This window comes from Netta rufina (assembly GCF_964035555.1).
Source record: "Netta rufina genome assembly, chromosome: 17".
NCBI lineage: Eukaryota > Metazoa > Chordata > Aves > Anseriformes > Anatidae > Netta > Netta rufina.
The window spans coordinates 10,199,975-10,269,626 of NC_140141.1; the positions used below are offsets into that span (position 1 = coordinate 10,199,975).

The 69,652-nt window shown below is 56.5% G+C and overlaps 2 protein-coding genes across 3 annotated transcripts in view; both read right to left on the reverse strand.

Moving 5' to 3' along the window:
• Positions 1 to 1,531: 1,531 nt before the first annotated feature.
• Positions 1,532 to 34,302, reverse strand: NOS1 (nitric oxide synthase 1; the record flags this gene model as incomplete). Of its 2 annotated transcripts, none has more annotated exons than XM_084297028.1 (27): positions 1,532 to 1,654; positions 2,448 to 2,642; positions 2,966 to 3,114; positions 3,575 to 3,696; positions 3,980 to 4,067; positions 4,752 to 4,962; positions 5,591 to 5,760; positions 6,236 to 6,429; positions 6,920 to 6,998; positions 7,594 to 7,732; positions 7,901 to 8,075; positions 8,276 to 8,392; positions 10,561 to 10,619; positions 10,982 to 11,086; positions 11,206 to 11,350; positions 13,823 to 13,908; positions 14,907 to 15,101; positions 15,955 to 16,056; positions 16,522 to 16,696; positions 17,066 to 17,205; positions 17,494 to 17,635; positions 18,169 to 18,260; positions 19,266 to 19,428; positions 19,536 to 19,681; positions 20,153 to 20,290; positions 24,754 to 24,880; positions 33,578 to 34,302. In XM_084297028.1, the coding sequence occupies 27 exons, from the start codon at positions 34,300 to 34,302 to the stop codon at positions 1,532 to 1,534; spliced, it is 4,302 nt and encodes a 1,433-aa protein (XP_084153154.1). The 2 variants fall into 2 exon arrangements, with proteins under 2 accessions (XP_084153154.1, XP_084153153.1); XM_084297027.1 differs by having other exon boundaries at positions 24,754 to 24,886.
• Positions 34,303 to 67,559: 33,257 nt separating this feature from the next.
• Positions 67,560 to 69,652, reverse strand: part of KSR2 (kinase suppressor of ras 2) — a gene marked incomplete at both ends in the record, with an annotated part of 54,064 nt that continues 51,971 nt past the window's right edge. Inside the window, 2 exon segments of the mRNA XM_084297150.1 lie at positions 67,560 to 67,697; positions 67,984 to 68,113. Coding sequence (XP_084153276.1) covers positions 67,560 to 67,697; positions 67,984 to 68,113 — 268 coding nt within the window.

The window sequence follows — 69,652 nt, forward strand, 5'->3', positions numbered from 1 at the left end:
GCAGCAGGTCGCGCATCTCCTGCAAAGCCTCTCGGAGGACAGCCTGGCCAAGCAGCAGTCATTGCCGTGAGTTTCTCCCCGGCACAGACATCAGCCTGTGTGTTCGGTGCTTGCTCCCCTGCGGGAGGGCTTTCATGCCAGCAGAAGTGGGGATTGAGCAAAAGGAGAGACTGGTGGGGAGCAGAGGAGGAGGCAAACATAGCACGGGGGGCGTTTAGGAGGAGCCGTGACACGTGAATCGGAGACGTCCCACCCTTTGGATCAACACAAAAACATTTGCACCCAGGCTGCTCGGGGATGAACGAAGTCCACAGGCACGAGAACATGGCACATTGACTGCCCCCAGCCTTGGGCATGTGCCCAGGACTGAACAAGTCCAAAATAATTAAAAAAATAAAAATAATAAAAAAAAAAGCAAAGAAAATGCAAGGATTCAGCCAAAGGCCAAGCTGGGGAAAGCGGGGCTGAGGGAATGACCCCAGCTCCGGTCAAGCAACAAGACCCAGCCATCGCCCAGCCCCAGCCACCTCTGCTTGCCCCCAAAACACTAAAACGCAGATGGTCACAAAGGTGGTGGTTTCATGCAGCTGCAAAATGCCCTCAGGAGGGGATGGGGAAATGGGAAGTTCTGTTAAGAGCCACTGCGGATTAGAAAGCCATCATACTTCAGTGGGAAAATCCAGGGAAGGGGGTGAAAAGAAACCGCCACAGGACAAGAGAGAGAGAGAGCAAGAGAAAGAGGAAGAAAAGGCAATAAAAATTATCATCATCATCATCATCAGGACACAACAACAGGACGAGAGACAGAGCGCTTTCCATGGGCAGTTCCCCGCGGAAAAGGAGCCACCGTGTCCATGAAATACAAAACCCAGAGCCCTCCGGCGGGAGGGGGCAGCAGGTGCTGGGACTGCTTGGGCATCCCCTTGGGGCGAAGGGTCCGGTTAGGAGCAGAAAACCCTGCAAGGGAAAGGGCAGAAAGGCCGGCCTCAGAGGGAGCAGCGAGGACCCTTCCTAATTAACACGGCTCTAACGAGGGGGTGGAGGAGGGATGGAGCTGATGCTTGTTTTCACAGCAGAGGACAGACAGGAAAGCTTTTGGATCATTCTCCACTGGAGAATGTGGCCCAGAGACCCTCCTGCTGTGGGTCCCCGGAGCCAGCCAGGGGGAGCTGGGGACAGCCACCCCTCACCCTGGGTCCCCCCCAAAACCCTCCAGCCTGTCACTTGTGGGCAGGGCAGCGAAGGGTTTGGGTTCGCATCCGCGTTTGGATGGGATTGTCAGGTCTGAGCGCATCGCTGTGACGGGTGCAATAGCCCGGGAAGGCCGGGGGTACTTGTCCTGGTGAGGTGACAGCTATTTCAGAGAGCCTGCCGTGCAGCAGCCTCTGCTCCCCGTGCAAAAATTAAATGCCTTTTCCAGCCGCTGCTACAAGAAGGGCCAAGATGTGCAGAAGTTAAGGCTCCCTTCCCCACCCCGCAGCCCACGCGCCCGGGGGGGGACATGAGCAGGGGTTAAAATAAACGTGTCAACTCACTCATCCGTATCTTTTTTGCTCTCCTCAATGAATGCAATAGACTCGGATCTAAGGCGGTTAGTCACTTCGTACGTGCGCAGGGTGACTCCAAAAATATCCTCGTGGTACCGGCTGTCATCCTGGAAGCGAGGATGGGAGAGGGATGGGGGGAAAAGCGGAGGGTTTGCAGACTGTGGTGCTCCTGGGGCACCAGAAGGCTGTGGTGGTGCCGTGGGCAGGTACCAAACACACACCGAGAGATGTGGGGCCGGTGAGCTGATGGGACAGGGAGGGCAGAGACAAGCCAGGAGGGGAAACAACCTCCCCAAGGTCACGCTGTGGCAGTGGTGGGGCTGCTCGGGGTGTTGGACCTCCTTGGCTGGGTAACCCCAGGGCCACGTGGCCTTCAGGGACAAGTAGCTTGGGGTCAGCCCGTGTGTGAGTGCTTTGGCTTGCAAAGCAGCCAAAAAAGTCTTTGTGGGCTCCCTGGGTGCATGGTTCAGAAGGGGTAGTCCCGTAGGGATTGGGCTGAGGTGTCCTCATGGGCAGAAGGTCCTGAGCTGATCTCGCTTCTGCTTCAGCTGCCTGGGGCAGCACCCAGACAAACAACAGAGATTTTGGGAGGGGAGCCCACAACCCCGCCGCTGTGATAGAGTGGCAGTGGGGACTTGGCGAGGCGAACGAGCCCTGCCTGGGCTACCAATGGTACCCCAAAAAGCCCTCACCCCGGGTCTTAGCACAACCCCAGAGCTCCTGCAGTGCAGGACGACTTCCACCACATCCCCAAAACTCGGACAGCCCTCGGCTGGGTGCAAGCAGCGTGGGGGGGAGCCGCAGCCCCCCCTGGCACCCATCTCCTCGGTGCTGCCCCTCGTGCAGGAGGAGGCAGCAGGTGCAGCGCCCGCAGCAGGAGCGGGCACGGCCGCCACTCACCCGCAGCTTGCTGATGAAGGCGCCCGCCTCCTCCACCGACAGCTGGCCCTGCTGCCTCACGATGCGCTGCACGGTCTTGAGGACGTCCCCGGCCATGGTGACGTCCCCGCAGACGTAGATGTGGCCTCCCTGCTCCTTCAGTGCTTTGTACACGGTTTGGGCCAGCTGCTCCTGCAACACGTCCTGCACGTATTTCTTGGGGGGGGGAGGAAGAGGTGGGAGATGAGGTTAATTACGGATTCTCAGCCCCATCCTCTGGACATGCTCTGGGGGCAAGCAGCTGCCTCCAGCAACACCACCACCTCCTGGGGGGGCTGGAAACGCATTGCTGCACCACCCACAGTGATAGGAAAGATTTGGGGCCAGCAGCAAAGCTTCATTTGGCTCCTGTTTGTGCTGCTTCTGGACCACCCTGCCTGCTGACATCCTCCTTGCCCACCTGCTGCCCTCAGCACGGGGCTGAAACCCGCCCAGGACCCTCCCCCAGCATCCCCAGCCGGGCTCGGAGCAGCACCCACCTTTGGTTTGTCCGGCTCCCGGGAGTAGGCTGTGTACAGCTCTCTGAAGACACCTTGGGTTTTGGCAAAAAGCGTCTCCTCTTTGTAAATGTGGTCGATCCTGGACTGTCGGCACCCAAACACCAAGACCATCGGACAAGGCTTCAGGCCTGGGGGAGAGATGGGGGAAGCTGTCACAGCCCACCGTGCCCCCCCTGCTGCAAAACGCATCCCTGCTGGCAGCACCAGCACCCCGTGCCAGGAGCCTGCCCTGGCCAAACGGGCAGGGGGAACACCAGCAAGGAGGAGGTGCTGAGTCTGGGGCCACCTGGGAGGGGGATGAGATTTTGGAGAAAAAAAATAAATAACTTTCAATTTTTCACTGCTCATGTAGGGAAAAAAATATTTTACATAAGTTATAATTTTACATAAAATGCCCTTAAGCAAGCCCAACACTATATAGTTCTACCACAAAACCTTATAGTTTTACAGGGAGATTTTCATGGAGTTTGGGCTGAAGAGCAGCCCCTTCGAGGAGGACCAGCAGGAGGCTGAGCCCCTCCATGGCACCATCCTGGGGCTCCTGGGCGCTGCTGGAGCTGAGAGGCAGGAGGAGCAGCCCGGACCCACCTTTGTGCTGGATTTCAAAAAGCCGCTGCTGCCAGAAGCTGCGGAACGGGGCGATGCCGGTGCCGGGGCCGATGAGGATGCAGGGCACCTGCGGGTCCTGGGGCAGGTGGAAGCTGGGAGCCCTGCAGGTGGGGAAGATGCTTGGTTAAAGCCAGGCACGATGCTCCCTCCCTCGCCTCTGCCCACGGCAAGCTGAGACACCACTTGGAGAAACAGGGTGGAAAATGAGGTGAAATTCCCCAAAGTGACATTTTAGGGCAGAAGAGAGGAGCTGCGAGGGATTCAGGTGTTCGCAAAGCCAGCCTTGTTTTCTCTGCACCCTTGGTGCTGTGCCAAGAAGGACGAAGGGGAAAGGGCTCATCCTCTCTCCCCATCCTCACGGCTCACCCCTCGCAGGCCACTCACCCCCTCACGAAGCAGGGCACTACTTCGTCGGTCTGTATCCGATTGAGCCAAGAGGAGCAGACTCCGTGGTGGATCGGGCCTTCTCCATCTAGGAGGGAAGGGGAAGGTGTGTGCTTGCCACGCCAGCCAGCTGCTCCAGTCGCTCTCCTTCCTGAAACCCTCCAAGACCTGGAGCCTGCCAGCATCGCTGCCTCCATCCCTGTGAACTTGGCAGGATTTTGGCACTTGGGTCCATCTGTGGGGCTACCCAACAGTCCTGAGCACCAGCCCTGGAGCAGCTGGGCCTCTGTGGTATGTGGGAGGCCCCCAACTTTTCTTGGTCCTTCATGGCAGAAGCAGCAGCATTCCGTGATGCTTCTAGCTCAGCCCCAGCCGAATGGCCAGCATCTTCCCCCATGTCCCACCCGCTGCAGGGCCAGAGGGGCTCTGGCCATCCACACCATGACCAGGGCTGCTCGGGCACTCAGTGCTTGCACAGGTACAGAAACCTGGCTGGTAGTGACAGTGTGAGCAATGAAATGATCCCACACAGAGCCATCGGGGTCTCTCTATCACTGTTACACGTGCCAAGTCCGGCACCCCTGCGATACGCTGCCCCATGACGGATGCAGGACAGCAGTGTCATGGGCTGAAGGAACCCACCCCCTGCAGGTAGAAAAGCTTTGAAACCACACCTCTGCCAGAGACCCGGTGGTGTTGCCCACGTGCTACTACTTTTCCCCTGCTCCCCACCCCAAGCCCGTCTCCGAAGCCCCCTGCAGCGGCACGGTACCTCTGGTGCGGTACGAGACCACCGCCACGGTGAGGTGCACCTCGCCGGGGTACATCTCCGGGGAGGAGCTGATGGAGTAGTAGCGGGGCTGGAGCAGGGGCAGCTGCGTGAGCAGCAGTGTGGAGGGCATCTGCACCGAGGGGAACTCCTCCAGCACCTCCACGATGGTTGGGTTCTTGGACCACTTCCACTCCTCGTACTCCTGCAAGCCCTGCAGCCGGGGAAAGAGCAGGGAGAGGGCTGCAGCATCAGCTTCTTCCGAGCTGGGAGCCTCTACCAATATCCCACGGGGTCTGTGGGGAAGCTGGGGTGGGTGGCAGTGGAGGAGGGCAGGAGGAGCCCTGCTGTAACCGGTACAGACCCAGCCAAACCACAGCATGTGCAGCACGGGATGAAAATGTCCTGGTTGTCCCCAGGGTCCCGAGGAACTTGGGGCTCAGTCACAGCGCTCAGTGATAGAACATCTGGCTTCAGCACCTGTTTCTGCTACAATCCCCTGCCTGGCTCCAAGCCACTTGGCTTCAAACTCTTCACTTGTGCTGGGGAGTTGAGGTTATACTCAGAAAGTTATTTTATCTGGAGCCAAAAGGGCTGGACTACTAAACAGAGTGAATGGTCCCGAGAGAAGGAGCCACGTGGAAGTGATGCTGAAGAGAAGGGGCTGCACCAGGGGCATGCCATGAATTATTTCTAGGCTCACAAGGAGCCTCTTGAGGGAATTCTGCTCTCACCTCTGGAAAAGAGAATCGATGGCAATGGCCTTCCAGGTCTGCCACGTGTAAAGGAGGAGGAAAAAAAACACCCCTACAAGTCCCTGCTCATGGCATTTGAGGCTTTACCTTGCTGAGGACCTGCAGGCGTTTCTTCTCCTTGTCACTGGTGGCCAACAAAGCAAACTGCTGCAGCAGCAGGGGGGTGGGAGGGGTGGTGATGTCCAAATAGTACTTAAAGGCCTGGAAGATGGTGCACGGTGGGATTCGGTTCTCATCCGTCCAGTTACTGATGACACCTGCCGGGAGGGAACCCAGCACAACCAGGGGATCAGCTGAGCCTAAGGACACCTCCTTGCTTCCATCCCTGCTGGGCTCGTATATGGAGGCTGATACTCCACCACCCTCAGCTTTGGGCACTGAGTTGAGGTGGTTTTCCACCTCCTCTCACACCATGCATCAGGGCATTGGACTCATCTCCAAAATATAATGCTGGAGGGGACCATCAAGATCCCTTAACTCCTCTCCAGTCCCAGACGTTGCTCATTCCATGAGAACATAAACACCTTTAATTGTCTGAAGAGCAAGGAAACTTTTCCCCAGGGCCCTGCTCAGCCTCCCAGTGCAGGTGAGCCATGGCTTTGGGCAGCAGGAGGTGAAAGGAGGAGCTTCCAATCCAGACAACTGCACCGCTGAGATGGGAAACAATTTCTCCTGGAGGCCACCAACCCCTTCGGGAGCTACGAAGACCACTCGTAGGGTGGCCCTGCTTACCCAGAGCTGTGTTCCTCTCCTCCAGGAGCTCCACCTTCACCAGCTGGTTGGCTGGGGGGGCATCTTCAAGCCTGTCGATCAAGGCATTGACCAAGCCTTCGTGGTTCCCTGGAAAGACGCCCAGGTGGTCCCCGGGCAGGTACTGCAGCTCCTGGTGCCCGTTGGTGTGGAGGCGCAGGAAAATGGTCGAGCGACTGCAGGGAGACAAAGCAGGATGTGTTTTGGGGGCATCCTTCAGGGAGCTGTGGAGCTCTGCTCTCGAGAGATGCTGGTGGCAAATCCAAACCCTGGTGTCCCACTGAGCTTGTCCCCAAAGTCACAGCAGGGAGCTGGAAAGGACACGGCAGCGCCCACCTCCCCCTGCCACTGACCCACCCTCAGGGGCTTTCTAAAAGGGAGAAACAATTTAGCCTCTTGCTTCCACAACTTCATCCTTCCTGGGAATTAGCCCTATAAGTACAGCAACCCTTCCTCCCATCCTCCTGGGCAGGAGGCTACACCGTGGCTGAGGTCTCATGGGACAGGAAGGCAAGAAAACCCCTTGCCAGGCTCACAAGGCTCTCAACATTGGCCATGGTTTGCACAAAAATGGTATGCACGGGACATTTGGGGTCACAGACTCATGCAGCACCATGTGCACAGGTGCTTGGCTCCTGCACACCCTAGGATGTCCACGCCTCCTACCTGGACTTGGGGCTCTGCAGGTTCTGGCGTGTGATCAGCCGAGCTGCGTAGACGCGTTTTTTGTGGATGCTGTACAGCCCTGCGGAGGAAAAGCACCCGTGAAGCAACACAGCAGAGCGTGGCCAAGGCAATCCCTTTGGATTGGGAGCCCTGGGGGGGGGAACCAAGCACGGGACCCTTCCTCTAAGGATGGAGGAGGGTTTGGAAACCACCCTCGGGAGGTGCGGGGACGTGCCCTCATGCACCGGGGCCGAGCAGTGCAGCAGACCGTCCCCTGCGGGAGCGGTGCCGAGGGGCCAGGTGTCGGGGGGCCGGACCTGCTGTTGCACCGCAACGCTCGGCGGAGCAGCATTTGGACAGGGCGAGCTTGGAAAGCTCCCAGGTTTCCAGCTCTCTGCTTCAAAAAAAAAAAAAAAAAAGGGTCAGGAGGAAGGGAGAGCAGCTCGGATCCCAACATCTCTGCTGCAGATACAGGCAGGGACCTGCTGGAGGGGCCTGAGACCCACATGAATTCCCCCTCGGGCATGTGATGGGGGGCAGAAGCAAGGCTGAAATGCTGAGGATTTAATACAGAAGGATGGGGAATAAGCACGGAGGTCTGGCCCCTTTCCCCCCACTGTGTCTTCTCTCCTCCACCTGCCCCTGAGCCCTCCGGGGTGGCCCCGTCTCTGCACCTTGTGTGAGCTCCGGTGCCTCGGCCACGTAGGTCAGGCGAAATTTGCTCCTCTTCCAGCTGCGGTCGTTGCTGATGAGGGAGTTGTTGGCCTTCTCGATGTTCACGTCGTCCCCCACGCAGAAGACATCGCACGCTGCCTGCAGCACACACCGGGCTCTCAGGCAGCTCCCTGGCTTCTGCCACATCCCACCGAGCCCCAAACCTCCCCCCTTGTCCCCTAGGAAGCCCCGGTGGCCCTGGGGCATTTGCAGGCTCTGACCCCATGCCCTCCTCATCCCTGGAGCCCGAGGGTTGAGGATCATCACCTTGAAGACCTTCTTGGCCCAGGTCCTGAAGGACTCCTCCTGGCCGCAGAGCTCGTCCCCTTCTCCCATGCGGAGGATGCGCTCCCCGCCCAGCTCCTCCAGGAGGGTGTCCACCGCCCGGGCAAAGGCGCAGAAGTGGGGATAAGCACGCGAGCCCAGCCCAAAGACGGAGAACCTACAGAGGGAGAGGTGATATGGCTGCACCTGCAGGGCTGGTAGGGCCATCGGGGTCTCCCTGTGCTGCGCCACCACGGCCCAAGAGCATCCCCATTCCTCAGCACGGGGGAGCAAAGGGGCTCCGAGCAGCACCAGCTCCAGCTCTGTCCATCCCAAGGACCTGCAAGAAATCCTCGCCTCCCTCCCCATCCCGTTTACCTGACATTCGCCAGGGGCCCCGTGCTTTCGAAGTTGTCCCTGGAGTCGGGGCCGTCGCTCGAGGATTTCCGTGCGTCCGAGTAGGAGGAGACGCTGTTGAAACGGACCTTGTAGCTCCTGCAAACAGCAACATCAGGTATTACAGTGGGAACCCATCAGGCTGAGTGCTCAGAGGGGACCAGACATTGGAAAAGACCGAGCCAGAGCAGGCTCAAGCTCAGGGCTCAATATTTCATGGGCAGATAGCGCGATCAGAAGCCGGAGCAGAGAAATGCTGTGTCCCCCCAGCTGGACCTGGTTTGCTGCGTGGGGTCCTGCAGTCACCTCCTGACGGGTTGACCCACCTGTTGGTCCCCACCTTGTCACCAGACAGGGACTTGGGCTTTACCTGTCCTTCTCTGGCTGTGTGCAAGGTCGGGCACGCGTCTGAGCAGATATTGTGAAGGTTTTTTGTTTTTTTTTTTTTTCCAATTTGTAGGAAGTGAAAAAAAAGGGAGTGAGAGAAGAGGGGACGAGGAGGGGGAAGGGGAGCAGAGAAAAAAAAAAATCTGACAACAGCAGAAGTATTTCTGAATTGAACCATCTTCAGAAATTGCTCTACACAAGGGTTTCTAAATATACTGCCCGAGCAGCGAAGCAGTAGTGTGTGGATGAGTCACAGCAGCCCTTCGGCACCCGACACCACACGGAGGAGACAGCCCCCGAAGGAAACAACGGGGCTGGGGTCGCAGAGCCCAGTGCTCCAGCCCTGCCCCACAGCCTCCTCCTGCCTGCCCAGACCTCTTCAGCCCTGCTCCCTGGGTCTCCTCTCTGCTCCCCTGCCCCTCTCCGGCTGGATGGAGCCACTTCTTTCTCCCCTGGGGTTTTGTGGGGAAGGCAGGAGGGCACGGCCCGCAGGGTTAGATGGGCATGAAGCCCAAATTCCCCGCTTGGGTGCTGGGACCAAGCTGCTCTCTCCAGCCCCTTCCTACAGACACCAGGCTGCCTCTTGTCCCCAGACGGTCTCCTCCAGGCTGCCTTTTCTCATTGCAAAGTTTTTTTATTTTTTTTTCCATGCCTAACGTCAGCATCTCTGCTGCCATCCAGAGCCACGACCTCTTGGCCTGTCCCGGGGGGGCCATTGGGAGTAATTTATTCCCTCCCCCTCTGCAGTCACCTTTTTTCCGTATGTGAAATCTGCTACCGCGCTGCATTTCTCTCTTCTCCAGAGAAAATAGCTCTCACCCTTTAATCTGTCCTCATAGGTCACTGTTTGCAGCACTCCCACCACTTCTGCTGTCAGGTAACCAAGCCACGGGCTGCTCTGGCTCTCAGAAACTCCTGCCAGTCCCTTAAATTACATTTAGAGGTGACTGGGACGGCTGAGACCAAGCTCAGGAGCTTTTGTCCTCCTCAAATCTGCCTGGCTTGCTGCGGGTGGCACCTCCACACCCAACCCTGCGTTGCACCAACCCAGCCCCAAGGAGAGAAGAACCACGGGCAAAATGCTTCTTCTCCATCCAGGCATCTCCAGGGTGTCCTGTTTTTGTCAGCTGCCCCTGTTAAGGGATGAGGCTATCAGAAAAATAGTGGGGTTTTGGCTCCTGAGCGCTGTGGGGTCACTCGGCGAGGATACTCCAGGGCTGCAGCATCACTAGCAGAGGAGAGGCACAAATTGGTGGGCAGGGGTGGAAGCATCACCGTGCCCTGCAGTGCTCAGCACTGCTCTCTCCAGCCCCATCAGCACTTCTCAGCGGTGCTCAGGCAGAAAGTCAGGGCTTTGGTACCCATTTAAATCCCACTCCATCACCGACCGGGGCTAATTCTACCTTAATTAAGAAGCAACGTTCTGCCAGTCGTGAGCATCGCTGTGATAACTCAGGAGAGGCCCCACCGCGGAGCAGCGTCCTGGTTAAGCAAAATATATTGTGGCTTAGTGGCTGAAGTAAAATGAGGCTGCAGAAGATTAACACCTTGCCAGCAGCCCTCACTTCCCAGCCTCTGGGACAGGCACTGAGATGCTCGAGCCTCCTCTTCCACCAGCGAAGGATTTTCTAAAACCCCAATTACAAGCCTGAGTCCACAGGTACGCCTGACTCGGTGCTCTTCTCCTCCCTGGGACCTTCACCTGCTCCATCCCCTGCTCTCCAGGCAGGTCCCATCCCTTTTGGACCTTTGCAAACTTGCAGCTGGGATTTCTCACCCCCTCTCACAAGGAGGCAGACAGAAATAGCCTGTCCTGGCTGCAGGGCTTCTGGTTTGCAGGGGTTGGGAGTGGGAACAGAAGGGTTTTGGGGTGCTCTTACTTCCTCTCCTCCAGGTTGGAGTTGGGGTTCTTCATCTCCATAAGCGCACAGCCAAATTTCTACAGAAAAAAAAAAAAAAAGAAAAAATGAACAAACAAAAAAAAGGCTGTCAGCTTTGCCAGTCCCCCTGCAGGAGGCGAAGCAGCTACTCAGGCTGGGGCTCTGCCTGCTGTCTGCCTGTGGTGCTGCTGCACGGGGCAGCTTTAGCACAGCATTAGCTGTGTGTCTCCCTAGGGATTGCACAGATATCCCCACTCCAGATCAGGCTGGAGGCAGAGGCAGGTGGAACACCAGCTATCACACAGCACCCAGACCTTTTTGTGGCCATCTGAGGTCAGGACGATATTTCTCCACCCATCCCCAGCCCCCTCTCCTCTGCCATGCCCCTGCTGCAGCCCCCAGCCCCCGTGCTCCGTCCTACCTCCCCGTTCTCAGGTGGGTCTCCATTGCCAAAGGTGCTGGTGACCACCAGGACCATGGTTTCATGCTCCAGGTGCACGATGTCGTACTCGTCCATGGACATCACCTGGGAGCAATAGGGGCGTTAACAAGAGGCCCTGGGTGGGAAAACCACCTCCAGGGATTTCCTCGGGCCACCTGGACGCACACAAAATAACCTTTCAGGGGCCGGGGGCTAGCAAATACCTTGGCATCAAAAGCGTGCTTGAAGATTTCGCACAGGGTTTTAGCGTAGACCTGTGACTTCCCCGTTTCCGTGGCGTACAGGATGGTGGCTTTCACCCTCTTGGCCATGGCCTGTCCCATCAGCTTGGCTGAGAACTTCACAGCTCTACGGAGCACGAATAAATTGCGGTAAGAGAGCCTGCATCCTTGTCGGCACCTCTAGCCCAGGCTATTCACACCATTTTATTTAGTATTAAGTGAACAGCCCGCCCTAAAAACTGCAGCAACACTTTCGTTGCTGTTAGGTGCCAAACAGAGGCTATGGGAGAGCCTTGAAGGCTGGACGGGGGCTCGAACAGAGCTGGAGTGTCAGGAGAGGGATGCAAAATGAGCTGGGGGGGCTCTTTCTGCAGGGACAGGGCAGCAGCAGAAGAATCAGGGGCAGCACTGAACGAAGCAGAGAGCAGATAACCTCAGAAGGAAAAGCTGGAGAGCAGCCAGTGCCCAAGCTAGGGGGGGAGCAGTGGCTTCTCTATCTCCTTGTGGCTTTAAACTGCCTTTCTGCAGGAGGTGTCTGGCCGACCAGGAGCCCCCAGACCCCACACATCACACACCAAGCCCTGAGAGGCTGAGGAGGTCAGGCGAGGCCATCTGTACTCCCTTTGATTTGCAATCCAGCGATGCTATGAACTTCACCCTGAGGAGCAGCCCCCTGAGGCTGGGAGGCCGTACGTCTATCTGAGCCTTTGCAGGGCTGCGTCTGTGGCTGGAGTCGTGACTGCTCCACGTTTCCCCACCGGCTCCACTCCAACAGCAGGGCAGAGGGGCTTTGAGAGGTCACGGGCACCTCTGATCCTGGCCGAGGAGATGCAGCACCTGAAATATTGCCCCCTGGCACTGCTGGCTGGGTTGGCATCAGAGTGATGGGGAGCAAAGGAGGGTGTCGTGGGCCAGTTTTGGGGTTCTTGGTGGTTCTCTGAGCCCAGAGTTTGTTGTAGGGCCACACATCTCCACAGAGTTTGGATGGCAGGGATAGTTTTCCCAATATCTTGCAGAATATATATATATATAATTTTATATAATTTTATTTATTTATTTATTTTTTCTAAACAGACTATCAAGTTGGTTTGTGGGGCCACCAGAAAGGCAGGTTTGAATTTGGCTGGGTGTGCTGTAATGGGGAAGGGACTGTTTTGGGGGGCCTGCCCCCCTTCCACACTGCTATTCCCTTGCTCCTTGGTGTAATTCTGCACATTAAAGCCACTTTGCTTTCCCACCACAGCGGTGTCCCCAGGGCTTACCCCGGCCTCAGGGGCAGGGCAGGGAGGGACTGCAGATCTGAGTGCTGCAGTGTGGCCAGCACCAGCCTTCCCTGTCTGAACAGACATCAAAATCTCACTGCGGCCGGTGCCAAGTGCCATGCTCAGGGCTGCTGGGCTCAGGCCGCCACTTGTTCAGCCGATTAGCTCAGATCCAGGATTAATGGTGAATTGCAAAAAAAATTTCTTTCCCCCCCACATCGGGAACAATAGAGATTTTTTTTAAAAATTACCTGCCACGCTCACATTTTTACAAAATCATTTATCAGCTGCACACACACAAATAAAGCTTTGCTTCTCCTAACTCAATGGCTCAATTAATCTTCCTGCGCTCTCCTCCAGCCCCGGGCTGCAGCGCAGACCCAGGCACCGGTGTCGGCCTCGGGAGTATATTCATCAGCTGCTGATCATGGTTATGGATGCACCACGGAAAAAAAAAAAGCTTACAGAAGGTGACAGCTGAAGAGTGGGAACAAGCTGATAGTAGAGACACGGGAAACTGAAGCGTGGGGAGATGCTGTGAGCAGCACGAGGCCACCTGGCAGCCTGGCCGCAGATACCAGGGCAGACCCAGCCCTCTCCAGCCTTGGTCCAGGGCTCTGCTTCCTCGGAGCCCACTGCTCCAACCCAAACCCCCTGCTCCAACCCAAAGCCCCCTGCTGATGGCCCCCGGGAGTGGCATTTGGGCCAGGATCAGCCGAAGCATCCAAACAACCCTTCATTTCTGCATCCCTGCTGACTCGCTGCTTTGGCAGGGCAGGGGAACTTGCGTGGCCCATTGCCAGGGGTCAACCGGCCGTGAAGAGCAAATCTCAGCTTGGCCCCAATCCCTCTGCTACCTGCAGGATGATTCCTCAGTCCTACCACCCCCCTCCTTGCCGCAGGGATATCCAGAGACTTAGACATGCACTGGAGATAAGTGGCTAAAGAAAGGGGGACACGAGTTCCTTGTCACTCCTGCCTGCCTGGCCCTGAACCAGGAGGAGTGATCTCTGCCCCAGGAGGCTGTGAAAGCAGAGACAGGTAATAAAGCCTCAAGACAAGATAAAGCCATTCCTGAGCACTTCAGTACGTCTTACTGAGGAGCGAACCAGCCTGGGAGGAGAGATGACATGCAACTCCAGGTATTCACTTGGCCACATGAATCTGAAGGTCTAACGGGATGTTCCAAGGGCTGCTGGCTTCTCCAGACATCCCTCCTGGCAGCTAAAGCCTTCGGCAGCCTGGGACCCAGGCTCATGGCCCATCAGTTTGTACACACCCAAACCCAGGACCAGCCCAATGCATTGTAGGGCTTTTCAGATCCCGCTGGTACTTACTTTGCTAACTTCTTAAAGCCAATGGCCCTCTTCTTGGTGGGCGTCCCGTTGACCCCTTTCCAGACGTGGGTGTTCCAGGGGTCCGGCTAGGAGGGAGAAGAGAGCAGCAGCTGATGGGCAGCGCTCAGGGCTTGGAGAAATGCTCTAACCCCAGCTGAATCCCTCCGGTTGTGAACAGGAGGACTGGCTGGCGTCTTCCCAGCCCTTCATCTCTCGTACAGGTCCCTGGAGACCCATGGGTTTTCTCGGGGCACTTGGACAGAAAATTGTGGTATATAATAAAACCCTTGTGGCTTCCAACAGCATCTGGTCAAACGCCCTCTCACCTCTGAGACGAGCATTAACAGGCCACGAGGAACAAGAAGGGGAGAGGCGATGCGAGCACATCCTCCCCTCCCAGCCCACAGGTTTCTCTTTCTAAGAGGCCCTCTGGGAAGGGGAGGCAGCTGAAGCAAGAAACAAGAGCACAGAAGCTAATTCAGTGCCCTCGCAGGCGGCTGGCTGTAATCAGGGCCAGGAATCATCGGGGTTCCTGCTGGATTGGTTATAGAAATGAACAGACTGCTCCCGTTTTGTGATTGTTCCTTAAGGGCTCTTGACTAAAGGTCACATTGTGTGACAACCACCGGCGCAGGGGCGGTTGGCTAATGAGGGTGTGTTTGCTCAGGGCCCTTTTCCCCGTGGTCTGAAGTGTTAAATACTCCAGCACCAGCATCTCAGCCTGCTGGGCAGGAGCCCCCCTCATCAAATCGTTGGATCCCCGGGCTGACAAGAGGCAGTCAGGCAAATCTGTAAGCTGGGGAGAGGAGGGACGTGGTGGCTGGCAGGGCATTTCCCCATCTACAAAGCAAAGAGCAGAATGAGGCCCTTGCAGAGGGATGAGCTTTGCTTACTCCTGCTTGACCCAAAGGTTGGGCCCCATATTTCCGAGAAGAGGCAAAAAGGCATCATTCTGGGAAAAACAGGAATATCGAGGGGGTCCTTATGCCGTGCTAGAGGAGACCATTGGTTGGACTCATTCATGGACTTCACTGCCTCGAGGGGCAGCTTGTTGAAGGCGTTGGGTGATGGGCACAGACGGTACCTGGTACTCGAAGGAGGGTGTGAGGCGGTAGTTGAGCATCTCCTGATGGAAGACTGGGGTGATGCTGCCCGACATCGGCGGGATGATCCACACCCAGTCGGCAGGGCAGCCCCCACGGCACCGGTACTCGTTCTCCATGTGCTTGATGAAGGACTCGGTGGCCGAGTGGTGATCCACGATGGTCACCTTGTCGCTCTGTTGGAGGGAGAAGGGAGCCAAGAGCTGCAGGTTAACGCTCTCCAGGAGGCGAAAGCCAAACTGGTGGGGAGGACTCGGGCCGGGGAGCAGAGCTTGGGATGAAAATGCTCATCAAGTGCTCCACGCAATGGACATAAATGCTACCAGTGACCACTGGCCACAAGTCCAGAGCTGAAGGATGCCTGGTTTTGCTTCCCAGTGATCACCTCCTTCCAAGGGCTCCCACCCACGGCCCGACAGGACAGTCCAGGAGGTGACCCAGGGTGGCTCTAACCCTGGCCTTCCCAAGTAGCACAGTCATCAAGCAGTGATTATGGGGCTGATCGGCTGCCCTTGTCCTTCCTGGGGGCATGCTAAGGGATGGGCGTTCCTCCTGCTACTTGGCATGGGCTGAGCAAGGACCAAGAGGGCACGGATGAGCTGGATCCGTCCCCTGGGGAGCTTGTTCAGGGCTTGTAGGACTGAGGGATCAGTGCTGATCCTGCTCTGGGAAGGACTCCACCTGCAGAAGCTGTGCTTCCAAGGACTCCTTTTGCTACTCAGCATTTAAGTGCAAGAGTGGGGAGAACCTGGGCCAATTTGTGCCTCACAGGTGGGACAGAAGGGCTGGATCCTGCCCCCCAGGCACTCCCGCTGGCCCAGCAGAGCTCAGACACTGGTAGTGCCGTCTTTCCAACATCCAGGGCAGAGACATCATTAAATCTCCCTGCAGGCTCCTGGAACAGCTCAGAAGGAGGAAGGCAGGGCACAATTTCAGCGGAGTGCAGCAGCAGCTGCCGTCGTCCTTGTGCAGAAGTCTCCATCGCTGTCCCACCCGGTCCCTGTGACCCAGACCCTGCAGCTCACCTACCTGGAAGCTGTACAGCACGGCGATGTTGATCTCCACCAGGGCTTGGTCCTTCCACAGCGAGGAGGTTTTTCTCATATCCAGATTCATTTTCTTGGCCACTTGCTGTGACAAAACGAGGCAGCAGGTGAAAATTTTACTGGCCAAGAACCAAGAATTGAAGATCTCTGCTTGGGGAGGGGGACCCAAAGGAGGGACCCAGGCTGGCACAAGACACGTGCAGGGCAGGGCAGCTGACCATTTTGCCTTCCTCTGTGAATATGGGGCCTGCCTCTTCCTCTCCTCGATGGATGTGAGCCCTCCACCTCTTGCACCCGCAGCTCCCCTCGTAGTGCTGCTTTCCCAACATTTTGAGAAGTCTCAGGGGCACCACACTGACTTGTTAGCTACCAGCTAACCCCTCAGCACCCAAAAAACCCTTGCCAGCCCACCGCACCCTTGGCTGTGTGACTCCAGGAGAATGTAGCTGCTATCTGTAAGGGAAACCTGGGCATCCCCATCGCTGTCCCCATGTCCTGCCCTGCTCCCCAGCACCTTCACTCACTGCCCGCCTCGAGGAGACGGATTTACCTCCAGAATGTTGTAGCGAGAGTTGTCACAGTAGTCCCGGACCCCGATCTCTGTGCCCATGTACCAGCCGCTGAAGGGGCAGGCGGAGAACTCCAAGCCGCCGATCTCGAGGAGCATGTTGGACACGGCTGGCAAACCGTACCACTTCAGGCCCAGCTCCTTAAACCACTCAAACCTGCCAGGATATGACTGGGTCAGGCAATCTGCCAGCGCCACCAGACCACCTACAGGGCGGGTAACCCTGCTGCTGACCACCGGGACAAAGGACATGTCAGAAGAAAGTTTTCTGAAGGCAATATTTCATTTGGGATCTGCTTATGGGGAGAGGGTGCTACATCAGGAATGTAGCAGGGAAAACTCCTGGGAGACTTCAAGCAAAGGGAAACCAGCCCAGGGACAAGAACACAAGTTGATTTCCATCCCAGGGGAAGGAAGATCTGGAAGTGGAAGGGTAAAGCACCCGATACATGACAGGGAAGTCTAAGTAGAGATGGTTTAAGGCGAACCCAGAGGAGCTGAGCCCCACTGATCCCCTCTGACTTACTTGGGATGCCGGATGGGCACTTCCAGCACGAGCTCGGGGGGGATTTCAAAGAGCTCGGGGTCGTTGCCATTGGCTTGGAGGAGCAGGGGCAGGATGTCAAAGCGCCCGTGCGGTGCCTTCCACCCTTGCTGGATGCAGATCTACAGCCAAAACAACAGCAGGGTTAGAGGTCCCTGCAGGCCACCTGCCCTTTGGGTGCTGAGCAGTGTCTCCTAACAGCATCCCTGCTCAGCCCTTTGGTCCAGGAGCTCATCTCCATCCAAATGAGCTATGGACGTGGTGGGCTTGCCTGCCACAGCCAAGCCATGCACGGGAAGTTTTATTCCCAGGAAAACACCCAGGAGTGGGACAAATCCAGCGGGCAGGATGCACCCCACCTGAGCCAGCACCCTGGGGTGCTCAGAGCCACCCAGCCCCACGGCTGGTACCTCTGTCAGCTCCACGTTGGCGGGGTCTCCGAGGATGGAGCCATCAGGCTGCTTGTAGCCAGCATAGCGGATGAGCTGCGCGTTCCAGATGCGGAAGTCGTGCTTGCTGTCCGTCCGCTGCGGGAAGATGGTGATGGCAGATCTGCAAGGACAGGGCAGCACTGTGAGCACCCGGGCTGTGACAGCACGGGGCAGGGGTCTTCAGAGGGATGGGGAAGTGTTGTGGGGTTAATGTGCAGCCCCTGCCTGCTGCCATCCTGAGCTCCTGACCGTCTGCTTGTGTCCTGAGCAAGCCCCTAACATTTACTGTATTTTCTTCACTGGGAGGAGTTCTGGCCAGGTGCACCCTGGCTCTTTTTTGGAAGGAGCTGGGGAGTTTGCAGCAGTTCAGCTCCAGGAAGAAGCTGGCTGCTAACATCAGGGTTCAGAGGGAGAAATGCAGGAAGGGTGAAATAATCAGATTATCTGCTCTTTGAGGTCCCACAGAGAGCAAGAACAGATATGCTCGGACCAGCAGGACACCCTCCCCGGACATCAGGTCCCTCTTGTGCTCCCTAGGACAGGGGCTGGTTACAGTGGCCCCGCCGGAGGAGACAATGCCAGCAGGACCCAGAGCCGGACTGACACATCCACAGCACTTTGGGCAGAAACCCTGGGGACTCCCCGGTGGCTCACCTGAGGTTCCCTTTGTTGGTGGCGTATTTGATGTGGTTGCAGATGTAATTGAACATCCCGTGGGCTGTGGTGCAGTCTCGGGCATCAAACACCTGGAACAGTGGAAAGGATGGTGGTGATGCTACAGGATTTGTGCTCCAGCTCCTAGGGCAGAGCCTGGCAGCAGGAACACAGCACAGGGAAAGTCCTAGAGGTCACCTTGGTCTGTTTGGGACCTAGAGCTCTATAATTATATGTTCCCTGCCTTTACAACATGTGGACATCTAATCCAGCTGCTCCTTCTGCTTTGGAGAGGGGATTGGTCTCCTGCCCAGGAAAAACTTCCCCAGCCCAGTGTTAACAACTGGCTGCTGTTGTTTCTGGCTCCTCCACCAGCTGTTCTGATTTCTATTATTCTGGGCAGACTGAAGGCTGAAATGGGAGAGGTGTGAGCCAGGTCTGAGGGACACAGAGGGTGTGGAAACAGGAAAGAGGCTCAGCAGGAGGCTTGAAGGCAGCTTCTTGCAGAAATGGCTCCCCCAAGGCTCAGATGTGCCAAAAGAAGAGCTGAAGGCTGAGCTGGGAGCGGAGGAGGCCCAGCCTCCTGGCCCTGCATGGTGCCCATGCCCAGCATGAAGCAGCCCCAAGAACTGCTGAGCAGCACTTGAGCCATGCTCTGGGTTACAAAGGGACATGTCACCCCCACACCAGGGGATTCCACTAGAGATCCCTAATCCAGATCCTACACACAGGCTTCCAGCTAGTCAAAAAGGCACCAAATCAAATTATCTCCTGCCATAGCATCTCTGTACCAAAGCTGAGTGTGTCCTGCTGCTGTTCTCCAGGCAAAGCTGCAGCTTTGGAAGCAGCGTGTGAGATACTGGAGCAGCATCTGGTTTGGGAAGATGTTCCCTAGGGCAGCAGATTCCAGTTGGCCTTGTTTCAGACACAGACACCTCTGTACACCTTCCCTCACAGATGCTTTTCCATCTCCTGCTGCCTTCCCAAAGCTGTTGAGACAAGTGTGGCTGCCGTGTGCTGTGTTCCCTCAGGTGTCTGAAAAGTAAGATTTGCCTTTCCAAAACCCCGGGGCATCCTTTGGCAGCTCCGGTGCTCACCTGCAGCTTGGACCACTGAATCCTGCCCACGCAGCGGGCTGCGTTTCGCCAGGCGTGCTTTGCTCCGTAGATCAGCTCCGTGTCCCGCAGCTGGTAGGTGTCGGTGGCTTCAATCTCCTTTGTCACCTCCTCCAGCCTTTCCAGATGGGCCTTGGAGCCAGATCTGTGTGGGTGGGGAGCGCGGGAGATGGCATTCACCAACCCGGGTGGAGGGCAGGAAATCCTGAGGAAGCAGCCTGACTTTCTGTGACCTTCTCTGGCCGTTCTTACCTCTTTATGGAGGAGTAGTACTGGTCAATGAAGTCCTTAGCCAAGACGAGCACCTCCTCTTTCGTCCTGGTATCTTCCGACTTGCGGACGTGCTGGCTGGGGGTCATTACGGAGCCCATGCAGATCTGCTCGGTGCACGCGGTGGCCTGGTGGGACAGAAGGAGGCAAGCATGGCTTGGCTGTGTGAGCAGGGCTGGGAAAAGTCAGCGATTAGCTGCCCAGGAGTTGGTGGTGTCTTTGACAAACGGGGATATTTTCAGCCCTGTTCGTTTTCACACCTATCAGCACTGTTGTGTAAGACACCTCGAGCGTGTGCAGTCACCTCCTGCAACACCTGATGCAGATGATTGAGGCTCATTAAATCTCATCCCGGCTCAACATAAAGCCCTACACGCCTTTTCTTGCTCCTCCCAGGGGAGACTCCCCTCTCACCCAGCTTATCGCGCCAGAGGTTTGAAATTCAGATACCGCAGAAGATGAGGAGGCTGGCCTGAACTCATCCAGATCTGCATTTCTAAATTTCTAAATTTCCAATTTTCTAAAACCATCTTGGAAACACCATGATCGGCTCAGTTACACCCAGACAACTTTCAGACAGCCCTACCAACCCCACTCACCATCGCCGTCTTGAGGTGCAGAGTGTCGTGAAGCACGGCGCCCGTCTCCCAATTCTTGATTTTGACGAACCGTGGGCACTTGGAAGGGCTCCCGTTCACCGCGCTCTTGGTTGGGGACTGCCGGCCCGACGGCGGCGGCTGGACGACAGAGGAGGTTAGTATTTGTCAATGAAATACACACAAGGTTAACGTTTGTCAATTAAATACAGGAAAAGGGCCACAACAAGCAGCAGCATCTTCCATTAGTGAGTTACAAAACAGACAGCAGTGACTTAGGAGAACGCCACGTTCAAGTTTCCCAGCGGAAGACTTATCTCTCCAAAATGTATTGAATGTGTCTTTTTCAGGAGCATCACCTGCTCGGGTTTTACACATGCCAAGCTCAGCCTCACCAGTATGAGCCCTCTGAGACAGAGCTAACAGCCGAGCGTTCCTCTGAGCAAGCCAAAGGCACGTCTCCTTTGATAACTACATTGGAAGAATGTCGGAATAAGGACGGATACATTACACAGGTGGGAGGGCTACTGAATTATGCATACTCGGATCACTTCGGGCTCAGCTCCGAGCCTCCAGCCCACCCCAATATCCTGCGTCAGGCTGGGCTCATCCAGCACGTCTTGAAGGATATGCCAGCATACGGGAGAGGCTCGGCCAGCTTGTGCCGAGCAGAGCTGGCTGCACCTTCTGTCTGCAAGCTCTTCTATTTGCACATGTTTTCAGAAATGTTTTCAGATATCATCATATCCAATATGTGTGCTGCAACCCGCATTCCTCCACGCACTAGGAAGTTTCACGAGCAGCCGGTATCTGATGGTGTGCCATGGGGCATGAGATCCACGGTGGCCCTGGTAAACTGAGACACTTCTGGAATTACATCCTGTGTTTGGGTGTGCTTCATCCGCTGCCACTACAAAGGTATTGCTGGAGGTTTGGGGGGAATCCTGATCCCACACTGGATCACCTTGTCAGAACCCACTTGGATTTGATGCTGCTTAAAGGTTTGCATCTCTGCAGCATAGATCCTGACTTGGACGGGGTTTGGCTGTAACCTGCCTCAGGGATACTTGTAGCTTGTCTCCCTTTGTAATCTGTCTGCAAGGTGTGGTTTTTGTTTGTTTGTTTTTTTCCTTCTTTTTTTTTCCTTCAGTTTCACACTCCTTTGTGGTGGTCCTGCTTTGGGTCCTTGTCACCGTCGCAGCTCACAGAGCAGCAGCACCAGTGTAAATCTGGCATTACAGCCTTCCTCCCTGAAGGACCAGGTGGAGAACAACCAGCACATGGTGGAAGAGCCTCTTGTTTCAGAACAAGCTGCTTTGCTGATGGGCAAACACAGCAGGGAAAGCCACAGGGGCCAGAAGGATGACAAAAAGAGATGAAATCCAAGCACCACCACCAAACTTGCTCTTCCTCAGCAAGAAGAGATACTGAACCACCAGGGCAAAAGATTTCCATCCTCCCTCCCCAGATGCACCCTTGCCAGTGCGATGCCTGGGCTGACACCGACTCCTCTGTAGGATCTTCTTTGGTCCTCACAGTTCCCAAACTCTTACCTCCTCACCTTGCCTCCCCCAGACAGAAACCAGAAGTACCAGCTAAGGCAGCAAGTGCTGGCTGCATCCAGAAAGAGCGTGTTATGGACCCAGATGTAGGAATGACCCCATCTGTGGGGCAAGCACGCACAGGGTGCAAGCTGGTGGAGGATGGATACTTAACAGATGGTCTACCTTCAAGCTCCCTGAAAGCTGCTCCCAGGCCTTTTTGGCTCTTCCCTGCAGGCACTGATGGAGTTTGCATCCTTGCTGAAACAAGGCCACGGTGCTGGGGCAGGATGAAGCCCCAGGTGCCAGGGGCAGCTGAGGTGACACCACCTACGAGAAGCAGAAGCACCAAAACCCCACCACAGCTGCAGGGAGAGCAACACCCAGAAAAAACTGGGAAGGAGCCGTGTGTGCGTATGTATGCCTTCCTTGCACGGCATTACCGGAGCCAAATATTACCCCCGCTTCTCTCAGGGAGGCTGTGAGAGCTGCTTTCATGTTTTAATTAGGCAGCTGTGATATTAGTGACTCAAGAGTGGGACAAATGGAGGAGAGACTAACGGAGCAGTCGGGGCGTGTGCGTAAGATGCAGGCATCTACAAGGCACTTATCGGTGGTGTGCAGCTTGAGAGATGTCTCCAACTCTTACAGAGGGAGGGGAGAAAGGCACCCAGCCCTGCCTGGGGGCAAGGTGCCTGGACTGCAGGTCCTCAGCCCTCCTCCTGCATCCCCAGGTGCCAAACACCACCCTGCCGAGATGCGTTGGCTATGGGGGACCCATTTTGGAGCACTTTGCTGGGTCGCAGGTCTGTTAGCCTGCTGACATTTCCTTCCAGACTGCCTGAACTCCAAACTGTGCTTTTTTTTTTTTTGTTTTGTTTTTATAAAGCTGTAAATCGTCCTTAAAGGCATGGAACTGCTGCGAGTCCCTTGCCCCGCTGCAGATGCACGCGCCCACCCGCGTCGCCAACAAATCAATCCATGTGGACTGAAATACGGCCGCAGGACGCGGGCTGGTGAAGTCACAGCATCTCCTCATCCGCCGGGTCTAGGGCTCCTGGGAAACCAGCAGAGCACACTGTGTGATTTTGAAAAAAAATAATTAAAAAAAAAAGAAAAGAAAAGAAAAGAAAAGAAAAGAAAAGAAAAGAAAAGAAAAGAAAAGAAAAGAAAAGAAAAGAAAAGAAAAGAAAAGAAAAGAAAAGAAAAGAAAAGAAAAGAAAAGAAAAGAAAAGAAAAGAAAAGAAAAGAAAAGAAAAGAAAAGAAAAGAAAAGAAAAGAAAAGAAAAGAAAAGAAAAACAAAACCAGACCCCGAGGAGCGATCGAAGCCCAACCGGTCTTTCAGCACCCTATTACAAGCCTCGGTGAGCACTCCCCACCTGGCCAAGCGACTCCACCAAATCCTGCTTTAGAGAACAACGTGTATAAAGAGCTGCTGTTTGGCTTGGCTGGCCGCCGTGCTAACAGTATTTATTGCAGCTTGCAGGGAGTTCAGCAAAACGCCCGCTGCCCTTTCTTTCCTCCCGGCCACGGGCATCCCCGGGGAAGGGCTGCAGGGAGCTGGGGAACGAGCCCTGCCTCCAGGGCTGGTGTGGGGATAAGAGGGATCAAAAGAAAGCCTGCACATCTAGCGGGGGGGTGGGGGGAAATAAAGAGTTTAATAACAGCTTAAGACCAGGGATTTTGGCAGCCCTAACACAGAGAGAAATTAAGCTCTGAACACAGAAGGTTATAAAGTGCTTATAGTAACAGACACGTACATGCACGGAGCTTAGCGAGGAGGCAGAAAGTCTGCATCTATCCAGGAAGGGACCAGAGCAGCGACCTGTCCCTGCTGGGGTGGGATCCGGAGAGCTGCTGCAGAGCTCTAACCTTGTGGAGGGATGTGGGGCTGCCCACGATGGCTCGCTGTCAGCTGCACCCATTTCCATGCGCCAGCATGGGTCAGTGACAGGTAATGCTGTCTGCGCTGGCAGGATGGAGATTGTCCCTGGCCACATCCAAGCACCCAGCCGGGTGGGTTACAGCCGTGCAGCAAGCATGGCATGGTCAGGATCACCTCGGCCATGTCACCTTATGTGACCTCGCACCCTGCTCCTGGCTTTGCATCTTTCCAGTGCCTCTGAAATGGGAGAACTGGAAGAGCCACGACCCTGGAGGTGCTGCCGGGGATCAAGGTCAGGCTCAGCACCTGTGTGCCCGCTGCACCGGCTGCTGTGGTAGTCTGCATGTGGCAGGCAACGAGGAGCACTGCATGGGGTGGCAGCTCGTTGGGGCTGGGAAGAGGCGTCAGCCCGAGGGATCTGCTGAGGGTGCTCCCGAGCTGAGGAAATATTGATTTTCTCGGAAATCTTCATGTGACCATGAAATTACTTTTCTCCCCTTCCCTGAAGAGTACAGCGTGATCCCGACAAGTAAGGTGGGGACACACATGCAAGAAAAACACATGGTCCCTGGATCGTTCCCCCATGTCCTGACCCGCTGCTGGTTAATCCCATTGGGGCGACGCACTTGGCTGCCCAGGCAGGGCCATGGTCACGGGTATCGTGTTTTCCCCAGGGGGATCCTGCCTTGTGTCTCTGGCTTGGCTACAAACAGGGAGCTAATCCATTTTTGGCAAGGAAGCCTGAGAATTTATGTCTGTGGAGCGTGAGGAGATGAAAAGGCGCAGTACAACATGTTATCTGAAGTGCTATGTTGAATTACCATCGCATAAATCAAAGCGACCTTAACGAGGCGGCTCAGATTTTTGCCACCAAAAGGGCCAATGGTCCCAAGGGAGGTTTTGGAGACGTGGTCCCTGGCTACGCTCCCGTTCCACCTTGGCTCCTTGGATGAGGAGCATCCTTCTCCAGTAATACGTGCCCTGCCTGAGTCCTGGGGAATTCAGCTCCTGGACCACATGGGCTCTGTGCACCACTGACCCCAGGTCTTGGGACCATGGGTCCTCAGGACAACCCGGGCAGTCCTTGCAGCCTCTCTGCAGTGTGAGAGCCCCCCAGGAGGGGTCCACACCCCACAACCCATCCCCACCCAATGCAGCACAAGCAATGGGCTCTTACCTGCTCCGCTTCAGAGTAGGGGTTGTTGAGGACCACGGGCGCGTTGCTCTTCCCCCACAGGTCACCCAAGACACGATCGTTCTCCATCTGAGCCGGCAAGGCTTTCTGCAGCTTGTTTTCCCCTTCCCTGAAACTGAAGGGTTAAGAAGCACTGGGGTGAGCAGGCTGGGGACATGCAGTGGTGCCGGCTGCCGTCACTCCGGGTTCTGCTGGAGTCACTTCCCACAGGAGCAAAAACTCAGGCATCCCACCAGGGGAGGGGAGGGAACGCTCTGCCTTGGCTAAGGCAATGAATCAGTCCTGCGAGGGCAACCCAAGCACGACGGGCATTTTGTTGCGTGGGGGAGCACTGTGCTGGCACAGCAACAAGAGCCCTGTGCCCTGCGTTCGGCCAGGGGACGTTGGCGTGCCCGGCTCCCAGCCTGGCACCCCAAAGCGAGACCACACCAGCCCCGGTGCTTGCTCTGTGGGGGTGACATGCCAGGCTCCCTGCCCCCCAAAATCAAGCTGGCTCCATCCAGAGCCCTGCAAAAGCAAGCAGAGAGGGGGGTGAAGGAGAGCCGTGCGCATTTCTAGCTGCAAAGCCTCACGGCAAAACCGGCTGGGTTTGCAGAGAGCAGGTTGGTGTTGATGAGTGGAGGAGAAGAATAAAAAAAAAAAATAAAACACAAGGAAAAGTAGGCGCTCCCAGGAGGCAGAGGCAGCGCTCTCTCCTCTTCCTGACCTTTACAGATGCTGCAAATGCCGCCGTGTGTGAGCGGTTTTACCCGGGCGAATCTGTTCAAGCAAACAGACGGCTCGCCTACACGGAGTACATCTGTAAGGCTGGGGGACGAGGGTGTCCCTGGTGCTGGCTGCCCCTGCCTGCACAGTAAGACGGATGTAACGCAGGGAGCACAGCGTGTGCCGCGCACGTTGTGTCTGGGGAGCGTCCGCGGGATGTTAGCGAGGCTGCTAAATGCCATCCAAACAGGTGATGGAAAACCACTGCCATAAAAACCCGCACGAAGGAGAAAAACAAATGGGGTTTGGAGACTTGACACCCAGCGCATGCAGGCTGCAGTATCCAGGCTGAAGGGAAGGCTCCAAAAGCCCTGTGGATACTCTGGACCAGGTCCGGCACAGCAGCATCACTGCTTTGCCCTTGCTCAACAACCCATCATCGAGCTAATGTGCTCTGGCAATGGCTTTGCTCCGGCTGTCACTTCTTAAAACTCTTCCAGATGCCCACTGAAGTTACTAACGAGCCTCCTCATTAACAACGGCAGGTTCTGGGCACTGACCAAAGGAGGACGCTCACGCTCGGGACATAATTCACAGCGGCACGGTGTTCCTGACACCATCTCGAGGAGACGCATACGTACAAACAAATTCAGGCTTCAGGACCTCCCTCACCCTCAGCTCACGTCTTTAGCAAAATACTTCATTTAAGGGCTCTCTCTCTATGCTCTAACTTTTTATCATGTTTTTCTGCGTTCACAGAGCGATGCTCAGCTGCCACAGTATCACACCCAGGTCCTGGACATCTTCCCAACATTGGCTGCCTTAGGGTGGCCAACGTGGTGCAAGATAAGGGGTACAAGTGCCACAGGGCAGCTTGTACCCACAGTTGTACCCCCTGCTGCTTGGAGAAGAAAGCAATTCTGCACCGTGGCTGGTATGTGAAAGGCTGCCCATCAGATAAGGCACGGGGAACCACAAACCATGCAGCCACAGCAGGTGTTGGGACCTTACTGCATGGCAGAGCACCTGGTGGCCACACTGGGGTGCAAGGTGTGGGGTTGTACACCCCATCAGCCCCATGCTTGCCGAGGGAGAAGAGGAAGAGCTCTGCTAGCTGTCCTCCAACCCATGTGTAGGCTGCTCTAGCTGCTGGGCTTTGGTGCCATCCATGGGATGTGCACCACGGATTTGGGCATTGCTTCAGGGCCCGTGTCACTGCTTTCCCCTGCTGGCTGCCAACCGAAACCAGGTCCTCAGGAGACAAAGCTGCTGAGACCCCCGCTCATGTCCCTGCCCTGCCAGTCTCTGCCCTGGGGAGCCACGGCAGCCCCAGGAGATACAGCCCTGCTTTGCCCCACACAGCCTTGGCACCGATTTTGCCTTGGCCACTCTTGGTGTTGCTGGGGACCCCCACGAACCACACACCCTGCCCTCTGCCAGCCCACCAGGGGCTCCGGATGCATCCAGCCTGCCTCCATCCCAGCAGCAAGGCAGAAAATGCAGCAACATGAAAATGCAGCTCTTCCCTCCAAGGCAATCCCAGGACAAATCTAGCTCATCCCCCCAAGACAAGCCCAGCTACTGGACCTCCTGGAGAACACTTTTATTTCCACAGCTGCACGTTCCTGCCCTCTTGCCTTAAGTCCCATCATACCAAGGAGCACGGAGCTGGCCAACACTGAGCCCCTGGACACAAAAAAATGATGGGCATGCACAACGCATCTCTTGCAGCTGATGAGCCTCAACGCCCTGTTCTGTAACTGGTCCAAAACCCAAGGCACAAGCCCTAAATCTGTCAGGTGATGGAAGGAATCCCTCAGAGCCTGGGGCTGAGCAGAGGGAACCAGCCCCACGAGGGGCCACGGTGCCCCTCCGGCAGCACAGACTTTGCCTCTGTGCAAAGAGGTTTGAACAGGCAGACCCTACCGTGCCAGATATCCAGCAGGCACCTCCAAAATGACACCGAACGCATGCCTGCAGGCGCCTGGCACGACTCGCTGCTTGCAGAAAGGTGTCTGCAAGCCCGTCTCAATGGGTGCCTGCCGGCACGAGGGAACCTCGGGGAGGAATCCATCAATCGGCAGCGGCCGCCGGAGGACGCGGCTGGGAGGCTGCAGGCGTAATCTCATTGTCTGCACACCAGCGAAGCTGTGAACGCTGGTACCTGTGCCAACGGCACAGAAAAAGACCAGATGCTCGAATTAAGTCATCGCCATCATCGGCAGCTTCGTGCATTAGAAGTAGGACGGGTTTGCTGGAGCCAGCCCCAAAAGCAAGAGGCACCGTCCCTGGGCACGGTGAGGTTCAGGCAGGCACCGGGGGTGGCTGCTCAGGACCTGGCACGTTTGCAAGTGGGACAGCACCGGGTTGCACGGTGCTATTTAGGCTCGGCAGCAAGATTGTGCACAAGGCAGCGAGGTGCTGCCCCCAGACAAAAAAAAAAAAAAATAATAAGTGAAAGTGCTGCTGCAGCAAAGCCATCAGCTGAAGCTGGGGGTGCATTGCCTGCCTCTGCCCCATGTAAGGAAGGCTTTGTCCCTGCAGCACTGCTGCTGTGTGCCCTGGCTGAGCTAGAGCAGACCTCCTTCGGATGCACAGAAGTATCCGGCTCTTTCAGAGACAGAGGAGAGAAAAGCCCATTCAGAGCCACCACAGCCTCACCCCGTCCTAGCCCAGATGAGGGGGGAGAAAAAATAAAATAAAAATAAAATCAATTGCTTCATTATACAAATATTTCCTGCCCGTTTCTTGCAATTGCCTTGTGTGAGACCTCAGGCAGGAACGGGGTCTTTTGGGCCTGTTCTTTTCCTCTCTTGGCCCGGCTTCACAGCCGGCAGCAGAGCCGTGGGGCGAGCCGCCCACGCGCGCACAGGATGGTCCTGGCAGGGCAGCCAAAATCCTACAGCCAGGCTCAGCCTCCGGACGTGTCTAAAAGCATTTAGCGATGGGTGAGCCAGTGGGGATGCTCCTCCTGCTGCTTCCTTCGGAGAAACCCTCCCAACTTACCCTCCAACCTGACCTGCATGTGTGGATCCAGAGCAGGTTTTTCGGAAGGGCCCCCGCCTGTTTGTTCTGAAAGCAAAATTTGTTGCTTAAAAAAAAGGCAGAGGAATCCTGTCCTCCCCCATCCATGCAGCTTGCTGTCTCACCTCGGAAAGAGCATCTGGCTGTTTGGGAAAATGAGAGGCACCACTGTTTTCTTTTGACTAATTTGATGATGTTGCAGTGCTCGCAGTGATGAAGCAGAAAGGAAGTTGCTGAGAACAGCCCTTTGAGAAACGTCTCCAAAAGCTTTTCCGAAAAGGAAGGGGGGGAAAAAATAATAAATAAATATATGAGCAAAAAGAAATTCGTCACTCCACTCCTTTGAATTTGCTTGGCAGAAGGATCTCTCTGATTTCCCAGGCAGAGGAGAGAGGCACAACTGGCTGCTGCCATCCCCAGGGGGCAGTTTGGATGGAGCGAGGAAGACGTGGATGTCCACTGCTGCCAGGCTCCTCCAAGCCCTCATCCCAGCTCCTGGAAACCCTAAGCTGTGCTTGGGACCCTCGTGGGAAGCTCACCCATCAGCTGCAGGAGGGAAACACCTTGCTTTCTTTGTTTCCTCCCTCCTGGGTTGTCCTTGGGGATTGCAAGGATGAGCCAAACGCAGAAGGAATCACTATGAACGCGGTTTGTGCTCCCCGCAGCAGGTGACTGCAGGAGCAGCAAGGCAAGAAATCCCTTCCTAAATGAGAAAGATGAATTCTGGCTGCACCAAAAAGAAGGGACAAAGCCAAACCAACAAGGATGTGGCGTGGCATGAGTGTGGGGCTCAGCCTCGTGAGGCCAGGGGCATCGCTGTGCTGTGCCCTCTGCAGGAACTGGGGATGGACGAGCCAAGCAGCCCCGGAGTGAGGCCGTGCTATGAAACACGAGGGTGCTAAACGTGATGGAAGGGGCGTTGGCAGATAAAGACCTGGGAACAGATCCCGGTGCCCCAGCTGGTCCCAGCATCATTCGAGATGCTGCCAGTGTCAGATCCGACCCGCAGCTGCTGTCCTTGCCCCTTCCCAGCCATGCCCAAAGAGCACCAAAAGGATTTCAGCACCCAAAGGGCTTCAGCCTGAGCCCAGCCCAGGTCTGCCAGGGTCACTCAGTTGGGCTTGCTGGCTAGGACCAGGCACGAGGACGGGGTCTGTCCCCAGTGCTCACACGGCATTGGGGTGCAGCCCTCTAATCCCCAAAACACAAGTTGCCACCCACGTGTCTGGGTGCTGTCCCCACTGTTACACCTCGGTGCAAAGTCCCCGAAGCGGTGCTGGGTCTCAGAGGGACAAGGACAGAAATGTGACACCCCGCTAGAAGGATGTTGAGGGGTCTTCAACAGGGTATTTTGGGGCGGAATATGCTGTTTTCAGGCACTAAACACCACTCTGGCTGAGCCTGATGGAGTCAGGGTGGTGAGGAGGAAGAATCCGCGGAGGGAGAAGGGGAGGAAGAAGAGGGTTACTCACTGCCAAAGCTTCCTGCCTCAACGCTTTGAAAAATAACACGATAGATCCAGAGAACCTTTTCATTTCAGAGGTTTTAAAGTTTTGTGTCCAAGTACAGAATAATGAAGACATCAGAAATGCAAATGAAATGTTTTGAGCAACACAAAGAGATTTTGGCGGCGGCGAGGGAGGTGGGAGGAAGAGAATTTTCTCCTCGAGAACTGCAAAATTATGGGGTTTGTTCCAATGCAGGATGGAGCCTGAAACCCTGAAACCCTTCATAAACAGAACTCCTGCTCTCAGCACACTTCTCCCTCTCAGGGCTGCTGATGCTGCTTTTTGGCCCCCAAAGTGCCATGCTTCCATCACGCCGTTCATGTTACGGAACAGACCTGGGAAGAAAAACAAATACTGGCAACTTGGTGGGGGGAGAAGGAGGGAAAGATGGGACATGACAATCTCCCTAGAGCTCAGAGGGAAAAACAGACCTAGGTTAGCTGGCGGGGAGTGAATCAAACTCTATTTTTATTTTCTAGCCCACGGTGAGCCTCATGGCAGAAATGCCAGTTCTCATCATACCTTGCTCCCCACTTCCGTGCTCTGTTTTATGATCAACCTCTTGGCAGATGGTTTGAGCCATGGAGCAGACATTCAGCTGTGGTCATGGCCCGTCCCATGGGCATGCACCATGTCCGCAGGGCACCTCACAGCCAGAAATCAGCAGGGAGCAAAAGCCAGGCCATGCAGGGGCAACATCCCCAGGGAGCACAGCCCCTGGGCACAGGGGATGGGGATGAAATGATTTTTTTCCCCCAATGTAAACTTCACAGCTTCCAGTTTTTCTTGCAGGAAGCAACATGGGCACCAGGTGCAATTTGAATCCCTTTCGGCCCACCTTGACCGAGAAGTGTTCGGCTGCTTGTGAATAACCTCAGCCTTGTGCCATCGCTTCGTGCCCTGGGAAAGCTGTCAAAGCTCTGCGAGCCCGACTGGCTTTGACAAATGCTGCTGGCGGTGAAGGTCAGCACCAGGCAAAGACGGAGACAGAGCGGGGTTGGACCCGAGACCAGCATCTTCACCTGGATCATGGTCAAGTGATCCGGGCTGGAGGTGTAAGGTTCAGCCCTGAGCAAGGATTTGAGCCCTCCTGATATTTAGGTAGAGCTCTGTTCCTGTTTTGATTGACCTCAACTCTGCTTGGTCCCTCCAGCCTGGAGAAGTCACAGCCTAGGGCACCAGAGCTGCATCAATCCGTCAAGGCTTGCTTATTTTTTTGGGCATTTCTTTGGCATCGAGCACCGCGGTCTCCGCAGTGATCCGCTCCCTGTCGCTCCCTGACCTTTCTGCACTTCTCCAGACCAAGAAAACTCTCCCGCTAGAAGACCTTCACCATGCCCCAGCTCTGTCTGAGACCAAACGGAGGAAATAAATCATCTACAGCACGTCTCAGGAGCGGGAGAAGCGGCTGAGCAGCGCCCTTTCCCCTGCAGAGCAGCCTCCAACACATCCTCCTGCAGCGCATCCCCTTCCCCGCTCCCCCCGAGCATCCCGGTCCTTTCCCTCACGGAGCCCTACTCCAAGAGCCGGGCTGCAGCTTTTCATCAGGCAGAAGATTGAAGTCTAATTTTGCTCGAAAAGTGGATTTTCAATTCCAAGCCACTTTTATAAATATATATCTAAGATATTGAAAAATAAAGTGAGTCGAGCTTTGGTGAAGTACCCACTTTGCTGATTTTTTTGTTGTTGTTGTTGGTTTGAGATCCTTCAGTTTAAGTGAATTTAAACTGTTTCTGTGTAATCTCTTGAAGAGCAGAAGACATCCCTCTAAGGAAAAAACACCTTTTTCATCTCTCCTCAAGCCAGAACAGAATTTCCTTGGCAAGCCTGCAGCTGCTGGGCTGGGAAGAGGGACAGGAGGGCGAGACTGCACCTTGTAGCAGGGCTTGGGACCGTGCTCCCCCGGGGCTTCTGAGCTTCTTGCAATGCACAATGAGCACTCCAGGGAGTGTATTTATGGGGTGAGAGGGAGAGCACTGGCCAGAAATGCTCAGATGGCCACAAAAATATTTTTTCCCCAGTTTTTGCATAGCACAAACCGCACGTCTCTGGTGCTGGGTGCAGCGTACGGGGCCCCAAAATGTGCATGGCAGGGGAAATGCTGCCCTGTCCCATTGCCCGTCCCAAACCTCTGCCGGCATGGGGCAGAGCAGATGTGTCCTGCCTCACTGTGACAGCCCCAACACGCTTTGAGCAGCCGCATCCTCCGCATGGAAAACGCACGATGTGGGTGAGCAGAAGCAACAACAAAACCACCACAAATAAAGAAGGAGATGAAAAGCCTACATTGGATGTGGTGGGAGCAACCTCCTTCTGATTAAAAAAAATGAATCCCTTTTCAAAATCTGTTTTGTAAACAGCTTTTTTCCCCTCCCCAAGGAAGGGAGGAAACTTGAAGCTACAAATCCTACTGCCACCAAACCTAGGGCGTTAGCTCCAGCAAACCCTCCTGCCCAAGCCTCCTGGCGGTCCCATCCCGTCAATAAATGAGGGCAGGCACCGCATGCTGCGGCACTTGGCATGGCCCTAACGTGTTCAGGGACTCGGGGAAAGTGACAGGAAAAAGCAAAGTATCATTGCTAATACGTGGCCAGGAGGCAAGAGAGCTGTTATGGAAAAATCACTACCGAAAACCCGAAGCACCACAGGGAGACGCACCATGTCCCCCCATAAACACCCCTGGGGAAACGCTGAGGAGGGGAAGGATGTCACTGCATACACGGTCCCGTGCAGGGCAGGCAGCAAAGATGCAGCCCCCAGCTCCATCCCCCCGACTTCACCCTCCTCAAGAAGCCACGGGGTGAGTGTCCGAATGTCCCCACCCTTGTCACGCACATACACGTACTGAAATTATTAACTAGATCGAGAAGCAGGGGAAGAACACGCAGCTCTGCTGTCGTGTTTCGGCAACTGGTGGTGGTTTCTGAGCTCTCGGAGGGAAACCTGTCCCCTTCCCTCTGCCCCAAACACGGCTGCACCCAGGGCAGGTCCCGCTGCCCACTTGGAGCTGCCCCTGGCTTCAGCAGGAGCTGGGAAGGAGCTCTCCGTATCCCTCCCGAAGCCAGAGCCCTGTTAACAAATGACACAGAAGGTGCTGAGAGCCATTTCTCTCCTCCTGCCGCTCTGACCTTCCCTCTCCCTGCCATTAATCAATAGCAGATTTCAACCGGAGGGCTCCGGAGCAGAGCAGCCAGGACAGCCTGTACCACGAGTCTTTTTTGCCAAGGGAAAACCAAGGCACAGGGTCTCGTTTAACACTGGCAACCTCTGAGACTGAGAGAATGGAACAGAAAAAATCCCCAGCCCATGGTCCCCACATCGCACATCAGATCAGCTTTTCCATTCCTGACCTGCTCCCAAATTTTCATTTCTTTTGTCTTCCCCTCACCAGCCTCACCCTACTCTTCTCATACCCCTTCCTCTCCCATCTCCATCCTGCCCCGTTACGTGGCAATTTCTGGACAGATGCTCCCTGGCCCCGCAACATGCCACGGTGAGTGACCAAAACTGGCACATTTCAACAAAACGTTTAAAAAATATATAAATTATATATATATGTAGGGACCTACCAGTCTACCTGGACTTCTATATCTCTTGTCTCTACCTTGCAGGGCGCACCTCCATCGCCGTCCTTACTGCTGCTCTTCAGGAGATCCAGGACAGGCTCGATCTCTTTGAGCAGCTCGTTGTCTTCCACGCCGCCGTTGAGGCACAGGTGGCTGCAGGCACTGTCCTTCCCCTTGCCACCGTCCTGCCCCTTGGGGCTGGGAACGACCCCGTTCACGTGAACCATCGGCTCCTCTCGCCCCGTCTCCCTGGCCCACAGGGAGCCCATGGTGCGGGCTGCTGCTGGCAGCGGCTGCTCCTTGCCCTGGAGGTTTGGGTTGGATAGATCGACCCCCTTTGGTGTCGGGCACAGGGGTCTGGTGACACGGATGGTTTTCGGCGTCCCGTCGCCGGCGAAAGTGGTCTCCAGGTGCGTGGTGAAGCCCTCGGGGCCCCGCAGGATGAGGACCACGTAGGTCTCGGAGGCGATGCTTCTCAGTATCTCCAGCGCAGCCTCATAGCTCATGTCCACCAGGGGCCTGCCATTGACGGCTAAAATGATGTCCCCAGCCTGGATGAGGCCGCTCTGCTCGGCGGCTCCTCCCCGGATCAGGTCGGAGACGATGACGGGCGGCTTGCTGACGCGCTCCTTCACCAGGAAGCCCAGGCCCCCCACTTTGCGTTTGAAGAGCCTCACCGAGATGACGTTGGGCTGTATCTGCTGCACGCTAAACGCGCCCTCTTCCATGGCAGCCTGCGTCACCAGCCTGCAGGCCAGGAGCTCGACACTCACTGAGTGCTGAGATTTGGGGAGCTGGGGGTTGGTTAGGCTCTTACGTGCCTCGTCTCACTGCAAAACACCTCTGGGCTTCAGCTCCAGGCTGGCTTTCTGCAGCATCCTCATCCCGGTCTCACCGGGAGAAAGAAGCAAGGCAAAGGGCAGGGTGGGCAGCTCCAGGCATCGCTCACCGAGCAGGGGCCGGGGGGTTCGACATGCCGGCTTCGAGTCAGCCTCTGGTCCTGGGGGCTTGGAGGAAGCCCACACACCACACGAGCATCCCCACGGGTTATTCAGACTGCAGGCGGGCCACAAGCTGCTTTATCTAGAGGAGGAAAAGACAACAAAGGAGAGAGAAAGAAGTGACGTGGGGTGGGCGCAAAGTGCCACGGGTGCCCACGTGCATCAGCCTGTCCCCACAGATGTCACCCCCTGGGTGCCTTCGGAGCCAGGCTGCAGCCTCGTGTGGCCCCAGGCTCCCTTTCCTCCACTCCCCCTGCAAAAATAAAATAATAAAAAAAAAATCAGCACCATCTGTTCAGCAGGGGATGCAAAAGGCATTGAGAAAGGGAGTGCTGGGAAGGGGCCGTGGGACAGCCCTGCTCCAACCTCTCCCTGCTTCGGTTTGAGCACAAATGCATGAGCGAGTTGCACGAGCCAGAGTTTATGGTGCTCAGCGTGGTGCTCAGCAGGGCATCCTGCTGCTCATCTGCCTGCACTTTGCACAGTCCCCAACCTGATGCTTGAGATGGGTCAGGGTGAGCTGGATGCTCCCTGCCCAGGACGAACCCAGTTCCATGGGCACCTTCCCACCGAGCCCCTTTCACTGCATCGGGGGAATGAGCAGCAGCCAGCAGCAGACCGAGGCAGGAGAGGACAGCCAGCTCCTCTTACCGGGGTTGCTCTGAGTTATTTACACTGACAAGTGCTTTTAAGCCTGGCTGAAGGGCTTACAGCCTCAGCTCCTCCTCTCCTGTGTCCCAACCCCAGCACGGGGGTGCAGATGCTCAGCTGGGCTCCCCCCGTGCCCAGTTCTGCACAGCTCCCAAACCAACCGGTGGGAAGTCATCCAGAGGCGAAGCAGGGAGTTCAGCTGGCCCTCGGGGGACCCCGAGCATCTGGGCATGACTTTCTACAGCACCCGGGTGGCTTGGGGAGCTGCGGGTTGTTGCCTCCTGATGGGGCTGTGTGCTTGCGCCGGGTAACGTCAGCTCCCAAACCCTCTCTGCATTCCCTGCACACTTCTGAGGTGCCCCGGGGAATGTTTTGCTGTGGGGCTGTGCATTTAGCAGCAAGCTGAAATGCAGATGCCTTCTTTTTTCTTTTTAAATCTGAATTTTGGGGAGAAAATGGAGGGTACTAGGTCTGCAATTGAAAGTACCAACATGCCAAATCAGTCTGCTGTCCCCCAGAATATCACATTCAGGGGGTTTGCACCTTCGAGCACCCCACACCAAGCACCCTGTGCCCCATGGGGACCCCAGGACGCAGCTGCTGGCTCAGCAGGGCTGATCTCCACAAAGCCATGGGCTGAGCTCCAGCACCCGGCTGGGAAAAAACAGGGATCTGAGCAGCAGGGCAGCGCCACCAGCCCCGGCACTAACTCACTCGGGCATTTTAATCCGCGTGTGACGAAGGCTGCTGACCCCAGAGAGGCTCTTTACAGGCAAGTAGAGAACAAAGCAGAGACCCGTAACCCCATGTGAGGGATTTAATCCCCATTGCCCGTCTGATATTGCCCAGCACCTCCATCTGAGATCCATCAGCACCACTGAGGGTGCCCGATGAACCAGCTGAGTGTCCCTCAAGGGGCTCCTTGTCCCCATGCAGGTTCTTGTTCTCCATCCTCCCACTGCCACCAGCATGCAGTAGGGTCCCTGCACACCCCAGCCCCACATCCCCTGTGCAGAGGAGGTCACCACGACCCCACCACCACGCAGGATTTGTTCCCTATGCGATGCAAGAACAAACAAGGCTTTGGGAGCCACGTGAGTACCACGCGACGTGGGACCACCAGCTTCTCTGGCAGGGGAAAACCCTGTTATTTGCTCTGCATTAGTCACTGGCTCCACAATGCTCATGAGCCCGATGCAGCCGGCTGTGTCCGTGTTTGCAACAAGCCCAGCACCAGACCCATGGTGCCATACCCTCTGCAAGCAGACCTGTTGCAGCTGAGCCCCCCAAGACCCAGCACGCACTGCTGACAGTCCCCAGGGCACCCAGCAGCCCCGAGGACCTTTCCAGCACTCCCAGGAGCCAGAGCAAGGGGAAAAGTCACCGTGCTGCAAGTCAGCCTGTCAGCACACACAGTGCCAGTGTTTTCCTGGACACCCATTAGAGGCTGTGTCTCATCTGAGTGTTTGTGCTGCCAGCTGCAAACCAGCATCACCAGCGATCCCAGCCAGCACCGGCTGCCTCCAGCCTGCAAAATCCCCCGGGAGCGATGGCACTGCTGGGTGCACACCTCTCCCCACCCAGAAGCCCACCGACGGCATTCCTTGATAGTAGGAAGAGAAGGAAAAAAGGAGATGAAAGGAGAGACCTTTCAGCCAGCTCGGGGTGAGCACCAGCATCCCCTGTACAGACAAGAGGGTGCCTCTCTCCCCGACCTTGCACGCTCCCACCCGCGTGTGATCAGAGGCTGTCAGCTCCCACCAGCTGCGGGCTCTGCATCAGCAAGTCCCCAGAAAGCCAGGGAAGGGCATCACCTGCCTGCTCAGGGTTTTTATTCCCCTTCAAACTCATGCCTTCTTTCTCCTTTTGCTCTTGCCCAGAGTAAGGAAGATGAGAGGGCGGAGAGGCAGGAGGGCAGGCGAGGAGGAGCAGGACAACCTGTCTTTACACCCCCAACTCTCCAGCTCCCCTAGGGAGGAGCTGGACGAGCATTTCCCAGCTACAACACCTTGCACCATCAAAGCTGCGGGGAGATGCTGTCTGCTGGCAGTGCGGGTGCCTGGGCGCAGCTCTCCCTACAAGCATCATTAGCAGCCTGATTTATGAACCCAAGGGCAGCAGCACGTTCGTCAGGTTGTAGATTTAAAGCTACCGGCTGTCACGTCCTACTCCTTAGAACTGGTGCAGCGAGCAGCGTGTCGCTGCGGGTGAGCACTACTCGCATGGAAATGCTTATTTCAGCCTGGAAAGGGAGCTGAGGAGGGGATGATGCCACAGGCAGAGCCGGGCTCACTCCCTGCTGAGCCAGCCCCATGTATTAAGCACCCACAGCCAGTGTGGTCCAGCTCTCTGCCTCAGTTTCCCTCCCCTTCCAAAACACAAAACAGAGGGAAAACAACCCAAATTACCAAAGAGCAGCAAACCCTGCAGAGCTGCAAGCTTCCAGCAAGTCTGACCAGCATCACCAAAACACTCTCTCCTGTCTCAACACGCTCCCATGCTGATGAGATTTGTTTCACAAGTGTGACCCAGCGCAGGACATGGCACAGCACGTGTGCCCCCGCGGTGGCACTGATGGCACTTGGCAGCTTCGAGGGCATTCGCTTAAGGACCAACAATCCTCATGCCAATAGAGAAAAATGTTCTGAGCCGCCAGACAAGGTTCCAAGCAAGAAACCACATTACACGTACGTTAATTGGGTGATTTGATTTCAGAAGATGGGCAGAGGAGAAATCCATCCTCTGCCCTTAGCATGATCTCTCCCCCATCGCAGGCACAGGCAGCCCCCAGGTGTGGGCACCGGCGTGCCCCTGCCCTCACAATTCGATTCCGAGCCTTGTCTCTCGTAGATCTTCACCACAGTAATGGCTTACATTTCTACGTGCCAGCTTTAAATGGACACCATTGTCTTATTTAATTAGTTTTCGTGGGATTTATGCCGCTCCACGAAGAACCCCAGGGCTGATGGATTTATGCCCATTTAATTTTTACAACCCGTGGAGCGTCAGTGACTCTGATGAGGAGCAATGGGACGCAACATATGCACAGTTACTGTAAACCGGCATGTTTGTGCATCTGAAAATGGAGCATTAAAGTGATTCACTGGCAGGCAGCTCGCTCATGCCAGCACTTCTGCGCTCGACTCCCGTTCGGCTCAGGCCGGCGCCGCGATGTATGTGTGTGCGCGGCCTCTCCATCCCCGGCACGCAGACGGTTTCCCCCAGCTATCTCCATTTATCCACCTCCCACCGACCTCGCTGATGACCTCCTGGGAAGGAGTGAACGCTCCCTCCTGCCCAGCTCCACTTATCCTTCCCGTGCTTCTCCTTCCCAACCTGTGCACGAGGCTGGGAAGTGGCCGTTTCGCCTGGGCCACCATATTTCCTTCACCTACCCGACAAAGTTGATTTACACCTAGGTGTGAATTGAATAAAAGAAGCCTTTTGACACCTGCACGATGACTTCGTGGTAGTGCCCAGCTCCAGGTGATGCTGCAGGGCTTTGTTACAGGGAAAGCAAAATGTTATGTTTGCTCATCAGCCAGGCTGAAGCTCACAGCCTTCAGGCAGCACAGCCCCAAATCCTCCTGACCCACCCATTTATGTGGCAGCTGGCACAAGGTTTTGTGCCCGTATGAATTTCCGTTCTCATCCCAACCATCCCTCTATGGGGGAATTCAGCAGCCGAGCAAAGCCCGGTCCTGCCTGCACATCATCCTCATCGTGGCCATCTCAGTGCCGAAACTTCACTGGGATTCAGCACTGCACCCATGCCCCTGCCCCACCTGGAGCCGACCACAGCCTGCAAGGCAAGCGGTTTTAATGTTGCCAAGACAACTGTGTTGACAAAATTCCCTTTTTTTAGATGACGGAAACAGGGTTTTGTTTTAATTTAGAGTTCAAGGCTGAGCATATTTCAGCAACACGACTGCCGCTTCTATTTTACTGTTTGGTGCAATATTTTCTTGGCGCCTGCGGTGTGCGCTGAAACAAGAGTTTAGATAAAACCGTCAGTCCTGCCACTAACCCCGTCTCAAACTGATGTTCCTATTAGGGCTCGGCCCATCTGTAAAACATAAATTTCACTGCGATCAATTTGCCGAGAGGACTGGAGTTACACCAGCGATTCCGCTTTGACAAATGAGAGCCGTGTTAACACAACGACGCTTCGCCCTAAATGACAAAATAGGTAGATGGGAAATAAATGAGAAAACGCCGTGTGATGGATGGCCTTGAAACCCAATCCCAGCACGAGAGAGGAGTCGCGGCTCCATTTAGAAAAAGAGAAAAAGGGAATTTAAGATCGCAGCAGGTTGGCTCGAGCTGTAATAGCTCCGGAGCCGCCAGCCGGCATCAATAACGCCCGTGGCAAAGCGCGCGCCTCGGAGGCATTGCAGGAGTTCGGCTCCAGGCTCGGCACAGCTCTGCTCCCGTCCCCTCCTTCACTGCTCCCCCAAATCCCTCCAGCACCACGTTACGTTTTCCTGCTGTACCGAGGGAAGCAGCCCAATCAGGGCGATAAATGGCAATAAGCCTTATCATCACCGACTTCCACCACCAGTGACTCACGTCACTATTTAAGACTCTCGGAAGATACTAGGCTCCTCAATCCTGCTGCCTCTTTCCAGCAGCCAGAGGTGCAGGAGATCCAGGGGTGCAGCTCCCTGATGCTTTTCAGCCCCTTTGAGGAGCTGAGGCTGATCCCTTGCTCCTGCTCTGTGCCAGCATCCCCCGTGCCCACACCAAGGCAGAGCATTCCCGGCCGCTTTCCTGCGGGTTTTGCCTTCGCACTTGTTGCCATAGCACCACCAGCAGTGACAAAGTTCTCCTGGGACCTGTTCCTTGTCCCACGGAGGGCTCTGGCTCTAATTTGGGCAGGAGCAGGGTGGGGGGAAGTGGAGTTTTTGGCTTCCTAAATTTTGCTGCAGGTGCTGCCGGAGGGAACACCTCCGGCTGTTTGATAGAGGCAGTGACAGCCCCACACTGCACACTGTGCTGGGGCTCCTGGATAGAGCCCCGCTTGGGGCAGGTCACAAGTGCACGAGGAGAGGGTGGAAATGGCTCCTCAGTCCCTGATGCTTCTCTCATGGGGCAGCCCTGTGCCGGTGATGCTGCTTTTGGCTGAAGCACCCCAGCAGGACCAGGGCCCCCAGCTGAGACCTGCCACTGCTGCTTTGACGGTTTTGGTGAGCCCTGCTCTGCAAACACGACTCTCACGGCAAGAACGGGCTGTGTGCTTCCAGCAGGTCTGAAATCATAAGCCCGAGAGCCTGCAAAATGGGATTAAGACAAGCCTGCCCTGAAAGGGTACTGCAGGATCTCGTAAGGCATTTCTGAATTGTCATGTAAAAGAGGAGCTATAGAAGGAGTTGCATTAGCATAAATACCTCCAGTTTTATCTACACGCATGCAGTGCTTGCAGGCTTCCACGCTCTGTGTATTGAACTGACACACGGATAACATACGGGCTACACAAACCTATATCTGTATGGCATGCTGCTGCTTCCCACAGCCAGATCCTGAGCACTTGGGTGCTGCGGGACCAGGACTTATCACCACTCACCCTACAGCTGCTGTGCCGGGCACTGGGTGCCCACAGCCTAACGCCGAGCTCGTTTGGAGCAAAGGGAAGGATGCAAACCTGCTTCCATCCAGCTGCAGCCAGACAGTGGCTTACAGAGCCTTGGCTCCTCAGGACACAATGCGTTTATTTTTGGATGCCCATGAGAGATCGGATCACATCTATAGGTTTCATGTAATACACAGATACAATCGGAGCAGCGGGAGCGGAGCGCAGGCTTTTCAGTTTCATTTGTAGTCTTTCCGAACCGGTCCCTCGCTGTCGGGGTTATTTCTTTAGTAAAAACCGATGGTATCAACAAGTATCAGACAATATCCTCGTTACTCGGGAAAGGTAAATGCTAATCTATGCGAGCTGAGCTCATGTGACTTATCGGTTACTAAATATAGTTGTTTTCAGGCGCCGATTTCGGCAATCTGGCAGATTTCCTAAGCCTTTGTACAGATCCACTACGGAAACACAAAACACACGAGCAAAGCCGTGGGGGGAAAACCCCTGGCAGGGGCCAAACGGTCCCTGAGGGGCTGTTTTTGAGGTCCCCAACCCGGCAGCAGGCAGGGTGGTGAGGATTGAGCCCAGACCCCGTGCATAAGATGGCCTCTCCGGTCCTGGCTGGCAGAGGGAACGCACACAACTCGAGGGGCGCGGGGACTCGTCGCTCTCCTCCGCTCGCGGGGGAGCGCAGCGCTTCTCCCGGTGCAGACGTCTCGCTGGAGAAACCTCCCCACACCTTGCCTGCGCACGAAGAGGCTCCGTGCCGGGAGTTTGTTTGCAAACACAGGCACGTTTCGGAGCCAGAGAGTACATGACTGAGTTTGGGGCGTCTTGAGGAAAAGATTGTGGGTGATACAAGCTAGGAAGAAACACAGGAAGAAATTGCCGACGCAAATACCAAACTCTTTAAGATAAGATTTCCCCATCTGAGACCTTTAGCCAAAAAGGCACAGCCAACAAGAGATGAGGCAGAAACCTGGCAGGGTGATGTTTTGTTGGCCCCCCCAGAATCCTCCCCACAGCTCCCCTTCCACGTAGGTCCAGTTTTGTGCCGCCTGCCTGTGCTGCCAGCACTTGGGGCTGCAGAAGACGACGCAGCAAAGGGAAGCACGCTGGCATTTACAGCAGCCGAGACCCCGGCCCCCGCAAACACCCCCTGCCATCTCCCCCCGTGGCAGACAGCCCCTGCGCCCACCAGAAGGAAGGAGACGCTTCCCCTCCAGCTCGGTGAGAGGCGGAGCGGCTCCTCGGGGACTCGGCGGATAATTGTCAAGTTGCCTGCCAGAATTTCCTCCTGACAGCCAGAACTTGAAAGCGTTGGAAGAAAATGTCTGCACCTGGGCTGCGGAGTCAGCACGCCTTGTTAAGGGAGGGGGGGGCACGGAGCAGGGGCAGAGGAAGCGATGCCCGCTTGCACCCTAGCATCGAGGGGTCCAGATGTGCATGCGCGGGGGTCTCTTGCCCTCTTTTTCACCTCCCAAAAAATATTCCCACCAGCCCAGCTGTTAGGTGCAACCCTCACCAAGAGCCAGACCCCAAGCGGGGCTCGTCTCCGTCGCTCCCCGCACCAGGGACTTGTGTCCCAGGGGATCCTCGAGTCCTTGGTGGGCAGAGGTGGGGGGCAAGGTGCGAGTTGCCCCCCTCCCAAGGGCAGGAACCAGCCGTGAGCCCCACGTTGAGGGGCTCTGCTGGGTGCTGGGGGCACCTTTGGGTGCCCTTTGCCCACCGGGACCGATCAGGATCTGGCCCCCTGCCCACCCCAGTGCCCTGGGGACAGATGGGCACAGTGGGGCGGTGGGAACAGCACTGCTCACGTTGTTGTCGTTTTTTTTTGGGGGGGGTTCTCCTGCAGTGTCCCCCCGACTCAGTACCCGGAGGGGCCCGGCGGGTGCGCGTTCAGCACCCGGGACAGCTCCGGCACCGCCCGCGGCCGGGGGGGGGGGGGACGACGACACGGCGCTGCCCCTGCCTGGCCCCCCCGGGACCCGCATCCCCCCCCCAGCACCAACACCCCCCCTTCATCTCAGGATGCCGGACAGATCTCAGCCGTCCCATTCCTGCCCTCTTTCCCCCCAGCCCCCCCCGCTCCCCAAAAATTGTCCCCAGCCAAATTGCCCCCCCCACACCACCCCACCCGTCTGCCCCCGCCTTCCCTCCCCCGGGAAGGGAACCCCCCCCTTTTAAAAAGCCCCCCCCCAGCAAACCGCCCCCCCGGCCCCATACAAACTTGCTGCAAAGAGTCGCGGGGGAGGGAGACGACAGCAGGCTGCCCCCCCCCCCGAAGCTGGCTCAGCTCCCCCCTACAGCCCGGGGGGGGCACACGGAAGGAAGCCCCCGGTGGGGGGGCACACACCGCTCTGCCCCCATGGGGACCAAAAAGCGGCTTTGGCCGGGCACATCCCACCCGTGCGCCCCCCCTCCCCGGTGGCTGATAACCCCGGGGGGGGTTCGGGGGACTCCCCCTTCCTCCCCCCCCCAAAAAAAATAATAAATAAAGGCACAGTGGAGCGGCCCCGGTGCCTCGCCGGAAAGTTTCCCGGAGAAGCGGAGCGGGGCTGGGGGCTGCCCCGACGCCCCCCCGTGTCCCCCCCCCCCACCCGGCTCCTACCTGGCGGCGGAGAGGAGCCGGCCCCGGCCCCGGCCCTGCCCGGAGCATCCCGGAGCGGCGCTGGGCTCGGCTGGGCTGCCGGGGGGGGGGGGCAGCCAGCCCTCGCTGCGCCCCTTTATCCCCGGCAGCACCGAAACGAATCCGCTTTGACGTCCAACCAGGGTTTTTATGGGTGTGGAGCGAGCCGGTGCAGCCCTCATTAGGAGACACTCCGCTCTCCAAATCATACATCTTTTATATAACCTCATTTCCAGCCTGGCTTGTCTCCCCCCCCCCGTCCCCTCGGCGAAAAGCCCCCCCTCCCTCCTCCTCCTCAGCCCCCCCTCTTGCCACCCCCGCTAATTAAAAAGCCCAGAGACCCCCCCCGGCCCCCACTTGTTGCCAGAAAGCTGCGCTCGCACCCCGCGGGCCCTCCGCAGCCTGCCTGGGGCAGTGGGGGCTCAGCCCTCCCCGGCCCCCCACCCAGCCCCAAACCCCCCAGCGGCCCCCTCTGTGCCCCTAGAGAGCCGCAGCCCCCCTGATCCTGCACCCTACTGATCAAAGGAGCTGCAAAAAAGCCCCCTCTTTCCCCAAAAGCAAATGCCCCCCCTTCCATGCCAGCTTGTCCCTGCACCTCTGCGCCCAGGGCAGGTGGCACCAGCCCCACTGGGGTCCCCCCCAGTGCCCCCAGCCTGGAGCCTTGCACTGCACTGGGCATCCTGCAGCTGAGGGCAGGGGCAGCCCCCGAGCCTCTGCCATGGTGGGGGTGCACGGGGGGGGCTCCCCCTCGCCCCAGCTCCCCTCCTGACTCTGTACCTGCCCCTGCTACGGCCCAGTGCAGACCCAGGCTTGACATCAGTCTTCAGGCTTTGCAATTGTGCTCATTCCCATGGCAACAACAAACACCGAATTATAGATATATAATATTATATAAACCCCACCGGGCTCGCGGGCAGGAGCAGGAGGCTCACCTGCTTGCAGCTTTCCCCCCCCCTCCAGACCCCAGAGGCTGCTCCCCCGGGAGCGTGGCCGTGCAGCTCCAGCCTGGCCCCGTCTCGCTGCCACGGCTGCCCCAGGAGCCAGCCACCAGCCCCGCTGCCTCTCGGGGGGCTTCCAAGTGAACCCCAGCACATCACAGGGGGCAGCTCGATTGCAAAAACTCCCCCCAGGGGAGAGGGGAGCAGCAGCCCCCTTCCTCCCCCGGGGACCCCTTGCGGAGGTGGCGAAGGGGAGAAGGCAGCGGGAAGGGGGCTGTGCCCCCTGCTCCTCACACTACACATCTATCAAGCTGTAACGCGCTGTCTGGGGCTAATGAAAACATAATTATGCCGGTTTAGATGCAGGAGGACTAATTTAATAGCAAGCTACCAAGCGATGCCTGCTCTGCTCCATCGGGTAGGGAAACCTGCCCCGCGGAGGGATGAGCGGCACGGGGTGGGTGCACACGGATGAGGAAAGGCTTCACAACCCGGTCCCAGGCTGAAAATCATCACCTTCAGCACAGGCTGAGAGAAGCCCAAGGGATTCTCCTTTTTGGGCTCACATTATTGAGCCTGGTGCTGGAGATGATCAGGAAAACTGGACGAGGCTGTGCCACACAGCCACCCGTGGGCACGCTCTGGAGCTGCTCCATGGCAGGACCCCAGAACCTCTCCACCAGCCCCAAACCCCAAGGCTCACGGCTGCTTTTAGGGCTGGAGGAAGGAGCTGTGCTCGTCCACAGGCCACCACCTCACCAGGGCATGGCAGCACGTGCTTCTCCTGTGTAAAACTTAACGGAGTGATGCTCACTTCTGTATCAGCCGGGGCTTTGCAGGAGCCCCTGAAGCCAGGAGCACAGCACCAGTGTCAGAAGGGGGCTGCTGGCCTGTGTGTGTCCCACCATCCCCCTGAGACCGAGAGCAGCCCCAGGCAGCCTTTTCTTCTAATTAGGAGGTTCACCAACAGCCCACGGGCCAGAGCTTGACCTGGGGGTGGAGAAGGTTTCTCGCCACCTTCTCCAGCCCCTCTGCACCCAGGGAGCCCATACCTGGCTTCTCACTTGCCATCAAATATTTGCACCTCCCTTCCTCCAGCAAAGAGCACTCGTACACACGGTTTCTCCATAGGGAGCACGTTGCTGTAATCCTGCCTCATCCTGCCTGGGGAGCTCAGAGTCACGGAGAAGACATCCGTGCCCGGGAGAAGTGCCCCCACACCTCATCCATGGAAGTCACGTCCCTTTTTACAGCAAGAACCAAACACTGGTGGTGCCACCGAGCGAGTTACCCCCAAAAGCATCTCGGGAGGGGGGCGCAGCCCCTGCCCTGCCCCTCGCCCAGCTCCCCCTCTGTCTGAAATCAGCTCAGTGCTGTTTGCCTCCAGCCATATGCTCCCGGTGCTTATAGAAGCCAAATATAAACCAAGCAGCTCGTGCTCCCCCAAGTTTCCTTTCCCCCCTCTGCTCTGGGCTCACCTCCCCTCCGCTCGCCTTCACCCACCTCTGCCGGGAGCCGTGGGCTCGGGGGGGGTGCCAAAAATGCTGCTCCTGGAGCTCGGAGGTGCTGGGGAGCCGGCAGGGATCACGCACACACACACAGCAGCCGCCGCGCTGGAGTTATTTGGCTGCTATTTCTATGCCACCCGAAACGCGTTCGAGGGATTACGGCGGCAGGAATAAAGAAAGGGCTAAACATATTTATACCGAAGCTTAAGGAGCCGATGTAACGGCACGCACACACACACACACGCACACACACACCAGCTGAGAGGGGGGTCTGGCACCGAGGCTGCAGCGATTTGGGACAAATCCCAGGATTGTCTGTCTGTGTGTGCTCCAGTTTAGAGCGAGTGCGGATGCTGGCGCTTGCCTATGGGTGGCAGTGAGCCTTCACGGTTGCTGCCCTCCCCGAGCAGAGCGGCTCCGGAGGGCCTGGGAAGTCCCCCAGCTGGGCAAGCTGCTGGACACGTTTTGGGGAAAAAGCTGGGGAAAGCCACCCGAGAGCCAAACACACGCCTTCAGCCTCCCTGCACCGTGGGCTGTGTTGTTAAACGTGCTGCTGGGAAGTCTCCCCGAGCGCATCTCGCCGCCTCCGACGGTGTAAAGTGGGTTATAAAGGGTGATCTCTCTCTCACACGTACGCGTGGGCACGCACACACACACAAAATCTAATAAAAAGATATTAGTCGAAGAGTATTTGGCTTCTGGCATTAAACTCAAGCTTCATACAGACACCAAAGAAATGAAATTATGGGAGCTCACAAACAAGAAATTCCAGGGGGATGAATTAATGTTTCATCACTATTACAGGGCAGAGAAGTACCTGTCTGTCTTCCCTCGCGTTTCTTTCCCTTGTACTTCAAAATGCGAGGCTCCTGCCTTTCAGAGCCACAGCATCACGTCTCCCGCAGCACCATCCCCACCTCCCCATCAAAACCGGGATTGTTTTCATCGTCGCTTTAAGGACGCGCTGGAGGTCTGACAAACGCACCAAAGCTCAAGGACGCCTTGTAAATCCAGGGTCTAATTTGAACAGATGAAAAACCTGCTTTGAGCCCTCGCTTCGCATGCTGGAACCGGCTCGAGTTACTTCTGGGTTATTCAGATGCAAACACTGTTTTTAAACACAAGTGTCTGAGGCATCCGCGAGCAGCTGGAAGTTTGGGGGCAGATGCTCAGCAGCGGCAGAGCTACACGACTCCACCGAAATCAGCAGAATTGAGATCATTAAAGCTAGAGAAAAGCAGCCACCCTCAGTGTTTTATACCCTCCGAGTCCCTGTCTCGAGCCCCTTCCCTTCTAGGAGCCCCCAGACGCTGCCTTTTCCCCTTCAGATCAGCTATGGGGGTGACCCCACACTGGAAAATCACTTTGTGCCAACCCCTAACAGTATGTTTAGGGTGTTATTTCTATTAAGCCACACGTCGCAGAGGGCTGTAGGTTAAAGACTCTTTCTAAAAGCCCCAAATCCTTAATCTCAAACTAAAAGTTATCGCCGGGGGACCTCGGGGTGGGTAGTGACAAACACAGGAAAGGGCCCTGCCTCAGCCAGCGCCCTGGGTAAATAGGCGAGGGGCGGGGAGCGGAGGGGCTGAAGCAGGCTGACAAGGCTGATAAGCCAAATCTGCAAAGCATTCACAGCAAAAAAGAACACAAAGCGAAACCCAAAAGCGGAGAAACAGCTGCTGTTGAGTCCTTAATTTCCAAAAAAGACCCCGCTAGCAGAAAAAGAGCAGCGAGGAAAAATGGCAGAAATATTCCGCTACCCACCAGCAAAGCCCCTGGTGGGATGTGGAGATGGCTGGGGGGGAGCAGGGATGCTGCAGGCTCCCTCTCCACCCTCACTGGAATAAAGCAGAGCATTTCAAGCCTCCCACGAGGAGAAGCGTGGCCCCTTCATCCCACTCACCCCTAAAAGCAGGGCAGCCCCACTGCAGAGACCAGGGGTAAGGTGACAATGTGAAAGGCTGGTCCCAGCCCCCAAATCACAGCTCCAACAAATGCTCGCCAGTGCATACACCTGGACATGCACGTCAATCACGCATCTCTGAATCAGCATCCTCCAGCCCCAGCCAAGCAGTGCCCAAGGATCTGCCCCAGCCCAAATGCGTGAGTCAGAAGCTCCCCAAAAAAAGGGAGAAAAACAACAACAGGGGACACAGAGCTCGGCCTTTTTCCATTTTTTTTTTTCTTTTCTCCCCACAAACAAAAGAAATACGGCACTCAGCCTTCCTACCAACTGGTGAGAAGTTTGCAGAAGCAATGCCAGGAATTCAGATTTATTTCTGGAATGACTTTAATGGGATATTGAAAGGCTGCTGTAATTTAGAGGTATTAAGTAGCTTCTCCCAGTTAAACCAAAGCAAAGTTAAACACTGCTTGCTGGAGAGGAGCTGGCTGCCCTAAAAAACAGCACGATTGCAACACTTCACCTCCACTGTAGACAATTCATTCCCCTTGCCACCAAATCACTCCTCAAGAGCAGGAAAAGGAAGAAATGGAGCCTCCCAAACCCAACCAAGGCCAGATCCTGCCAGCCCTCCTGTGCCCTGCATCGCTTCAAGCCAGCAAACCTAATGCAGGATTTAACATGCCGAGCCCCCGAGCTCATGGCTTTGGGGAGTTTTTAGAGCAATTTAGAGCTTTTTGGCTACCCCAGCCTGGTGATTCACTTACCCACGAGCCCTCCAGGTCCTGCTGCAGAAGGCTCCCCACAGACAGATCCTGGCTCAGCTCAGCACCTCTACTTGCAGGCTCCCCAGGCCAACCCCAGTAATTAGAGGGAAGCAGCTCTGCGGTGTCACCTGCTTCGTTAGCACAGGTGTCACTGTGCTCAGAGGGCTCTGACAAGGTGTGGGACCCTCCCTGGGGCTGAGATGTTTCCTGATGTTCCCCTCCCCATGGATTTCAGCCCAAACGCCAGCCCCTGCTGTGCCCCCCTCCCTGGGGCCATACAGTGGACCAAGTGCATGGTCCCATCATGGTCACACTGTCAGCAGAAGCCCTTTGGCAGCAGAAATTGGATTGTGACTGTGACTCTTCTAGATATATGTCCCTTGCCACATGTCCCACCTCAGCTTTGGACCAGGGCAGCCCAACCTGCTGCTCCCTCCCCATCCCAACCCACTTTTTCTACCCTGCAGAGACCATTATGGGACAATTTGGGGCCCAGAGGTGCTCAGAAGATACCAGGAGAGCTGGCATCCTACAAACATTCAGGTGTTTGTTTTATTTTTAGCAGCATCACCTTCCCCTCCTCGTGTGAGTTTTTTTTTGCAGCAAGAGCTGGGAACGGACTCTGGGTTCAGAGCCGGAGGCACCCACCCACACAGCCTGAGGGGGAATTTTGAGGCCAAAACCACTGCAAACAGGAAAAATAGCCTAAGGAAAAGACGCCACCTTGGTCCCATGAAGCATTACCCTATTTAATGCCAGAACACCGACCCCCATCTCCCCAGCCCCTCTTTTACAGATGGGGAAACTGAGGCATGCAAAGGGACAGGGGTCAGCTGAAATACCTGTATCACCCTCATTTTAAAAAGCAGAGAAAAAGCCTCAGAGCCTTTCTTTTCCCTAACCAGACTTCTGGGTGAGGGACAGGGCTCAGGGTTTTCCCCATAAGGCTGGAGGAACATCGTGCCTCCCAAGCAGGGGGAGGCTGGAAAGCGCTCGCCCCGAGACGCCGGCCACAGCCGGAGCAGCCCAGCCCAACATTTGGCAGAGCAAAAGCTTCTGTTTGCCATTTAGCAATAAATCAGCATCAGACACTCCAAAAGAAAGACCAGAAAGAAAGGAAAAACCCCCAAAGTAAGGTCACGATTGAGAAAGAAGTGTTCCAAAATGCCCCGTGGCAGCAGGGGGATCGCTGCCTGCTCTGCACGGGCAGCTCCCAGCCCCAAAACACTCCCCAGCAGAGTCCACCCCCGGGCACTGAAGCAAGAAGCCAGCCCTGCCCCATGCTGGTTCCTCTCCTGGGGGAGGAAATGAGGGCAATTTGGGAAGTTTGGCGACACTTCCCATTTGGCAGCTGCCCAGGTGGGGTGTCCAGAGGCGGCACGGGGCAGGTGGCCCCGACGCATCCCTCCCAGGACCTGGGCACTGCAGACATCCCCCAGGGACCCCGTGGGGAAGAGCTGGAGCCCGTTTGCTCTCCCCCTTGTAGCTGTAAGGCAGAACAAAACCCACTTTGGACGCTTTTTCGCGCGATTCAGCTTTCTCACAAAGAAATCACTGTGTTTTTTTTTTCCCGGGGAATGTTTTCTCCTCGCTAGCTCCGCAGCCTGCTTCCCCTTCCCTCTCCAGCTTCCTGCTGGCTCATAAAGCAGCCTCTCTCGCCTGTGCAGAATTTTGGAGAGATATCACAACCTCGAATGTGTTTTTCTTGCTCCCGGGGTCCTATCAACCCCCTGCGGAGGAGCACGGGGCAACCTACAGCCCTTGCCACTGCGCTTACGGGGCGCAGAAGTGAGCTGCAATAAACAGCCACATCTGAGAGCTCTTCGCTTCCTTGATACGATCAAGATTGACAGGGCCTTGGACAGGCTTCCCCCTCCCCATATTTTATTTTATTTTTTTTCTCTCTCTCTCTTTTTTTTTTTTTTCTTTTTTTTTTTCAGCCTTTTATTCCCAGTGGCCAAGAACATTTAGTCTGGCCGGGAAAAGGAAATCACATTAGAGAATTACGGCTCATTTAGCAGGTCCCACTGGAAGCCCTGCAATAACCACTGCCTTCCTAACAGGATTAGCCAGCGTCTGAACCTCCCGATCGCGCTGCAGTCGTCTCCACTCCCAACATCTCGAGGACCCCAGAAAACACCAAGTGACCGCAGAAACCCCAAACTGAGGTGGACCCGAAGAAGGAAAGATGGAGAGGATGCAGGGGACCGAGCCCTGCCTGCCTGCAGCTGCAGACCCCTCTCTGCCTTGATGACTTGGCTTTTCCCAGCTTTAGGGCTCTGCACCCAGCAGTGTAAGTTAGATCCTGTGGAGGATCCAGGGGTATCAGCCTCAGAAATACATCGGGACACATTCTGCTACACACCAGCAGCAGCTTCTGATGCATGAAGGTTACCACCTGAGACATTCATATACGGTGGTTGAGGGTCCCCTGATATCAGTCTTGGAGGCTACAGACACACAGGTTTTGGGTTGGCGTCACACTTAGCATGTTTACTGGGATCGGCTCTCTGTCTTTAAGAGGGTAGGAGGGTTTAGGAAAAAAAAATATTCAGAGGAGAAGATCAGGAAAGAAACCAAGTTAAAAGGAGCCACCAGAACAGCCAAGATCAGGTTTTGCCTTCGGTGGTGCTGAAACCTCGTCGCTTCTCCCATCCCTGTCCCCATTCAGTATGAGGAAGAGGCAGTGAAAGGGCAATAAATCAGGCACAGCACCATGTATGAAAGCACACCTCTGTGATTTCACGGGGGCTGAACATCTGCCTGTCGCCGCAAAGCAGCTCCCAGCGCTTCATCACCGCGCCGGCTGGCACACGGAGAGAAAAGCGAGCGCGGTCCCAGCAGCTCGGGGCACACAGCACGGCAGGAGCACTGCGAAATGCAGCCCACAGCAACTGGCAGAGACACCACAAATCATCCCAGTGGCATCCCTCCACGGGGCTCCACCACGTCCTGCTGCACCTCGTGAGGAAGGGTGCAAAGTCTGGGAAGGATTTGCTCGGAAGAGCTTTTGGGGGTGCAACAAACCCTTGCCTTCCACCTGCACCTTGTTTGCTTCAGCCAAAGCAATTCACCGAGATCATATTCTCACCAGTTCCTGACTCCACTGCACACCCGCTACGGGCAGCTTTTGGCATCGCAGAGCCCCACCACATGCAGGTATAGGACCCCAGGACCTCAGCCTGGTCCCATTGCGGTCCCTCCCCAGCCAGATGTGGGAGGCTGGGAGGTGTTGGAGCCCCAAGGAGTTCAGAGAATCAGCTCCCGACTTGGATGCTCCAAGGGAGCTGGGGTGGCTGAGAAACCTCATTACTGCTGCAGATAAAAGGGCCAGGCAGGGCTGTTTTTATTTTAACAGAGCACCGCATCGCCGTCCCCGCAGCTCCCACGCTGTTCCAGCTCCTCCACGAGATGCTTCCATCATTAGCAAGACTTTTGTCTGCAGGTGGAGGGACCTTCGCAGGGCTGCTAACGAAGCTGCGTGGGCAGGGTTAATTGCCAGGGGTCGGAGCCATGAGCCCAGCAAAGGATGCTCCAGGGAAGGCTTGGGGACCTCGGGGGCTTTGCATTAATCCCAACAACAAGGCGAGGGGTGAAGAGGGAGGGATGATGCAGAGCCCAGAGCAAGGAGAGCTTTGCTCACACACACAGGGTGTAATTCAGTCTGCAGGGTCTCAGCCAAGCCAAAAATCGAGCAAGAGGCTGAAAGGGCAGAAGTGCTGATGTGGCTAACGAGCATGCATGGGCTGTGAGCATCCCTGCTGGCGAGAGCACTGGAGGGGGGTTGCAAAGACCGGTGTTGGCCTCCCACCAACCTCAAGTCATGGGGAGCAGGAGGATGCTCTTGGGCAAGTGAGGGCTGATCTCCCTCCTCTCAGTGCTCTCAGCCTGTCTGTCTGTCTGTCTGTCCCACAGAGGATGGGCAGTGACAGCCTGCATCGTGCCATCATGCCGTGGCAAGGATGCTCTTGCTCACCCATTGCAGAAATCACCATTATCCTCATCACTTTGTGCTTTGGGAGGGTTTTTTTCCCCTCCTGTGGCTGCAGACTGAGCCAGAGCAGTGCGTTGCTCTCCTCTGGGTCTTCTGCAGGGACTCCTGAGCACCATCACCCTTCCCAGCATTGCTCCAATCAGCACCGTATGGGACAGAAACACTGCTTGGCAAGCTGGGAATGCACAAATCTGACCTTCTAGCACAACCAAGTACAGCATCCAAGAGCACCAGCCATGGCAGAGGAGGCGACGTGGGGCTTGTCCCAGGACATCTGGCTGGCAGCGAGGCCTGGAGATGCAATTAGAGGAACCCAGCAGGAAGGAATAAATATTCCTTTGCATTTATCCCTATGCCATAACAGCTGCTTCTGCCACAGAAGTGACCTTTCCAGCCTGATTTTTTTTTCCCACAATACAATTTGGAGATGGGTTAAAGGCCAAGAAACCATCCCTAAGAGAAGTGCCACAAACCTCCAGGGCTTTGCCTGCAGGAGGCAGAGGAGCCATGTGCCCGCGTGTGCCTCCTGCTTGTGCTGTGGGTTTGGTTTTGATCAAAGAGAGACCAGCTACATGGAAGAAGCCTTCCTGGCCACTGAATCCATCAGCCGCCACTTTAGGAAGCTATTGCCAGCCTTGGTCTGTGACTGTGCCCAACGCATATCGCTGCTGAGTGCCTCGGTTTCCCTGTCTTTTAGGTGCAGTGATCCTCCGCAGTGGGATGCCCAAGGCACTGCCCAAGACAGGAGCCACCAGTGGCCCCTTCTCCTTTCACACCCTGAGAGTTTGGGTTCCTTTTCCCTGAGCTGAAGGCAGCGTTGGCTCCTCACAAGTCCCATTTGCAGAACAGCCACGGAGAAGGAACAAGCCTTCAGTCCTGGACCTGCTTCACAGGCACAAGGTGGCTTTTCCCAAGTCCTCTCGTGCAGGTTCTTGTATTTTAGAGCAGCCAGCGGCTCCACGTGATGCCTGAGACCAGGACAAGAAGGAGCTCCAAGGCATCCCTGCCTTCCCCGACCCCTTAGGCCCAGCCCATACATCTCCCACCACCCGAGGCAGGCGCACAGCTGCCCCCCACCCTCCCTCCCGTCCTCTCTCGCCTCCTGCTTGTTTGTTTGTTTTGCCATCCAAGCGTTTACCAGGAGCAGCAGGGTCTGGCAGCCCGAACTTCCCTGGGGAAGAAGTTCTGGCATCCAGCATCCAAGTGGAAAGTTGCTCAGAGCCTGTCTCATCTCACTTTTGACATATCACCGCTGTCCATTTCCCTTCCCAAGGAAATCTGATTTGTTCCAAAGTTTATAGTTTCAGTGACCTAATCCCAGCATAGTTGTTCCTGTTTCCCTTTAATTTACTGCCTCAGCTTGTATTAATTGATGTATTGCAGAGGGCATGAGCCAAGCTAATTGTTTTAGAAAAAGAAAAAAAGAAGCAAGAAAGGGAGATGTGAGGTCCCTCGGCGGATTATTGAGGTATTTGAGTGGGGAAGCAGCAGCCACCAGCAACCAGCAGTAGCTCCAAACAGAAGCAGCTCCAGGAGAGGTGGGGGCTCTCCAGCTGGCATCATGCAGACAGAAATACCTGCCCTGGGGTGACCCGGGGGAGCCAGGAGAGGTGGGGGATGTGATGTTTGCCCTTTCCTGCTGGGCTGCTACTGTCTGATTTTGGGGGATCAGGGCAGTTTCCAGAGGACAGGATAAATGCGGATGATGATGGGTGATACCCAGAGCAAGGAGGATCTAGGGAAGCACAAGCTGCTTGCCTTGCCTGTGAGGGTGATGGAGCAAATCCTCCTGGCAGCTGTTTCCACCCACGATGGACAAGAGCGGTTGGGAACTGCCAGCAGGGATTTATCAGGTGTAAGTCACGGCCAGCAGACCCGATCGCCTTCAGGGTGAGAGAACTGGCTCCGTGGACAGGGGAAGAGCCGTGCCTATTGTATAACTTCCCCCGGGCAAGGCTTTTGATTGTCTCCCATAATATTCTTGTGGTCAAACTGGTGGAATGAAGATTGGATAAGTAAATTAACTGAGGACAGAGCGCAGTCTCGGAACGCTTTCAGATGATATCAGAAGGCAGGGCTGGAGAAACAGCCCCACGGAGCTCGGGGAGCCAAAAGGCAAAGCCCCCATCTGGCTGCTAGGAGGGGAGACCCCACTATCTGGGCAGGCTGGGCCCAAAAGGCTGGAGAGCAGCTCTGGGGAAAAGGACCTGGAGGCCCTGGTGGACCAGAGGATGAACCATGGTTTATCTCGGCCAAGTCTACAGCTTCCTGGGCTGTATGAGCAAAAGGAAAGGCAAAAGGGACAATTCCCCTCTATTTAACACTTGCAAGGACAAATAGTGTCCAGACACGGCCACACAGGAGCTCATCCAGAGGAGACCACCGAGCTCCCAAGCTGTGGAGCTGGGCTCCTGCTGCCCAAAAGCGAGCAGGGGAAGAGGACCCCCACGGGGATGCCAGGAGAAGCAGGAACATGGGAAATTTGGGCTCGCTCTAGGCAAAAAGAGGCTGCTTGCACAGCTTAGTGTCATTTTTGGAGACCTCACACTCGGCTTTGCTGGCTGGTTTTGAGCAGAAGGGGAGGAGAGGCACCACCTCCAGCAGCTCCAGCTGACCACACCATGCAACACCTCTGGGACCCGACGTGTGAGCAGCACAGCTCCGTTCCCACACGTCCCCGGTCCCTCTGAACCCCAGCACCTTCCTGTTAAAGTTTTCCAGAAAACAAACTTGCTCCTTGTTGTTTTCCATACCGAAAGCCTTCCCCCCTGCCCTTCGCATAAATCAGCACGGGCTCTTTCAGCACGGCTCTCACTGAGAGGTTGATTTATTCGGGAGCAACACAGGGAGTTTCCAGATTAACACTAATTGCTCTCCCAAATTACTTAATAGTTTAAATTGCAGCCCTCTCTTTGGAAATCATCTCAGACAGTTCAATAAAAAAAAAAAAACTATCATCGGAGAGACAACTGCAAATTGATAAAGTCTTTGAGACCGGGCTAATATCATTGCTGTCTGGCAAATTTATTCATCTGAAACAAGACGAGAAGGATAAACACTCTCGCTCGGCAAGGAGGACACCGCCTGCTACCGAGCTGCTCAATTTTCTCTTCCAGAGACACTCTTATTGCTCCGAGAGGGCCACAACACGGCTGAAACAACTCAGCCGGCTGCAGTGCCTGCGAACGAGCAGCACCAGAGGAAAAAAAAAAATAAAACAGAAATGCAATAATGATAATAGGGCCAGCGCTCGTGCTTGTGGCAGCAGGAGCTCGACCTTCGCGGGCACTCCTGGCCGGGGCCGCGGGAGTTGGCGGCCGCAGAGCTCCCGCGGGGCTGAAATTGTCACCCAGGAGGGGAGGGGAAAACTTGTTTCATTTTGGCCGCTTCCCAATTTCCCAGCCCCTCTGGGGGCAGGAGGTGCAATGTCGCTCTCGCAGGGGAGGCCAAGGGAGGGCGGGGAGGGAGCGCAATGAAGCCAGGGGCCCCACATCCTCCTGCTGCGGGCAGAGGGGGCACTGGGGCAGATCCAATGCACCCAGCCCAGAGGCTTGAAACAGCCCTAAAATGAACCCAAAGGGGCAAAGATCCATGGGCAGGGGTGCAGAGGGAGTCCTGGGGTTGTGGGGCGATGCTAACCTGGGCAGACACCTCCGGGATCATCGGGCACTGCAATACACCGTGGTGTGCCCGTGCTGATGGTGCAGACCATGAAAAGTCGTGCCTGGCACCTTGGTGGTGGCCAGGCTTGGCCGTGCCACCTGGGATGGCCCTACTCACCCTGCTGCCACCCCACCAAGCCCTATTTGCCTGCAGCGTGCACCCAGCAAACAGCATCACACGGAAATCCACAGCAAGGTGCCCTGCGGTGGGTCGGAGAGGGGACCTGGCTGTGCAAGGAAACCCCCCCCCAAGAAAATCCCAGGCAGAAAACTCCCCCCAGATCCATCCCCGGCTCGGCAGCGAGGGGGTTACGGGCGGCTGCTGCCCAGCGCCGTGCCGGGAGCAGCGGGGGCTTGAGAGCCAGCCCGGCCGATGGCTGCCATCTGCTCCTGGCACCTCGGGCCACCGCCGGAGCCCAGAAGCACGGCAAAAAACAAAACCCCAGGCGGCAGGCTCGGGGCGGGACGAGGTCTGCTCCAGCCAAGCCAGCAAAAAGCCCTTTGGGGTATTTAAACGGATGCGAAATGCCACCTACATCGGTCCCCATCAAAGGGTTGGTGGGGGACCCGCCCTGCTTCTGCTGCTCAAAGCTGCCCCGGTGGCATCATTTCTCTGCACCACGGTGGCAGAAACACCGATCCCGAGGGATCTCCCTGGGATCACCCTCCTGGGGACGCACGGAAGCTCCCGGGGCTGCCGTGCTAACGGGCACCGGCCCCATGGGGCTGCAGCTTTCTTGCCCCCCCCCCCCCCCCAGCAATTCACGGATCTGTCCCCATTCCTCGCCCGCTCTGGGAAGGCGTCCAAGGGAGCCGGCTCCGAGAGGCAGCCAATTAAAGCAAGAAACGGGAAAAACGCAAGCGCCGCCGGGTGCCTGCCGGGTGCCCTCCGAGCCACCGGCCAGTGAGCGCCAGGGGAAAGAGGCCAAATTCCCTGCCCCATGGCCTGACCCCCCCGGGGCTCGGGAAGGCAAAACCCTGCGGAAAAAAAAAAAGTCTCATTCACCATTCAGCCTCTGTTTGTTTTCCGCGCTCCGCTAAGCTCAAACAAGCAAAACAGATTAGCTGGTCTCATTTGTTTCCTACTTAATTACACCTCTTCGGCGCTGATGTAATATTTCAAGATTTGGGTTGCTAAGGATGAAAATCCACCTTCCCCCTCCCACACCCACCTTGGCTTTTCATTCCCATAATGAAAAAGCCCAGATGGGTTTGTGTTTCGTTTTTTCCTTTTTTCTTTTTTTTTTTTCTTTTTCCCCCAAAAAAGTCTAATTATTGAGGAATTCAAAAACTCTGAATTCAGAAGCTTCCAAAGAGCGCTCAGGTTGTCAGAAGCAGATGGACTTCGGCTCCAGCTTTTCATCACGTTATCCAACGCCCCCCTCAAATAAGATGGAGGGGAGGGGTAAGAGCCCTGCATCTGCAGCCGCACGCGGCCCCGGATAACTTCAGCTGTCCCCCCCCCCCTCCTCTAAGAATTGCTTCGCCATCAATAGGACTTCCCAGGAAGCCGGCGCAGCTGCGTGCAGGCGCAGTTGCAGGATGAGCTCGGGGAAGGAGCAGCCGCCTCCCCACGGGCTGGAAATGCCTCCCGCCGAGCTTCGCTCTCCGCACGAGGCCCCCGCCGCCGTGCCTTTGTGCTGCTCGGCTTCTCCAACCCCAGCTCAAGCTCACAAGTCAGCACAGAGCTGGCTTGGGATGGGTATTGAGAGCTGAAGGTCCAAAAAAAAAAAAAAAAGAGCAACAGCCACCCTGGAGGGAGCAGAGGGACCCACAGCTCAAAGAGCCAGGGGTGCTGTGATGTCCTGCGCTGGCCGAAGTGATGCTGAGGGCAGCCCCCCATGCCAACAGCAAGCTTGAATGCAAGCATGGAAAAAGCCACGCACCCAGAGGGTCGGAGATGAGAAGCGACCACAGCACAGCCCCTGGGCTAAGGGATCAGCAGGGGACAGGGCGCTTGGGACATCCGACTGCGGCCACCCCATAGCCCTGACATCGCCACCTCTGCGTGTCCCCTGGAAACCTCCCAGCTCAGTCACAGCTCAGACATCTGCCCCCATTCCCCCCCTTTCCCAGCCATGCAGGGACAATGGGGACACCCCACGGACGGGCTCGCCACACCGACACGGCCACCCCACCCTTACTTGTGTGCCGGCATCGCGCCCCCGCACGCGGGGCTCCATCGCGGGGAGGACGAGCGAACAAAAGCCACGCACCGGCTCCACGGCTCTGGCTGCATCCTGGGGCTGTCCAGATGGGGACAGAAAGCTCCCGGCGGCTCCACGAACCGCGCTTGCTTGCAGAAGAGCCGCGGGAGGGCTGGCTGAGCCGTGCCGAGCCGGCTGCGCAGCCCCAGCCAGCTTTCCCACGGTGGCATTCGCCCTCGCCGGGGCCCAGTCACGTCCCCTCCCCGTGCCTGGCTCCACGCAGCCCTCCCGGGGACCCCGATCTGCCCGACAGCCCCTCGGGGCCCCCAAAGGTGGGAGCAGGGGGCATTGCCCGTGATTTGGGGTAAAGCAAGCACCCGTGGGGCGTCACAGCCCCGAGGGGTCCCGGTGGTGGAGGCGCTGGTTATTCAGTAACTTTAACCTCCGCAGGTGCAGGCTGCTCTGCTCCTTCCCAAATCGCACAAGCTGCATTTTTCCAGCTCATTTTCAAGGCGTTTGGCGGTTTCGGGTCTCGCCCAGGTGCGTTTTGGAGGAGGCAGGGTGAAGATGAGAGGGCGTTGGATTTGTGTTCCAAACACCCCACTAAGAAGGGGGAAAAAAAAAAAAAGAGGACGAAGCCCTGCAGGCAGTGCCGGGCTGCAGCCCGTGGCACCAGCTGGGTGCTGTGCAGGGCCCTGAGACCTTCCTCACTGCAAAACCCTTTCCCCAAAGTCCGACAAGCCCCACTCCCAGGAAAAAGCCTGTTTCCACACTACAGTGAGCAAGGCTCTCGTTTTGCCCAAGGGATTTTACCTACAAGGAAGCAGGCTTTGGTTTTAGTCTGCCCCTGAAGAGCATGCAAGGAGCTCCCTTGTCCTTGGTGGTGGGGTTTCATCTGAAGGCCGTCCCCAGCTCAGTCAGGAGATAACAGCCCTTTGCAGGCACCTCAGAGGGCTTTGCACTGATTTTTCTCCTCGCCGTGGCTTCAGCCCCTGCAAAGCCTGAGAATTAGGACATGGCCCAGGGCTCCACATTAATTACAGCGGGGCTTCGAGGTCAGATCATCACCAGGGTCCCTCCTGTCGCCTCCTATCCAGGCTTTCCCCATGCAAAAACTTCCCACCTGCACCTTTAGGAGCCTGAGCATGATCCTGAGGCCGGGATCCAAGCCCCATGAGGCACGCACAGCCCCAGGTCTTCTCCTCCTCCTCCTCCTGCACCACCAAAGCCCTTCCCGAGCCCCCAGCCCCGCTCACCGGTGTCCCCTGGGTGCTGCAGCAGAGCTGCCCGGAGGCAGCACGGCCCCACGGGTGATGGGGTGGGTGTGGGTGGGTGCTCCCCGGGAGGCCACGGCTGCTGCGTTGTATTTAAGGTGTCCCATAAAGCACCCATAATGGGGCAATCCATTTTCCTCCAGGCACTGGATCGCTCTGGGACAAGCCCAGGGGAAGGAGCAGGTGGAAATCACCCAGCCAAAAAGCGAGGGCTTCCCCACGACCGACTCCTACTCGGCACATTCCCAGCAAACCTCCTGGAGGGCATCGGGGTGTTGGGTACGGCGCCCAAGAGAAACCACCCCACTGGAAAGGCAAAACTCAAACAGCCCCCAGAGGGTTTGGTTTTGTGGGGCTGGGCTGGGAGCAAGGTTTGGGCACCACAGAGGAGAAGGGGTGAGCATGGACCCGTGCCCACAAGGGTGCTGGAGAAAAGGTTGCAGCCAAAAATAAGAGAAAACGAGAGAGGAAATGAGAGCGCAGGGAGCAGAGACAGCAAGCAGATGCAGCACTTCGCACAGCCGTGCCTGGGCTCTGCTTGGGATGTTTGGGGACAGATTGGGATGTCTTGGGGCAGCCCTTTCCTGACCCCACTCACAAAGGGGCCTGTGCTTTCTCTCTCCTAGCCCCTAGGCAGTGGCCAGGTTCTGGGAAATAAATCGCTTTGGCCACAGAGGGGCCAGGTTCACCCCTGCAGGACGCTTTTCCTGCAAGTGGAGGGGAAGAGCCTGGTGGGATCTGCCCTGTTCCCACTGCTGCCCCCACGGGGGACAACCTGTGCCCCCTCCCAGCTTCAGGATGCTCTGCTCCTGCCAGACCCATGCAGAAAAAGGTTTCTGGTGTCCCCCCTGCAGCTCCCCAGGGACACGGAGCCAGCAGGTACCACAGAGCATCCCTGCCCGACACCCCCAGGCTCACAGGTTGCCATACAAACACAGAAAGCCACCCTGTTCCCCACCCCCAAGAAAAAAAAGCAAGGAATAAACAGCTGCTAGGCACTGGAAAGCCTTTAGCTGGTCTTTCTACCTGTGCTGCCCAGGGCATGCTGTGGCTCTTCACCCCTCAAAGGAAGCTGCAGCTGCGGCGGTTAGCGCACAAAGCTGGGAACTGCAAATCTCTGCTCCTTCCCGGGGCAGGAGGGGTCCCCAGGGTGCCGGAGTCAGGCAGAGCCTTGCAAGGTCCCTGGGCACGGGGCAAGGCAGCGGGGCTCAGATTTCGGGAGACGGGCACCCAAGGGCAGGGTAAAAATAGAGGTGAGGAAAGGGAATCTGCTGAGCAACGGGAGCACTGAGACGTGTGGGGAGGGCAGGCGGGCACCACGGGGGGGGGAACCGAGGCACCCCCTTCCCCTCCAGGTGGGTAGGGCAGGATGGAAACCTAAGGGCAGCTCCCTTGGGAGCCCTGGCTTGCGTTAATCTCTGCAAGCAGCAAAGCAGGAGCAGCCCTGCCCCAGCTGGGAGCAGCAATCCTGTTAGAGGGTGGGCGGCCGTGGCGCAAGCAGCCAATTAGTCGGAGCATCGTCAGCCGCCTGCCCGGGGCTCCCCACGTTGCTCTCTGGAGCATCAGTGATGGAGAGGGCTTGGGTTGTCCCAGCCCCTGGGCAGGATGGCCCCTGACGAGATACCTGACCCTAACGAAGGGCTCACGGATCCCCAGCCCGTGCCAGGACCCCCCCGGGTCCCTTGGTGCCCAGCAGGGACCGGCCCAGGGCACCCCAGCGGCGAGAGCTCGTTGCAGGTTCCTGAGAAAGCACAAGGAGGAAACATAAATCAGGGCGGGCGAACAATGCCCCATTGTGCCAGGCAGGATCCAGCACGGCCATGGGCACCGATCCGATCCGGGCACCCCCAGCCCCGGCTCCCCACGGCCGCATCCTGGTGCTGGGGTGGGTGGAGGCGCTGCGCGGGGGCCACCCACAGTTTCTCACCCTCTGGGCTCACGATCTGGCTCCCAGCCAGGCATTTTTCTCCTTTTTCTGCCGATCCAGAGCAGAAAGGGGGGAAAACGAGCCCGTTCTGCTGTGCTACCAGGGGGAGAAGCGGTGCCTGGAGCCACCCCTCTGGTGACAGCGCGGTCCCCTCCGTGGTGGCATCCAGGTCTAGCAGCTGCACGGGTTTGGCACTTGCACATCTGATTATTATTTTTTTTAAGTTCATGCCAATAAATGGCTTCAGCATACGTTTAATTCTGGGGGAAGATGTGCACGGATAAACCCCCTGTGTCTGGAGGGAGGGGGGTGATCCGAGCAGCCGCGGGGACACCGTGCCACCACCACGTCCCCAGCCCTGTCCCCAGCTGGCAGCGGGAGCGTTTCAGCTCCTCTTTGACGCCGCGCGCCTGTCCTCCGCTGTGAAATATTAATGGCTCATGATTCATCGGCAGGGAGACGGAGATGACGGACACGTGCGTGCGTTCGTGTGGCTCTGCAACACATCCACACGCAGATCCGGGTCCCGGGGAGCCTCAAATCCCAAAATGCTGTCATTGGGGCTGCTCCGGGGGACGCAGCATGGATTTATCCCCATAGTGGTGCTGGCACCTCGTTAGGCATGAGAGCTCAGCACCCCCTGCCCTGGGCTTGGCAGGGGGAGCAATCAGTGGCTCTGCCCCCGTGGTGCCGCCCAGTCCCCCACCAGTGCCAACCAGTTACAGTCCAGGCCAGTGGGACCCCCCCCAGTCCATGTGGGGGAACCCATAGGGTTATGGCATAGGTACGGTGATGCTGTGGTGAAACCAGCATCCCCATCAGCTTCTGGGGGGACAAAGCCTTGAGCACACGAAGGTTTCAAGTGGTGGCTCTTTGCCCCCAGTCCCCAACACCTCTCCCGTCCCTCCCAGTCTCACTTTCCCCATCCGTCCTACAAAAATCCCCCCCCAGCTGGCCCCGCTGCCCCCCCAGGATGCGCCTGCCCTAATTGCTTACCGCCTCCTGCAGGCTTTGAAAGATGAAAAGCCCTCGACAGGGGAACGTGTTGCGGGTTCATGGTTTATTAATGGCGAGCCATCATTATTTTACCTTTCAAGCACCCGGGCGATGGCGATGCGGGAAGGGGCTGGGGAAGGAAGGGGAGGGGGGGGGGAAATCGTGAACCCGCCGCGATTTTCTTCCCCGTCACCTACCATAAGGGCCCCGCCGCTGCTTTCCGACGGGCGTTTTGGCAGATGGATGGTGGCTCCCCGGTAAAACAGCATGAGAGAAGCGAGCAAACAGAGCAGCAGATGCACGGCGCCCCCAGCGCTCCATCACGGGGCTCAGCCGTCCCGGGGGGGGCCCGGCTGGGGACGAGCACCCCCGGCAGCACCCGGCACAGCCCGGCTGAGATTTATTCTCCTGCTTGCTCTACCCTTTACCCATCTCCCCGTGCTCCCCTCCCAGGTATTCACCGTGAATTATCAGCCCTAATCACAAGCCCCAGGTCAGCGGGATGTTGGTGAGGATGAGGAGGGTCTGGGGGGGGGTGTTAGATGCGGTGTGTGTCCCCCCCCGAGCACCAAAGGTGGGCACACGGGGCACGCTGGTTTTCCAAGTGGTTTTTTTTATTGGCATAAATAATTCATACACTGTCACCTCACCAAACACTGCACGACAAACCACGGGAACGAAGGGCTAACCAGTTCTGCAGGTCACGGAGATTCGCACTCAGTCAGACAGCGGAAATTATAAATACTTTCTTAAAGTGTAGAAAACGTTATAAATGTTACTGTACAAATTTACATCGGGGAGATCCATCGTGCCTTTCTCAGCTTTTTTTTTTTTGTGTGTGTGTGTGTGTTTTTTTCTTTTTTATTTTTTTGCACCAGAAACAATTGTTCTTTTCCAGTGACGAGAGTCTTGCAACGACAACAACAAAATATATATATATATATTTATGTATATATTTATAAAAAGAAAACAGAAAGAGGAAAAACGGGAAATTAAAACCAGCTCATTCTGCAACGGTCAGAACTAACACGGAGAAAACAAAGCAGCCATCGAGTTCAGTTTGAAACTGTACAGGATTCAGAGCTTGTTATATATGTATATATCTATATACATACATATAGAGATATGTATATATATTTATATATACCTTATGTACAAGGAAATGTAACAGCGTACTTTACAGGGAACGGAAATCAAGAAGGCTGACAAAGCTTCCCGAGAAATCACTTATTTGCAAACCAAGTTAAATTAAAATAAATTAAAGGGAAGGGAGGCAAAGTGTGCCCGCTGCCCCGTCGGATCCCACCCTGTGCCACCCCACAGCATGGCATAGTTTGGGGGGCTGGTGGTCCCCAGGGGACAGGAGGTGCCCAGTGGGGTGGGGACACGTGTCCCACTGTCCCCAGACGTCGAGACCGAGCTGTTTGCACCGAGCCTGCAGCAGCACCTGTCAAACCCAAAGGCTGAGCAGCTCCAAGCCACAGGCACCCAACCCAGCTCTAATTCAGCCACCCAAGAAGGGCACTGAGTTTGGGGACGTCCCCTGGGTTTGGGGACGGTTCCCTACGCATCGAGTTGTTGCTTAAAACATCACCGAAACCGTCTTGGCTCCCACCCAGAGCATCCCCAAATAAATCCCTGCCTCCCCTCTGGCTCGTGCCGCTCGATGGAGCGGGCGGAGGAAGCTCCTCGTGCCGTCGGATGTCCTATTAGGGGGCATTGTGGAGAGCGGCTCCCACATCCCCTCCGTGCTGAAGGGCTGGATATTTTTAAACCAGAGGAAAAATAAAAAAACCCACGCACAAAGCTGGAGTCAAAAAAAAAAAAAAAAAAAAAAAAGATAAATAAATAAGATTTGCTTCTTTTTTTTTTTTTTAAATAATTAAGACTTTCAGAAATAAGAAGGCATGATGCAAATAACGCGGCTGCACAAACAGCCGCTGCTGCGCTGAATGGAAGGGAGGGAGCTGCTCTTCTGGGCTCGCTTCTGGTAAGTAGAGGGCAGCTATTTTTTTTGTTGGTGCCACTGTGCGATGGCTCCCTCTGCTCGTGGCCTGGGGGAGGTGCCCCCAGGAAGAAAAAATGGGGCAGAAAGAGCAGAGCTGGGTTGGGTGAGACCTGTTGGCTGTAGCATCCCTCAGCTCCCTTCAGACTCCCAAAGCACAGCAGGTCTTCAGAAAGTCTTTCAAGTGCCTCCACCACAAATCTGCACGGTGCCCACCAGGCCAGAGGACCTTGCTACCCCTGATGCTGAGCATCAGCCACGGCATCACCTCCTTGAGCTTTCCAACACGGAGACAAAGTGCCCGTGCTGTGGATTCCCCCTCGTGCCCATCCCAGGGCGCACAGAGCTGTGGGTGCTCAGCCTGCCAGCATGAGCAACAGGGACGGGACCGGTGGGGACAGGACGTGGGGACCAGTCCCCATCCCCAGAGCCCCACAGTCCCCGGGGCTGCTGCAAGCAAAGGCATTGGTGAGAACTCAGAGAGGCTCCGAGCTTTAGTGCAACACTTATGGCACGCGCACAGAGGATGGGGAGTGCAAGAGGAGGCTTTGGGAGGGGAGGGCAGGCAGCAGAGGACACCGTCGTGGTGGCCCAGGGTGAGATGAAGCTGGTTTGTGTGAGTGAGGGAAGAGGAGGGACGTGGAGGAGGCAGAGAGCGAGCAGATGTTGAGCATCCTGCATCAGCAGGACGGGGAGATGCTCACCAGCTGCACCAAGCTCTGCTGCATCGTGCAGAGGGACCGCGAAGGGCCGGTGCTGCCTGGTGCAGGGGGAATTGGCACAGCCTGGCGTGCACCCTACGCTCACCTAGGCTCACCCCGTGCATGGCCAAACACAGACCTGGGCCCACTGCTTCCTCCTCGCTTTGTGCAAAGCAGCAGGGATGTGACAGCACGGCACAGGACGTGCCCCAAAAGCACCAGCCTGAGCCCCGTCCAGAACAGCCTTTTCCCAGGACCTTCTTAAGGAAGGAGCCTCCGGGACCTCTCTGTTCCCACGGCTCTTCCCACCTCCAGCGCTCAGCAGAGGCTTCTGATCCTCATCGATTTCAGCCACAGCAGCAGAAAACACCAGCAAGAGCCGGTCGGAGGAGCAGCAAACACCACAGGGCCGGTTAGTTTGCAGAGCTGTGTAACAGCTCCGAATTAAAACCAACTCACACCACGACTGAATTATTCAGGGCAGCTCCTGTCAAGCAATTACGCTCGGTTAGAGCCTGAGAACGCAATTTGCTCTCTGCTGTCACTTGACAGCTCATCTAATAGGCTCGGGGACCCAGCCGAGCCGGCAGGGAGAGGGAAACACCGGCACGAGACGGGGCACCGGCCCCAAGATGCTGCCCCAAGAGCAGCGAGCTCGGGGCTTTGGCTGATGGATGGTGGATGTCCGGGGTGCTGGGACAGCTATGGGGCTGGGAAGGGGATGCGAGCTCTGTACAACCAGAGCCTGCTCCCGCTGCTCTATAGACAAGCCCAAAAAAATAACCCACAAGCTTGTCCAGCCCTCGAGCATCCAAATAACAGCCCTTGGCACGGCGCAGCTATTTCTGGAGAGAGCCCGAAGCAAAGGGGAGAGGCGAGGCGGAGAGGTCGGCTGATTAGCTCCGCGCTGGGGCCAAGGGCTAATTTAGCGGGGCCGTGGAGCTGTGCCCTGCTGAGAGGGAGAGCCGGGGGGAGCCTAAGTGGGCACGGCCGGGAGCGGAGAAGCCACTTGTGAAAGGTCACCGCTGCCCACCACGGGGTGCCGAGGAGCGGGACGCTGCGGATGCATTTCCCGGCGGGGGGCAGCTAACAGCAGCGGCACGGAACTCGTGAATCAGCAGCGCTTCTCCCCTTATCCCCCCCCCCCATTATTATTATTTTTTTTTTCATGAAAAAGAAAATTAAATAAAATCCCTAAGAACCAAAAAGCGAGCCGGCCCCGAAGGAGCGACGTGAGCACTGACCATGCTGATTGGGATCAGAGAAGCCCTGGTGTTAAATTGCAGCCGCCCAGCCCTGCTCGGCAGGGTGCTGGCCACGCAGCCACCGTGCACGCGGCCACTGTCACCCCCCTGCTGTGGCGGTGTCCCCACAGGTCCCCGGCCACCGGCCCCTCTCCATCGGGGAGGAAGGCTGCGGGGAGCAGGCAGCGCTCCCATCCTGCAGCGCCCGCTGCTGTGCCACGGCGCCTGGAGGATAAGCGGTGAGGACGAGGAGAAGCGCAGGGGGAGGAAGGCACCGTCCCTCAGCTCCTCCGGTCACAGCCTGGAAAGGGGACAAAATGGCAGAGTCAGCATGGTTTTGCAGAAACCTCCCCAAAAACCCTCCGCACCCATCCTGCCGACATGTTACCGGTTAGGTTCCCAAGGGGAAAAGGGCTTGCAGCAACAGCAGGACCCCCCAGGGGCTTTTTGTCCCTTGCCCCCACAACCTTTGTGCAGGGATGCTCCTGCACCAGAGAGGTCCTAGGACCCATCTGTGGCCCCCAGCACCAGGCATTAAGGTGGGAGCCAGCTGTGAGCAGGTTATGGGGCCGGGAATGAAGGGGAAGCTGCCGGGCAGCCCGAGTGTGGCTCGGTGATTGCAAAACCTGCTCAGAGCTGACTGAGCAATTGCACAGCCTGCTGCTTTGGGGTTCATCAACCTTCAGCTTTCCTTGCCCGGCTGCCGGAGCCGTCCTGGTGCCTGCTCGGAGCATGGGCTGGCAATTAACTTCCATCCTGATTAATGGCTTAAAGTCTGGGTGATGTTGGGGCCGTCTGACTGCTGGCTTCGTGCTGCTCCTGGGAGCACCGAGCACACGGGGACACGCAGGTGGCACAGGGGACACTCAAGCCCCCGGCTTTGGGGCACAGGGAAGGAAGGGAGGTTTGGTTATCAGGGGCAGGAGGAAAAATCTGTGCCTCAGAGCCCTCGGTGGGGCACAAGCAGGACCTGCAGCAGCCAGAATTGCCCTCGCTGCTCTCCCTTAGCTCACCCTAGGGGACCCCCACACCTCTCCCCTAGGTCCTGGGGGGCGCGGGCAGGGACTTACTCCGCCGACTTCCAGAAGTGGCCCGGGTGGGAAAGGCGGCGGTTGCGCTTTGGCAGTTTCTCCAGCATGTCCATGAGCTTGGTGAAGGTGGGGCGCTCCTCCTGCTCGTAGGCCCAGCAGAAGAGCAGGATGTCCTGCAGCCGCACAGGGTGAGCACGTGAGCACCCGGAGCCATCCCCTCGCCTACCACCCACCCGTGCACCCCATATCCACCCCGCATCCCCTGCAAGGAGCCCCGTCCCCGTCCCCACATCCTTGTGCAGGGCTGAGGTGCAAGCTGGCACAGTGACAGCAGGACCAAACCTCACCCGAGGAACCCTTTGATTATTTTTTTCGCTTGCAGGTAGCACAGAGCATTTCCCGAAGCACATCCCCCCTCCGCGCACGCATGCAGGGATCCGCCTGCCCCACGGCACGTACCGAGATCTCCTTGCCCATCCCGATCTGGCTGAGGTTGGGCTTCATCCCCCGTCCCACCTGCCATATGATCGCCTCCGCCGGCTGCGTCTTGAAGGGCCACTCCCGCGCGTGCAGCTCGTACCAGATGGTGCTGGTGGGAGACAGGAGGATCAGGGGCAGCAAGGAGCCACCCCGAGGGGGCACGGCTCAATATCCCACACCCGCAGCCACCTCTCCCTGCCCCAAACCCATCCACATGCTGTCTGACCGCCTGTCCTTACGGCCAGAGATGCTCGGTGCTCGTCACAAAGACATCAGTGCTCCCCTCCATCCCTGCACGCAGGAGCACGAGCAGGGGAAAGGTGAACATCCCCACCCGGGGAATCATCCCCAGACCCGAAACAGCTCCACCACATGGGATTCTCCAGCCACTTCCCCCTCACTTCGAAGCAGCATCAATCTCATGCGGCGATGCTGCAGGCAGGCAGCCCTGTCCGTGCCTATTGTTTTGCTCCACGTTTATAAAATTTGCTGCGAAGGGACTCAAGGGGGATAAAATATCTGCGTGCGCTGTGCTCGGCAGCACAAGGCAGGCAGCAGGGACAAGATGCTCGGTGGGCACAGGGAGAACCCACCGCAGGGTTTTGGTGGTGCCTGGATGCATTAAATGCTGCAAAATTCAGGTTTCTATCTGGGAGCTTGAGCGCTGACTTTTCGCCTTCCCCAGAGTCTCTAAAAGCTCTTTGCCTGTTACTGTCCCCAAATCACAGGAGGGGAATTATCTCCAAGGGGAGCTGTGACAGTGACAGCCCACAGGGACCGTCCGGCATCCTGCCCAGCTCGCAGGAGGGCACAGAAACATGAAAGAGTGAAATTATGAGAAAATCTTTAAAGGAAACTGCTGGCTCCTTTACTGAATTGCTCATTCTCGAATTAAAAAGACAAAGTAACCAGCTTTCACTTAGCCTGACCAGATCCCTTAATTACTTCTTTTTTCTCTTTCTTTTTTTTTTTTTCTTTGTGCTCAAGTTCTACCTCGGGGGGAGGAGAGCTCCAAACCCTTTCAGCTTTAATTACGATGGTTTTGATGGAAATATTGCCTCAGATAAGAGCTTCACGTAAAGTAACCGCCGTGGCCCGCAGTCTTCAAGGTGTGCACGAGAAAATTAATCCTCCAGATAAAACCTCCCGCCTATCTCGGGAAAGGTTTTATTGGGGCGTGATGGGGCTCCTGCCATAAAGGATGCTTTCTTCTAGACAAATAGCCGGAGCGATGAGCCGGTCGGCTGAACGCTCCCACTGAAGGAGACTCATCAATTCTCCTCTGCTCAGCCTCCTGGCATCTCCTCCCCCTGCGCGTTCAGCCCCCGCGGCAGCCCCCGCCGCTCAGACCAGCAGGCATCCAGCCAGGAGAATCGGGGGAGTTTGGTGGCTTTGGGATCTGTGGTCCCTTCCCACGGCATCCCCATCCCACTGCCTCATCCTACCACAACCCATCACATCCCCTTCCCATGCCATCCTCGTCCCACTTCATCCCCATTCCATTCCAGGAGCTTCCTCATCAGTATCCATACCAGGAAGAGTCAATTTCCTCAAGTCACCCTTGTCTACACGTGAAACAGGAGGACTTGGTGATCGAGGGGGTTGAACCCAAGCTCTCTGGAAGCAGGATGATGCCCTGAGCCCAGTG